This window comes from Equus asinus, chromosome X (genome assembly GCF_041296235.1).
Source record: "Equus asinus isolate D_3611 breed Donkey chromosome X, EquAss-T2T_v2, whole genome shotgun sequence".
Lineage (NCBI taxonomy): Eukaryota > Metazoa > Chordata > Mammalia > Perissodactyla > Equidae > Equus > Equus asinus.
The window spans coordinates 40,166,021-40,231,363 of record NC_091820.1 but is presented as its reverse complement, the minus strand read 5'-3'; the positions used below and the strand labels follow the sequence as shown (position 1 = coordinate 40,231,363).

Below are 65,343 nucleotides of genomic sequence, written 5' to 3'. Positions count from 1 at the left end.
CCAGCAGGTCATGTTGCACCACCAGGGCACTATCAGGCTTAAAGTCCCCCTGGGTCAGAGCCGGGACTGGGAACCCCCCCATCCGTGGTGTCGCCACCCCACAGCTGCACTTGCTCTACAGTCATAAAGCTAAACAGTGCTTGGCCCTCCCTGGGTCTCGGGACCATGCCCGAGGGCATCTCCAAGTGGACAACGATGAGCACTCTGGTGCCAGTATGCCCTGTCCCCTAAACAGGCTGATGACCCCAGAGGAGTGGAGATAGAGAAGCTCAGCCTGCCAATCCCAGGTCCCAGGGCTGCCCCACCAGGACCACTTGGGTCCACCCTCGTCCCCTTCCTCTCCACAGAGAGTTAGCACAGTGCCCCACCCCTCCAGTCACTGCCAGCCAATCTGCACCCTGTGATTCCCAAGTCTGTGTGTACTGAGCACAGGTGTGAGTGCTGGGGCTGCCCTCTCCAGGGCTGCGAACTGCCCCTCCCCTAAACAGACAGGCATACCTCGCTTCATTGCACTTCAGTTTATTATGCTTTGCAGATAATGTGTTTTTTACAAGACCCCCTGCCAGCAAAAAGATTACGATTCATTGAAGGCTCAGATGATGGTTAGCAGTTTTTGGCAGTAAAGTGCTTTTTATTTAAGGTATATACATTGGTTTTTTAGACATAATGCTATTGCACACTTAAAGGACTACAGTATAGTATAAACATAACTTTTATATATACTGGGAAACCAAAAAATTTGTGACTCGCTTTGTTATGGTGGTTTGGAACCAAACCCATAATATCTCTGAGGTATGCCTGTACATGCTTGTGAGACAAGAAGGTGGAAGGGAGGTGGCGTAGGAAGAGCAGTTGTCCCAAAGCCCCTCCCCCACTTACTGGTATGCATTGTCACATCACCCTGTACCGGTTGTAGGAGGTGGGGTTAGAAAGAAGGGGGCCTCTAGAGGTGGAATGGTGCCAATCTGGGGTAGGGGTGTTGCCCAGTGAGAGAGGGAGGGGATGTAGGAGAGGGGAGAGGGAGAGGAAATAGGAATAGAAAGAGACCACCTGGAAGAGCCTCAGTGTCAGGATGGGTGGCATTTAGTCTGGAGGCACTCCCATGTTCCCTTCCTTCTTCCCATCCCCCAGAGCACGGCTCCCAGAATCCCACAAGGAACCCTCATACTTGGCTGGCAGTAGTAAATGGTACAGCCATTGTGGAAAACTGTTTGGCTGTTTTGTATAAAGCTTACACTTACCCTATAACCCAGCAATTCCATTATTAGATATTTGCCCCAAATAATTGCAAATGTGTCTGCCAAAAGACGCGTTATATGTATACTAATAGCAGCTGTATTCATAACAGCCAAAAACTGGCAACAACCGAAATATTCAAGAGAATGGATAAATTATGGTAGATTTATACAATGGAATACAGCTCAGCAATAAAAAGGAACAAAATACTGATACGAACATTAACATGAACGAATCTCACAAACATGTTGAGTGACAAAAGTCAGACAAAAAAGAGTACATACTGTATGATTCCATTTACGTGAAGTTCTCCATCAGGCGGAACACATTTAGTAGTCAGAGTGGGGTGGAGGTGGAGAGGGTGTTATTCACTGGAAAGGGTTGCAAGGTAGCTTTCTGGAATAATGAAAAGGTTCTGTATCCTGGCTGGTCACACGTGTATACTTAACTAAAAATTCAACAAGCTGTATAACTAAAATCGGAGCATTTTATCATATGTAAATTAGACAAGAAATTGGGAAAAGACCACCAGAGCAAACCTCCATAAGAAGGAAGGAAATAAGAGAAGAACAGAAAGAGATGCAATAGGGAGGAAAAACAACAGGTTAATAAAACCAAAAGCAGAATCTTTGAAACAAAAATTAAGAGGAAAGACAGACCTCTGGCAAGACTGATCAATTAAAGAAGACAGTAGATGCAAACCAAATACAAAATTAAATTTGTAGTTTAATTTTGTAGTAAATCTGTAGTACAGATGTCACAGAGCTTTTAAAAATAATGAAAGTATATCTGAAAGTCTAAATGAAATGAATACATCCCTAGAAGAATATAAAATGCGGAAACTTCCATGAAGAAACCGCTTACTTGAACAGAGCAAAAAGTAATAAAGAAATTGAAATGGTAGTCAAAAGCTTCCCTCTCCCCACCAAAAAAAGGATCCAGATGGTTTTTATAGGTTTGATCTACCAAACTCCCAAAGAACAGTTAATTGCTTTTTTTTTTTTTTTGAGGAAGATTAGCCCTGAGCTAACTACTGCCAATCTCCCTCTTTTTGCTGAGGAAGACTGGCCCTGAGCTAACATCCATGCCCATCCTCCTCCACGTTGTATGTGGGACGCCTACCACAGCATGTCTATTTTATGAGACTAGCATAATCTCCATCCCCAAAACAGATGAGACAATACAAGAAGAGAAAATTTCAAGCCCATTTCACGTATACCTGAAGATGTAAAAATCCGTAATAAAATCTTAGCTAAATGAAGCCAATAGTATATTTAGCAAATATGTTTTGATCGAATAGAGTTTATCCCAGGAGGGCAAAATTGGGTCAACAACAGAAAAGCGAGTATGTATGTAGTTCTCCACTAACAGACCAAAAGTAAACAATCATCTCAATCACAGAAAAAGCGTTTGATAAGGTTCAAGAATCTGTGAATCTATACTTATATACTTATAATGGATAAAAGAATAAATAAATGGAGGAGGAAAGAAATATCTTCCTTAGAGTAGAATGTCAGCTAATTACAGAACAGTGATGGAACTATGGGTGCTAAAACTAGTGGTTACACTTTGATGAGAAACAGGATATTTACATAGATTCAAAGTATCTCTCCATGAAATACATTAGTTAATTCCTAAGGGAACAACATTATCTTTCCTGTGGAGAAACCTGGCAGCCCCCATCTTAATGAATGGAACAAAGTGAACATTATCCACATTAAAATCATGAGCCATCTGATAGGATGAAATGAGGAGACAGCATATCCAAGATGCAGAAGCTGAATCTAACCATGAGGAAACATCAGACAACGCCGAACTGAGGGACATTCTACAAAATTCCAGGCTTGTAATCTTCCAAAGGTCATAAAAATCGTAAAGGTCAAGGGAAGACTGAAGAACTGTTCCAGAGTGAAGGAGACATGCCATTTGAATGTTCAAATGTCACCTCCTTAATGAGTCCTGCCCTGGCTACCCCATTTAGAATTCCAAACCCTCCCCTGCCACACTCCTATGACCCCTTCTGAGCATTACTTTTCTCCATAACGCTTCTCACCTTCTAATGTACCATGTGTTTTCTTCCTTTCCCATATTGTCTGTCTCCTTCACTAGAATGAAAGCTCCACGAGGGAAGGGACTTTGGTGTGCCTTGCTCACCTGTGTCCTAAATGCCTAGAACTGAGTTTGGCAGGTACCAGACCTTGGAAGCACGAATAAATACACCACAACTGTTCAAATCACTCTCATCCTCAAGACTCCATTTTTTAAAAAGGCTAATATATAAAAAGTTCCTTAAAATCCATAAGAAGTACAATAACCCAATAGATAATGGATAAGGGACACACACAAAATTCCTAGAAAACAGACTGTAAATACCTTTCAAAAAAATTTTTTTTCTTGAGGAAGATTAGCCCTGAGCTAACATCTGCTGCCAGTCCTCCTCTTTTTGCTGAGGAAGCCTGGCCCTGAGCTAACATCCGTGCCCATCTTCCCCTACTTTATACGTGGGACGCCTGCCACAGCATGGCTTGCCAAGTGGTGCCATGTCCGCACCCGGGATCCAAACCAGCAAACTCCAGGCCGCCAAAGCGGAACGTGCGAACTTAACTGCTCCACCACCGGGCTGGCCCCTGTAAATACCTTTAAATCTATGAAAAGATACCCAACCTCACTCCTAATAAGAGAAACGCAAATTATAATTACATGGGATTGGCAAACAACCTAAATTCTGACAATCCACTCAGTGAGGCTGTGAACCAGCAGGCACTCTCATACATGGCTGGAAGCAATGTAAAATGCTACAACTCTCGCCCCAGCCTCCCCCTCTCCCTCTGTTTTTTCTGCTTCCCTATTTCCACAGGCTTTTGCTCAAGCTGTTCCCTCCAACTGGAATGCCCTTCCCTCTCGGGAAAGTCCAAATGCAGCCTCAATTAGTCCCACTGATCCATTTGAAGGCAATCAATTCTTCAGAGAAGAACTCGGCCACACCTATGGCTTCAGTTGTCACCTCTGATGGTCCCCAAATCTGTACCTCCAGCCCAGACCACCCCCTGAATTTCAGACCCGGTCCCCGACTGTTCACTGAACTGACACATACCAGACCTTGGATGTCTAACAGGCATCTCAAATGTAATACATCCCAAACCAAGCTCCTGATCTTGCCCTACACCTGCTCCTCATGACATACTTCCCATGTCAGTGGATGACAACTCCATCCTTCCAGCTGCTCAGGCTGCTTCCAGTCAGCCAGGACTCCTCTCTATTTTTCATGCCCCATGTCTGATCTCTTGGCAAATCCTGGCCTTTACCTTCAAAATCAATCCAGAGTCCAAGCCCCCTCACCACTTCCATTTTCACCGCCTGAGCCTTATCCTCTCATCATTTCCTGGACTCTTGCAGTGGCCTTCCCACTCGTTTTTCTGCTTCCCCCTTTCCCCTTACAGTTTGTTCTCTCCACACAGAGCAGCTAGATTGTTTATTCTAAAACATAATTTATATAATGTGACTCCCCTGCTTTTACGGCCCCCCACAGATCTTAGAATAAAAACCAAACATTTCAGTCTGACTTACAATGCCCTACTTGACAGCCTCAGATCTCATCTCCCAACGATCTCTTCCTCACTCCCCTCCAGCACAGGCTTCCGTGCTCTTCCTCAAACCTGCCAAGAACTTCCAACCTTAAGACTTTGCAACTGACGTTCCCTCCTCCGTCCGGAATGCTTTCCCTCATGTCCACACATGGCTCGCTTCCTCACTTTTCGCATGCCCCCTCCTCAGAGAGGCATTCCCTGACGACTGTACATGGGGTATCAGGGGAGGTCTCTCTGAGATGAGGCAAAGGATACAGAAGAAGGAAAAGAAAAATCTGAGGGAAGAGTGTCTTGCCTACTGCAAGGACAGTCTCCTTGCTGTGTTCTTTGCTATGCTCCCAGTGCCCTGCACTTAATAGGCACTCAATAATCTTTTTCAAATGAACAAATTTGGAGGTTGTTGACAGGATATGAGATACAGAATTTGGGATAAGGTGGCAAAGGCATATTTGTGTTAAACACCGTTGCTCAAACATCACCTGCTCAGCAAGACCTTCCTTGACCACACTATCTAAAAGTGCAACCTGTCCCCACAGATTTGCCCTTACCTTGTTCTATTTTTCTCCATAGCATTTGGCAGTTATCACATATATACAACACATATTTACATATATATTGAATCATATATTCACATATGAATATAGAATGTACACAATGTATTTAATATAAGACATTTATTACATACAGATGTAAATTATTTACATATTGACACTAGCTATCATGTAAACTATATAATATTTATATGTACATTTTATTTTATATAATTTATACTATATAGTCATATGTATCTATTATAATGCATATGTATATGTGAAACTATAATTTTTAGTTATTTGTTGTATTTATGGTCTGCCTCTCTCGCTAGAATGTCAGCTCCGTGAGGGCAAGGAAGAATCCCTAGCACCTGGCCCACAGCTTGAGCTCCATAAATGTCAAATGAATGAACCCCTTTGGCCCTCTAAGCCTCAGCCTTCCCATCTGTAGGATGGGTGTGCTTTTCCATCTGGAGGTAGTCCCATGTTCCGCTCCCTTTTCCCATCCTCCCCGAGCTCAGTTCCCGGAATTCTACAGCCCAGGTTTACATTTTCCCATACCCTGGGCGCTGATGCCCACCACGTGCACCAGGCACAGGCTGGACAGGACTACCACCCCCAGCATGCCTCGCGCGTTTGGGAAGTACCACAACCCGTAGGGGTGTCTGGGACTGACAAGGGCGCCGACGGCGCTGGAGTAGGGGCGGGCGCCCCTCTAGCTAAGCATCTGTGGTACATCCCAAACCGGGGGCCCTCCAAGGCCCCGCGCTTCCGAGCTCCGCGCAAACTCTGGCTCTTCTTGTACGACGGAGGTGGTTTTCTCTTCCGTTGCCCCGTGGCTTCGGCTCATCTCCAGCAGGAAGGCGAGGCTTCCGCCCGGCGCAGGGGGTGAGCTGGAGTACGGTGCCCCCAAACCCCTGGACAGCATTTGAGGGAGGGGGCTCACTTTCGGGGATCCCCAAATAACCATATTTGGAGGCTCTGGGCCTGGGGTGGCATTTAGGGGTGGCTATTTTTGAGGGTGCCCTTAGGAAGTGGCGTTAGGGGACGCTGGGGTGAGAGTTGGGAATCTGTTTTAGGAGATACCTCAGAGGCAGCGTTTATATATCCCTCGGAGGCAGAGTTTATACCCCTAGGAGACAGGGTTTAGGGGGATGTTTGGGGAGACCGTTAGAGTCCGTGTATGAGTACTTTGTCCATGGGGCAGGATTTGGGATGCTCCCTAAGGGGAGAAGCGAAGTTAGAGGTTCCTGAAGTCGAGGCGGAATTTTGAGAGCGCTTGGTTCACATAGGTCCTGGTGACGATAGGAACCTTCAGGACCGACGTGGCAATGTGAAGACATTGTGGCCTTTGTGACCTCTGGTTAATGACGAGGCCCCCTCGCGCTCCGGCACTCAGAGCGGGGAGACCAGACACGTCTGGGCCCACACGTTTCTAGGGCTGTGGAAGGGACGCCGGAGCCCAATGTGCAAGGCTCGTCCCTAGGGGACAGGGTGCCGCCGGGCCCTCTTTGGCCTCGGCTTTATTCGTTATTCATGAGGAGGTGGGGCTGTTGGGGAAGCCCGTTTTTGCTTCTTTCGCACCTGGTCCGCTGGAAGTGTCGGCTTGTGAATTATTCACGAGGGGGCGGATCAGCATGCTGAAAGGGTGTGCTGAAAGGGCATTCTGCAGTCTGCCAGGCAAACTAGAGCTCACTGATTAATCGCAAAGGTGAGTAGCGCCCCGAGTTTTCTGTGGCTTTTCTAGGGGTGTTGTGCATAATTCATGAGGGGTGTAGCTTTTATGGCTTCATCTGCATGATCCGCTGTTAGCCTTTCCCTATAGGTTCCAGGCTTTAAGCCTTGCGTCTAGCGAAGGGTTGAGGCCTCGTATTGTTCATTCCTTATGGCCCAGTAATCCCAGATTAACAATAAAGGCTCTAGATTCAAATCCCATTGATCCTTGCCAGCTGTGTGATCTTTGGCAAATCCTGCTGTGAGCCTGAAAAATGGGTATGGGCATAATGATGATCAGATTAGTTTACACTCATTTAGCACTTTATTAACCCATTTAATCCGCACAACACTCCTAGGAGGGAGGTTATTATTATCCCATTTTATAGATGAGGAAACTGGGACACGGGGAAGGCTAAGTAATTTGCCTAAGGCTACTCACAGTCGGTGAGTGGCTGAGCCGGGATTCAAACCCAGTCAGTCTAGTTCCAGAGTTTGCAGTCTTAATCAAATGTCATAATGCCCCCCCAAATTTAATGGTACTGCTACTAATGTTAGTCATATGGCAGTATGTGCCAGGTGCTGTTCTAAGTCCTTTCTACATATTTACTCATTTAAACTCCATCACAAGGTAAGTACTAATGTTCTCAACTTATGGGTGGGGAAACAGTGGCCCAGAGAAGTGAAGTGTCTGGCCCCTGGTCACACAGCTAGTCATCCGTGGATAGAAATGATTTTTGTGAGGGGTTAAGAACTCTTTAAGGCGATCACCTTTGAGCTGAGACTTGAAGGAAAAGAAGAAACCCATTTCCTGCTCTGCATTCCTGAGATCAGTGGCACAATGAATGTGAAGGACACACTACAGGAGCCACCACTTAGTGGTGCTAGCAGTCTACCAATGTGATCTATTATTATTTGACAGAAATGTATTGGGTGCTTATGGTGTGCCTTTGGCTTTGGTATACAAGTGTATCTCTGGTGACCTGGTAGTCTATCCTACCTATTTAATGGACATTGGTGGCCTTGGCATTCTGTTTTCCAGTGTCCTTCTAGGAGGGTGTTTCAAGGCATTACTTTTAAAATAATGCCCCAAGTTGGGGGTTTCTCTAGTGGCTGGGTATACCCTCACCCACAACTAATTTTATATTAATGTAAATATATATTTACATATTACCTTTATATTAATATATAATACTTAAAAAATTTAACAGTGCCCTGTGCCAGCACTGCTCTGAGATCATTCCATAATTCACATTCTCTGAGTTTCATAATAACACATTTTGCCTTTATGAGGTAGGTGAGTTCAATTACTACACCCATTTTACAGTTGTGGAAACTGAGTCACCTGCCAAAGGCATGTAGTGAGTCTGGATTTGGTTGGACCAAGGCAGCCTTGATTCATGTGCAGTTAGTCAGGGGTGGGAAAGAGGCAGCTACACTTCCCCTGGGTTTCCCCTGTGGCTCTGCAGCATCGTCTTTCATTTTTCATGAACAGGAAGGCGTGGCCATGTTGCCTTGGCTGGAGTACCATAATCCCTACTTGCTGGGCAGGGCTGCCTTGAGTGTTTCTGTCCATCCAGCCTCATGCATAGTTCATATTAACTGGATGGGACCTTGCTTGACCTCTCTGAGTTTCCAGGTTGAGCTGCTGCAGCAGCGTTGTTCACCATTCATGAGCCGGGGCAGTGTTTTTTCTCCGTAGTAGCCTTATTTCCCGGCTTACAGGGTGTGAGACGCAGCAATAGGCGGACCTATCCCTTTTGTTCCAGCCCACCGAACCTCATGCATTATTCATAATAAGATGTGGCCTTGGTCTCTGTGGCTTCCGGGCTGCTGCAAGATTATTCATTATTTATGAGCAGTTGGGCGTGGTTTTCATGTTTTAACCTTGGCTTTCTGGTGGCGGGGTGTTAGTCAAGCAACCACCCGGCCTCATGCATAATTCATTGTCAGGAAGTGTGGCCTTGATGGCCTTTCTTGGTTTCCCTGGCAGCAACAGTGTATTCGTTATTCACGGTCCGTGGGGCGTGGCCTTACGTTGTTTTATCTGTTTTCCTCGTTGCTGCCGTAGTAGCCACCAGGTGGAGCTATTCCTCTTTGAATGAGTCACAGACGGGCAGAGACCATTATACATGATTCATGAATGGGCGCGGCCTGCCTGCATCCGGGTTTCTGGGGGTGGGGACCAAGGTTTTGTTCCGGCCTCGGGCTCAGCGGCCGCCATCTTGTGTCGGCGGCGGAGGTGAAGGAGGTGGCAGGGACGAGCGCACCCACTACGGCCGGGGGAGGAGAAGGCGGCGGAGGCGGCGGCGGCGATTCTAGGCAGCCCAGGCGGCGGGGAGGAGGAGGAGGAGAAGGAGGAGGGTGGCGGCCGGGCTTGGCTTCGGCTCCTAGAGGAGTTGGCGGCGGCGCGACCCGGGGAACCGGCATTGGTAACAAATGGCCCTTCTCAACGCCTTGGCCAGGGCAGGGGTTTCGGGAAGTATTGGAGGGTCCTGGGCTGGCGCTGGGCCAGGCTGATGCCGGAGCGGGCTGTGGTGACTCGGACTAGGGGATCGGCGGCAGGGGGTTGGGGGTAGGGGACGCAGGTCTTGGGGCGGGGCCGACACTTCCCATCTGGGACCAGCTCAGTCCCTCTGAAATCTGACCTTGGGGTCAGACACCCCCCCCCACCACCACCACGGTCTGCTTTCAGAGACTCAGGTCCAACATCCCTAGTCAGGGACCTGACCCCGTCCTGAACCTTGTGTTGCAGATCAGAACTCCCCCCGAACGCGGTAGAGACTTGCGGGATCCACATTTCTGGTCAAAGCCCCCCACCAGTGTATGCCATTAAAGACCTTTCTCAGAATCTCTCTCCAGCCATCCCTAGTTCCTCAGCATTTGTCCTCGTAGCTTCTAAGAAGGGCCAGACCCCTGGGAGGGTCCATACGGTCTTCATTTCTGAGAGTCTTCTCTAGCATCTTTTTTCACGCGCACTGCACATGCACACAGCATCTGCCTTCAGAGCTTCCAGGGGGACTAGACCCTGTGAAGGGCTATTTGGGCCTGGCCTCCTTGTCAGAGACCCCTCTGAGGTCTCCCAGCCCCACCCTGGTCCTAGCATCTTCCATCAGAAATGCCTCTGGGCCCAGCATTTCTATTCAGAGGTACTTCTCAGCATTTACCTTTAGAGACTCCTTTAATTCCTAGAATCTGTCTGTAGAGACTTCCTCTGCTTTAAGGGAATGCCCGCTTTTTCATGGTTCTAGTGTTCTCTTCAGAGACTACCATTTGCAGGCCTCAGCATCTCCTCCATCAGATGCCCCTAACCCCCAGTATCTTCCCTCAGAGCCTCCCAGGGGACCAGACAGCAGGGAGGAACTGTTTGGACACATAATTCTCCATCAGAGATTCCCCGGCCAGTATCTGCCTTTGCAGATTCTGTTGGCTTCTAGCCCCCTCCGTCAGAGAGACTGGCCTCTCAAACCCCACCCTTCACTCAGTCTCTGCCTTCAAAACCCAGCCATGGCTCCAGCTCCTCTCACAGATCCCTTAACCTTGCGTCAGGCCTCAGAATCTGCCCTCAGAGCCTTTCAAGGTCCCCAGCATCTTCAGTCAGAGGCTCTCAGCTTCTGTTTTCAGCTTTGTAGGACTCCAGCATCATCGTCAGATGTCCCCTCTCCAAACAGGTCCAGTTGTTCCCCATCAGAGTAGAAAACTCCCTTTTTAGCATCTACTCTCAGATCCTCCATGGGATCCCACATAATGGGTTAGAGAAACCCAACCCCACTTGGGGATCTAGCCAGTATCTGCTTACTCAACTTTTCAGGGCCAGAACTGTCTGGGCTCAGCCTCCCCTTTCCACTCCCTCAGAGCAGGTGCGGTACTTAGCATGTACCAATCAGAGGTCAACACAGGGCCTTTGTGCTCCAATAGAAGTCCCTCCACAAACCCACCTTGGGCCTCAGCATCCACCCTCATAGCCTCCTGGGACTCTGGCATCAGTATCAGAGACACCTCTCCCCCTGCAAGTCCCTATTATTTTTGGTCAAAGATTTCTCTCTGCCACCAACGTCTGCCCCCAGAAACCCTCAGGGCCCCAGCATTCTCCTGATGGAGAACACCCCTTCTCCCCAACCCCAGCATCTTCCTGCAGCCTCCTTGGTCCCCAGAACCCCCCACGCATTCTCTGTGCAGCTTCCATGGGGTCCAGCAACTGCCCTCCCACCTCCTTGCAGCCCCTGGGGGCCTCCAGTGTACTTTCCTGGCCCTTCCCTAAGAAATCCTTTTCCAAAGACCCAGATTTGAGTCTTAACAACTTTGCCCACCCCCCAGGGCTTCTAACATCCCCTTTCCCATCTTCCTCTGAGCCTCCATGGGCTCAGGCAACTGTCTCCTGACTGCTCTCTTTTATGTTCCCAGGGACTTCTCGGTTATTCCCTCCCAGGAGGCTTGACAGGCCCCAGCATCCTGTGCCCTAGCTTCTCCATCCTGATAACCTGGCCCTGTGCTGCCCCCCTTTCAAACCTGCTGCAGGACTCCTACCTCAAACCTTCTTCTCTGGTTTGGGTGGTAGAGAATGCTCAGGGTTCAAAATCACCAGTTTGGAGACCCAGGCAAGTTCTGAAACTCTTTAAGCCCCACCCAGTTCAGCTTTGCTGAACAGTTGTTAGTATACGCATCCTAATTGGGGCCTGAGCATATGTTGAAGGAGAAAGGGGATCGATTTTGTGCTGGGGGTGGGAGATCTTTAGCTCCCCTCTGGAGTTTCTGTCCTAGACCCCTTCTGCTTGCCTTGAGACTGGCCTGTTCCAGATCTCTCCAGTTGAAATCCACTTTTGAATGATCAGCCAAAACCTGTTTAGACCCTTGCTGCCAGCACTAGGGGTCCAGAGGTAAAAGGTCCAGATAGAAAAGATCCTTTTGGCCCTGGATCATCTCTGATTTAGGGAGGAGGGAGATGGTGTGTCTCAAACAAGCAAACCACTGACAAGGCAAGGAGATAACTAATGGAGGCCACTGCAGGTGTCAGGGAGGAGCTGATTTACCAACTCAGGTTGCTGGGTTCTGACTACAGACCTTGACTTTTTTAACCTTCCCAGCAGCCCCTTGAGGATAGTCCATTTGTTCCTGCTTTTGGAGAAAACGAGACCCCCAGATCAGACAAGTCAGTAAATGGAAAAGTCTGATTTGCCTTTGTCTCCCTACCAACTCACCAAGCCTCCTCCTAACTAGGTTGGTTCTTAGCATTGCCAGCAATTCAGGGGCCCTTGCCAGCTTCCTGCCTCCTGGGTCCTCCTCCCTCACCCCTCATCCCTTAGCCCTGTGGACTGGGTCCTGAGCTGAGTCCTGACTCTATTCTCCCAGGAGGCAGTTGCCAAACGGTCCCGCACCAGCTGCGTGATTCTGGGCAAGTGATTGGAGTTCTCTGAGCCTTTGTTTTCATTTGTGTTGTGGGCATAAGGTTATCTGGTTCGTGGGCATTGTTAGAATTAGACAAAGCCCTTTACCCTGTGATTGACAAGCAGTAAGCTCTTGGTAGACGGTAGGGAGCTCCTGTCATCTTGCTTAGTGCTGGAGTGTGACAGGTGCCAAGATGGAATCTTAGGTACAGTGGGGATACTCAGTGTGATTGGGTGTCAGAAAAGGCTTGGGGGAGAACAGAGGCCGAGAGGAGCGTTGGGGGCGGGGGGAAATGACTTAGGGTCCTGGAGTCTCCAGCGTCTGGATCTGGTCACCCCAGCCCCAGGTTTGACTTCCACAGCAGGCTGTGTTGTTCTGTCTTTGGGACCTGGTGTGTGACCCTCAGCAAGTTAACTTGACCTCGTGAGCTCAGGTTTTCCCATTTGTCTGGCAAGGCGGCTCAGCCCTGCCTTGCGGGGTCAGGACCATTGAGGGGATGAAATGTGATCACACGGGGTGGCAGCCTGGGCTTCGGGCTCAGCAGATCCTGGTCTGGACCCAGCTTGGCCACACTCTGTTTGTGGGAAAACCTCGGTCAAGTCATCAAACGTCCCTGAATGAGTTTTTTTCCTTCAGTGTCAATAGGAGGATGTTTTAGATAGTAGTCCAAACCCTATGGGGGTTCCTTGAGGACAAAGTGAGGCAGAGCTCATAAAGGACAGTCTGATTGTCTGGCACAGAGAGGACTCTTTTAATAAATATTCATTTCTTATTGTTGTTAACCTGTTCAAGGGACTCCACATGCAAACATGTTTTGGGAAGCGTGTGTTTTCTCTCTCCCTGTGACCTCCTTTGTTGGCCTGGGTGTTTTCTCTCCCAGTGCTGGGGGCATGGGTTGGGCTTTGTAAAACTCTCCTCCGTGAGCCCCTCTGTGGACTGGCCTCTTGGCAAGGTATCTCCTGCTGTAATGCCACCCTGACAGATGTCCAAGCCGTGTTTCCCTCCTGCAGCCCTGTTGCTGGGGTCAGGGGAGAAGAGAAGCTGCTTGTTCCGTCCCTGCCCTGTTCCAGGCTCTGTGGTCTGTGTTCTGTCTCATCACTTCAACAACCCTGTGAGGTAGATAAGTGGTATTGTCACCCCTATGTTAGGGGTGAGGGAACTGAGCCCATGGGGGTTAAATGATATCTGTCAAGGAGTGGCAGGGTCTGACCTGAATCTCCATCCCTCCTCTGACTTGCCCGCAAGTACGTTCTTGTCATTCCTTTCACCCCACAGGATTGGAATGTCTCTCTCATTATGCTGGGCTGGGGAGAAAGGCGAATAGCCTAGTGGTCAGCAGCATGGATCGCAAGCCAGACAAGCTGGGTTCAGATCTTAGCTCTGCCAGCTGTGTGACCCTGGGCACGTCACCTCAACTCTCTGTTCCTGTCTCCCCTCCTATAAGATGGGGATGCTAGCCTTTAAGTCTTCCCTTCCCCCACAGTTTCCACTAACCAACAGAAACACTTGCCTACGTGCCTCATACTCACCTCTGACCCTCCTTTTTCCCTCCAGATGTCCAGCTCGCCGCTGTCCAAGAAACGTCGCGTGTCCGGGCCTGATCCAAAGCCGGGTTCTAACTGTTCCCCTGCTCACTCCGTGTTGTCCGAAGTGCCCTCGGTGCCAACCAACGTGAGTGTCTTCTTCCTGGAGATTGGCAGGCAGGGTGGCGGGGGTGGTGGGTGGGAAAGTCTTCTGTATCACTGGCTGTCTGTCCACACCCTACTCCTGCAGATCTCCCTGAACCTGTTCTTCCCCTCCATCCCTAGGGAATGGCGAAGAACGGCAGTGAAGCAGACATAGATGAGGGCCTTTACTCCCGGCAGCTGTAAGTAGGGCCGAGGTTGGGCTGAGAGGTGGGAGTGGGGCACTGAGAGGATAGGGTCATGAAGGCCAGGCCCTGACTCGGAACGCCCCCTTAACCTGGCAGGTACGTGTTGGGCCACGAAGCAATGAAGCGGCTCCAGACATCCAGCGTACTGGTATCAGGCCTTCGGGGCCTGGGCGTGGAAATTGCCAAGAACATCATCCTTGGTGGGGTCAAGGCTGTCACCCTACATGACCAGGGCACTGCCCAGTGGGCTGACCTCTCCTCCCAGGTACCTCTTCCTAGCCCCCTTCTCCCCTGCCAATCCACCAGCCCACCTGGGCTCTGAAGCCACTTCACTTCTTCTCCCACTCCCGTTTGCAGTTCTACCTGCGGGAGGAGGACATCGGTAAAAACCGGGCTGAGGTCTCACAGCCCCGCCTTGCTGAGCTCAACAGCTACGTGCCTGTCAGCGCCTATACCGGGCCCCTCGTCGAGGACTTCCTTAGTGGCTTCCAGGTACCTTAGGCACTGCCCAGCCTCCTGCCAAATTCTCTCAGGGCCCATGTCTGAATTGTTCATTTATTTGATATGTGATGGCTTGGCCAGTGCTCCAGTTTCACGCTGGGGATGCAGGCAAAATTTAGACCCTGGACCTGCCTTTTCAGGGGGTAAGATGTGAACAGACAGTGAGGCATAGTGGTTATGAATTCTACTCATATGACCCCAGGCAGGTCACTTAATCTCCTGAGCCTTACTTTTTCCTGTTTGTAGACTTGGGAATGGTAGTAATACCCACTTTGTAGAGTTTTTGTGAGGGCTAAACTCTCAGAATAGCAGCTAGCACCTTATAGGGGCCATCTGGTTGTTTGTTAAACAAAAACTCTGGGCCAGAAAGTGGAGCTGTGGGAGCTGAGGTTCTCCCCTGGGGTGTCCCGGCCAGCCAAGGCACTGCCACTGGACCCTGATGAAGGAGTAGGTGCCCACCCTAGTGGGAGAGGGTGGGCATTCAGGCAGAGAGCAAAGTCCCAAGGATCATGGCTGGGCAGGCATCATCTTGAGAATTGGAAGTAAGTGGGTGTGGTAGGAGTGAGCTCAGACTTTGGCTGGGGACAGAGTTTTACTTCTTCTCTGCCTCCCAAGGCATGGCAGGGTTGTAGGCAGGCAGCAGTGGGTGTTAGCAAATAAATGAGTCAGCTGTTCTCCAAACTCTGTCCTCCCAGCTGCCTCTTTACCTTGCTTGTCTGTCTTGGTCTAGGGATTCACATTTCACTCTGCTGAGCATCACCCTTGCTGAATCTGATACTTTGTATCAGAGTATCAGAGTCTATACTTTGTGTTTGTGAAAGAGAGCTGGACCAGCAAAGCCTTAAGGATTCCCTGAGCCCTGGCACCAGCCTTCCTCCATTATTCTCTCCCTTCACCTGAATGCCAGGCCCTCACCCTGAGCCTCCACCTCTCCACAGGTGGTGGTCCTCACCAACACCCCCCTGGAGGACCAGCTGCGGGTGGGTGAGTTCTGTCATAGCCGTGGCATCAAGCTGGTGGTGGCAGACACGAGGGGCCTATTTGGGTGAGTGCCCCCACCATTTTCCCCTTACCCCTGCCAGGCCCTGGCCAAGACCCCTAAGCTCTCACTGTCCTCAGCCCGCCTCGGCCCCCCGGGTTTTGGATTCTGTGTGTTCACCTCTCCCCGTGTGGCATGAGCACCGTCTGATTCCCAGTAGTGTTGGGCTGAATTTGCTCAACAAGTATTCGCTGTATCTTGAGGGACACATGGGGTCCCTGTGTGCATGGGACTTGGGCATCAGCCCTGTTGCCTCCCTCTACAGGCAGCTCTTCTGTGACTTTGGAGAGGAAATGATCCTCACAGATTCCAATGGGGAGCAGCCACTCAGTGCTATGGTTTCTATGGTCACCAAGGTGAGGAGACCAGCCTCAGGGGTCCTGGCAGGCACATGGGCAGCAGCAGGCCTTCTTGTCTGCTTCTGATGCCCTGAGCCTGCCTCTGAGGCTCACTCCTCCTTTAACCAGGACAGCCCCGGTGTGGTTACCTGCCTGGATGAGGCTCGACATGGGTTTGAGAGTGGCGACTTTGTCTCCTTTTCAGAAGTACAGGGCATGATTGAACTCAACGGAAGTCAGCCCATGGAGATCAAAGTCCTGGGTGAGCTAGGGCCATGGGTGAATCAGAGGGGAGATAGGAGGTATGTCCCTGGGCTCTGGCCAGGGAATTGAAAGGAGGAGACATGTGCCTGGGTTCTGAAGTGAGGGAAGACACATCCTGGGTGTCTGAGATGAACCAGAGACAGTCCTCTGAGGTCCATCCAGAGCTAGTGGGCATGGGGGAGAGATGCTAGCTCGTGTTCGAGCTGTTTCTAGGAGAATAGGTCCCTGGTGTCTGTGCTGAAGGGGAAGAGGTCTCTGGTGTTAGAACCAAGCAGATCAGAGAATCCATTCATGTCAGAGCTGATTTGGACAGAGAACAGAGACAGTCTTCCAGTGTAGATTGGGTCCAAGGACACAGTGTCTCATGGGCTCTGAACTGGTTCTTGGGCAGAGGGGAGATGGTTTCTGATGTTCAAGTGAAACTTGGGGTGGAGAGGAGATGGCGTCTGATGTCTGAGCTGGGTCAGGCATGGATTTTTCCTTATCTTGCGGGTGTTGTGGGTTTTAGGGAGGATGGGTAGCCTGACAGCTTTCCCATTTCTCCTAGGTCCTTACACCTTTAGCATTTGTGACACCTCCAACTTCTCCGACTACATCCGTGGAGGCATTGTCAGTCAGGTCAAAGTACCTAAGAAGATCAGCTTTGTGAGTGTGGGAGTAGGGGGCTGTGAGGGGTGGTTCTGGGCATCTCCAGGTTCTCCATTCCTCTCTTCTGGTTCTGATATCCTTCCCCCCACAGAAATCATTGCTGGCTTCACTGGCAGAGCCGGACTTTGTGATGACAGATTTCGCCAAGTATTCCCGCCCTGCCCAGCTGCACATTGGCTTCCAGGCCCTACACCAGTTCTGTGCTCAGCACGGTCGGCCCCCTCGGCCTCGCAATGAGGTGAGTGGGTGGGTGAGCTAGCCAGGGCACGTGACCTTGGCACTGAGGCCCACCATGCCTCTGCCTGTCCACCCTGTCTCTCCCTCTCCCTCCTTTCTCCACCCCCACCCCCCCTTCCCACAGTGGTCTGACAGGTGTGCTCTTGGTTCCTTCTGCCCCGCCAGGAGGATGCAGCAGAGCTGGTGACCCTAGCACAGGCTGTGAATGCTAGAGCCCAGCCAGCAGTGCAGCAGGACAACCTGGATGAAGACCTCATCCGGAAGCTGGCATATGTGGCTGCAGGGGATCTGGCGCCCATAAACGCCTTCATTGGGGGCCTGGCTGCCCAGGAGATCATGAAGGTCAGCATGGGTGGAGAAGGACAGGGTTGGGAGTAGGCCAGGCACCTCCCTGACTCCATCACTTGCTGTCCATCTGTGTCAGGCCCCAGTTAACCACTGACTACTTCCCCTCTCCTTCCCAATCCCCAGGCCTGCTCTGGGAAGTTCATGCCCATCATGCAGTGGCTATACTTTGATGCCCTGGAGTGTCTCCCTGAGGACAAAGAGGCTCTCACAGAGGACAAGTGCCTGCCGGTATGTGAGTGGAACCCATGAGGAAAGTGTCATGGGGGCGTTTTGGGCAAGGCCCCTCTCTGACTCTCCTTTCCTTCCTTTGCATTCCTCAGCGCCAGAATCGTTATGATGGGCAGGTGGCTGTATTTGGCTCAGACCTGCAGGAAAAGTTGGGCAAACAGAAATACTTCCTGGTGAGTGATCCCCTTGGACACCTTCTGCCTTCATCTCCCCTGGCCTCTCGCCGCTTCTTCTGGGGTCTCCTTCTGCCTCCCAGGAGGGTCTTTTGATTTTTATACTTCTATTGCATGGCTTTCACCATGTTCTTCATCTTGAGGGAAAGCCTGATGTGTGCTGTTTACCTCTCTCTGGTGCGTCTTCCCTCTGATGACTGTAGGTTATTGCTTACAGCCCTGGGACTTCAGGATGTGATACTAGATCCTCTGCCCTTCTCTAGCTGTCTTCAGGGGGAGGGAGAAGTGATAGGTGGCTTCATGCCAACTTGGTGTCACCCTGGCCAGCTTCTGTCTCTTCTTGGCTGCCTCCTAGGTGGGTGCAGGGGCCATTGGCTGTGAACTCCTCAAGAACTTTGCCATGATTGGGCTGGGCTGCAGAGAGGGTGGAGAAATCGTTGTCACAGACATGGACACCATTGAGAAGTCAAATCTGAACCGACAGTTTCTGTTCCGGCCCTGGGACGTCACGGTGAGTAGGGTGTGGGAAGGGGATGGGGCTTTGCCATCTCACTTTCCTCCTGAAGTTTGTTCCCATTCTTTCTGGAAAGGAGGCTTTCCGCCTTTTTCTTTCCTTCAGCTTCTCTGTTAGTTGTTCAACAAACATTTGTTGATTACCTTTCTATTGAATCTATCACTTTTTGTCTCTTTTTTTTTTGTTTTTGTTTTTCCTTGACCTCTTGTTAGTGCTAATTGGGACAGTATGTTGAGGGTTCCCCAAACCACCCCCAAGTTTGATGATTCACCAGGAGGACTCTCAGTCTCAGCATATAGTCGTACTCACGGCTATGATTTCGCAGCAAAAGGATGCAGAGCACAGTCAGCAGAGGGAAAAGGCACATGGGACGGAGTCCAGGGAGACCGGGCCCGAGCTCCCAAGGGCCCTCTCCCAGTGGAGTCACATAGGACGCGCTCAACTCCCCCAGTAGCCAGTAGCAACAACACATGGGAAATGTTGCCAACCAGGGAAGCTTGTTAGAGACTCAGGGCCCAGGGTTTTTACTGAGGGCTGGTCATGTAGGAACCCTCCACTGGGTGTGTCCCCAAATTCCAGAGTCCCAGAAAGAAAGCAGGAGTTTAGCATAAACCACATGGTTTGCATAAGCCGTCTAGGCACCGTGAGCCACCCCTTATCAGGTAAGGAATGGTGAGTACCTTCCTGAAAATCCAGGTTCCTAGACGCCAGCCAAGGGCCAAGCTTACAAGCAGGCCTCTCCTAGGAGAGCACTTTAAGCCTGCTAGGTTCACTCCTCTGCACAGAGGGAAGCTGGGTTATATAGGGATCGAACTGGTAAGCCTTCTGGAGGGGACAGTGTCATTTTTGCCTGCCCAGGAGCTGTTCCCCTTTCATTCATTCATTTATTCACCAGGTAGTTATTGAGGTAGGTACTGTTCTAGGTACTTGGGGTACACCAAGGAAATAAAGATACTAGTAGGGGACGAGAAACAGTAGACAATAAACACAATACAATAGTGAAGTGAATAGTTAATGTTGATGGTAAGTGTTGTGCAAAGGAAACAAACAAAACGGGGGCGATCAGGCTCACCTGGGAGACTGGTGGCAGTTTTGAAGACAGTGGTTAAGGAAGGGCTCATTTCTGTGGACTTGGAGGGTGTGAGGGAATAGAGCCCCCTCTTCTGGGGAGGAGTGCTCCAGGCCAAGATCCAGGGCTGGGAGGAGATGAGCTGGAGAAAATAGGGCCCAACGCATTTTACCCTCAGTGGAGGTGGGAGCCTGGGGAGGGCTCTGAGCAGACAAGGGCATGACCTGACTTGGGCTTTGAAAGGATCCTGCTTGTCTGTGTGCTAGGATGCTGTTTTGTTTGGGGGAACGTACCCCAGCCCTGGGTGCTGAAAGAACAATAGATGTCGGTTAGGCAAAGGAACAGATGGCTGGCCTGTTGTCTCCAGTCTCTGTGTGTCCACTGCTGCCCTTTCCACTGAGCACCTACCACGTCCATGACAGCCCTAGCCATGTGGCACTGTCATGGACTGTCTCCTGCTAAACCAGGGAGCCTTCTGAACTCAGGGCCTGGTTCTTCCCAGCATTAGATAAGTCAGCCTTCAGGAGGGCAGCTCTGTAGAGGTTTGAATGCACAAATAACTGAGCTCTGTTCCCCTATCCCCCGCATTGCCCCCCTAGAAGTTGAAGTCTGACACGGCCGCAGCAGCTGTGCGCCAGATGAATCCACACATCCAGGTGACAAGCCACCAGAACCGTGTGGGCCCTGACACAGAGCGTATCTATGATGACGATTTCTTCCAAAACCTGGATGGTGTGGCCAATGCCCTGGACAACGTGGATGCCCGTGAGTTTGGAGGCGGATGAGGAGGTCAAGGGCAAAGTTGTGTGTGCATGCACATGTGTCAGGGGTGCCTATCTTCCCGTCCTCTCCTGATGTTCCATTCCCACACTCATGCTGTCCCCTCCGCTACAGGCATGTACATGGATCGCCGCTGTGTGTACTACCGTAAGCCACTGCTGGAGTCAGGCACACTGGGCACCAAGGGCAACGTGCAGGTGGTGATCCCCTTCCTAACAGAGTCATACAACTCTAGCCAGGACCCACCTGAGAAGTCCATCCCCATCTGCACGCTGAAGAACTTCCCCAACGCCATCGAGCACACCCTGCAGGTGATCAGCTTCACGGGGAGAGGGAAGGAGCAGGCACCCTGCCTCTGGGCCACCAGGCCCCTGGCCTTCAGGTGTGGCAGGCTAAGCCCGAGATATGCTTTTTCTCCAAACCTTCCTCCCTCACTTCCTATCCAGCAGCCTAGACTTTCAGAATGATTCATTCTTTTTTTTTTCACTTTCCTCTTCAAGAATTTTCAACATACAGACAAGTGTAAAGAATAGTATGGTGAACACTCACATGCCACTCCTCAACTAATTTTAACAATTGTTAACGTTCCGCCACATTTTCTCCTTAGATTCACGAATTTTTTTCCTTTGTGCTGAAGTATGTCACGGACATCCCAACACTTCCCTCCCTAATACGTCAGTATGCTTCTGCTGTGAAGGAGGGTAACAGGGTCTCTCAACCTTGCCACTGTTGACATTGGGGCTGGATATCTGTTTATCCTTGAGGGGACGTCTTGTGTACTGTAGGATGTTTAGGCAGCATCTCTGGCTTCTACCCACTAGATGCCAATGGCACGCCCCTGCAGTTGTACTAAAAATGTCTCCAGACATTGCCAAATGTCCCCCCTGGGGGCAGAATCGCTCGCTCCCAAGTGAGAACTGCCGCTGTCTAATCAAGCACTACTTTTGTGCTGAACAAAATTAACGGTAATTTCTTAGCGTCTCTTCTAGTTATTTATTTGTCTCTAATAGTCCATATTCGTGTTTCCCCACCTGTAGCTCAAAATGGGTTTGACAACTCGTTTTCTGGGACAATTCTGTCTGTATGGTGCATATACGTACAGAATGCAGAACAGTGCACGAATCACCTGGCTGAGTTTTTTACAAAGTGAACACACCTTGGTAACAGGCACTGGGGCCACGAACTGGAGCCTAAGGACAAGCTTAGGGTAACCACTGTGCTGTCAGAGTGGTTCTTAGTGCGATCTTTTGGGAGCAAACCATTCAGGATGCTTAGGAGTATGGGGGTGGGAATAAAGCAGTTCGCTCTGTCACTGTCCCTTCTGACCCTGCAGTTCTAGAGTGGATGTGTTTGTATTTGTGCCCCTGCCACAGTCTCACTAGGCCATGTGTGACCTGGGGCTTCGCCTCTCCATGCCTCTGATTCCTCCTCTGAAATGGGGGTGACAGTAGTATCTGCCTCACAGGGCTCCTGTAAGGCATTTAGCATTTGCTGAGTATCTGGGGTTGTTGTAAATAAACTTTAAATACATACATACATAATCATTCCTTCATGCAACACTTTCAGGTAGGTATTATGTTACAGCTTGTGTCTTAGAAAGGAGGATGCAGAGGTAAGTGTTACCACATGTTCCAGAAGTCACAAAACTAGATACTATGTGGCAGAGCTGGGATTTGAACCTAAATCTCTTAACATCTCTACCCTCCAGCCCCCCTCGCCAGTGGCTGCATTTACTGTCCTAGGAATTCTCAGAGGGCAGAGCCTCTGTCTTGTTTGCAGCTGAGTTCCTAGGGCCTCTAGAGGGATCATTTTTGTTTTGGGTCTGAATTTCTTTTTTGTGTGTGGTAAAACATATATAACTGAATTTTTTCTTTTTTATTGAGGCTTAACATGTCTCGAGTAGGATACACAGGTCTTAAGAATAAATTTTTTCACACATTTACTAGTATAACCGCTGCCCAGATCAAGTTCATTGGTTTTTAAATTGAGGTGCCAGGGGTGGGGGAGTAGGGAAGGTTGGGAGCAGTGGTTGGGGGCTTCCCTTTTCCCAAAGTAGCTGTGTTCCTCCTGTTTAATTTATTCACTGATGGTCTTTTTAATGCCTCCAGAAACCCATTTTGTCAGCCACTGCCCCATGTAATCCATTTGCTCTGTCTGTAGTGGGCTCGGGATGAGTTTGAAGGCCTCTTCAAGCAGCCAGCAGAAAACGTCAACCAGTACCTCACGTAAGTAACCAGATGCTCCCTCACCCCATCCCTTGCCCGCCAGCCAGAGCATGCTTTCCTCACCACTGGAACAGCACCAGGCACACTTGGCACAGGAGTCAGTGAATGCTTGAACCTCCTACCATTGCGGGTCAGGACTAGTTTTCCATAGAGAAAGTGGGGTTGCCCTGGAGCCCACTCCTGGGGCTGCTGTGTGATCCTGCCCCTTTAACCCCTCTAATTCCTGACAGAGACCCCAAGTTTGTGGAGCGGACCCTGCGGCTGGCAGGCACCCAACCCCTGGAGGTGCTGGAGGCCGTGCAGCGCAGCCTGGTGCTGCAGCGGCCACAGACCTGGGCCGACTGTGTGACCTGGGCCTGCCACCACTGGCACACCCAATACTCGAACAACATCCGGCAGCTGCTGCACAACTTTCCTCCCGACCAGGTAACACCCACTTGCCAGGTCCATTTGCTGGAGTGCATTTTCCCGAAACAGCAGCCTGCTGTGGGCTCTGTGTGTGGCTCCTCGCGGTCGTTAGTCCGGCCGTGGCAGGTGCCTTGAGGCATGGGGATCTCAGAAGAGTGATTAAGCCTGACCTGTTCTGTCCATCATTTTTCTTTGAGTGAGAGACTTCTCATTTCTGTTCTCCTTACTTGCGGTGTGGATTGAGTCAGACCTGACTTCCAGAGCTGTAGGGATTATACGGGAGGAATTTTGGAGTTCAGAGCACAGGAATCAGTGTGGGTTCAAATCCCAGCTCCATTTGTACTTGGACAAGTCACATAACTTCTCTGCACCTCAGTTTCCTCATCTGTGAAGTAGAGATAGTAGTAATCTACCTCATGGGGGGTTTTGTGAGGATTTATTGGTGTCTACTTATATTAAGCTAGTACAGTGCCTGGCAATCCATAAGAGTTTGTTAAATGGCTGTGTGTCTCGCACAAAGTGAGTGCCCAGGAATTGTAGTTGTTTTCTTAGCAAGTGCCCTGGTCAGCCTGGTGTTGGAACTTCTGTCCACAGGACCCTACAGTCTGGGTCTTTCATGATTGGCTCCGGCTCCCTGCACGTGCCCAGCCATGATAGTCAGGGCACATGCAGGGCCAAGATGAGGAGTTAGGTTGGTTAGAGAGGCCTCCACTCTCAAGTCCTGCTCCTCAGAAGTCTCTCTACTCCTTTAGCTCACAAGCTCGGGAGCTCCATTCTGGTCTGGGCCCAAACGCTGTCCGCACCCGCTCACCTTTGATGTCAACAATGTAAGTCTCCTCCCTGGGGTCTCCTAGGGTCTGCTGGAGGGTGGGTGGGTGGGAAAGAGGCCGAGACTCCCCAGGTGAGGGCTGATGTGCTCACCCTTCTGGGCCCTGCCTTCTCCCAGCCCCTGCACCTGGACTACATCATGGCTGCTGCCAACCTGTTTGCCCAGGCCTACGGGCTGATGGGCTCTCGGGACCGAGCTGCTGTGGCCACACTCCTACAGTCTGTGCAGGTCCCCGAGTTCACTCCCAAGTCTGGCGTCAAGATTCACGTCTCTGACCAGGAGCTGCAGAGCGCCAATGCCTCTGTTGGTAAGGGTGTTTGGCTAATCAGCCAGAAGTCACCACCCCCACTTGTCCCCTGCCCAGTCCAGCCTCCCTACCAGTCCTCTGCCCCAGGCTCTGCTCTGTGACCCCAGGCCTGGAGCTTCCCCACACCTTCCTATGAGCCTCCCTTCTTCTGAAATGAAGAGGATCGGTTGAGGCAAATTCTCTCCCTCCTTCCCTCTCCTTACCACTCTCTGGTCCTCAGGAGAAATAGCTGTTTGTTCCTCCTGCTCTGTGTGTATTTGCCCTGGAAAGAACAACTTTTCTCTGTTTTTTCTTTGATCTGTTTATCTGGGGAATGTGAGCTCCACCGGTGGTCTCTCTCCTTTGATATCTGCCCCCTTCTTCCCACCCCTGTGTTCCTTTGTATGCGTCTTCACCCTAGTATTGCCCTCCATATATCTTGCCTCAACTCTCTCTTAACACTCCCTCCCCATCTCCCTCTCCATATCTCCCCCCTCAGCGCTCCATCTCTTTCCCCTAGCTCATGTGGTATATCAGGGCTAAAGGGCCAAATGGTAATTCTTTTAGGCTTTGAGGCCATGTAGTGTCTGCAGCTAATCGCCTCTGCAGGTGAAGCGCATAAGCAACCATACACAACATGTAAATGAATAGATGTGGCTATTTTCTGATAAAATTTTACTTTTAAAGTAGGTGGCAGGCTGAATTTAGCTCATGGGGCCATAGTTTGCTGACCCCTGGTCTGGGTATTTATCCACCTATGTTCCTTTCCGCATCTCTCTCCCTCCATAGATAATGTATCTCTAGCTATGTACCTCCCCCTGCATTTACCTTCCATGTCTCTCCCCCGTCTTCCTCTCCGTATGTCTTCTCCCATGTCCCCTGTCCTCTCCCCATCTTCCTTCCCAAATATCTACCCCCTCCTCTTCCTCTCTTTATATTCCTTGCACGTCTCCCTTCATTTCATCCATGTTTCCTCCACTTTTTTCCTCGTGTATGTGTACAGTGTATACAACTGTATGTAACAACGTATCTACAATGTATATAAAATCTTCTCCTACCTGTCTCACCCTTTGTATAGGCCCCATCTTCCTCTTTTCATATATTCTTTCTCTTTCTCCATCTTTTCTCTGTATCCACATCTACATATTTCCTCCCAACTTCCCCTCCTTATATGTCTTTTTCGTCCTTCCTTCTCCCGTGTATGTTCCTCCATGTGTCCTCACCTCTTTCTACATCATTCTCCCCAAGATCTACAGCTCTCCCATCTTGATTTCTCCATCTCCACTTGCTCCTAATGTCTTCGTTTCAGTTCCTTTGTGTCTCTAGAGACATCTCTCTTGCTATACTTTCTGTTGTCTTCAGGTTTGTACTCTGTCGTCCTGCTCTGCCTCTCCCCCTTGCCCCTCCTCTCTCCCAGGATGTCTTTCCTTTTCAAATCCTTTATCTACCTGAATACCTTTTACCCCACCCTGGGCTCCTGCTTCCACCTCAGAACCTGGCCGGGGGTCTCATGGGCTGGTGGTGTCCCTCTCTTCCTGCAGATGACAGCCGTCTAGAGGAGCTCAAGGCCACACTGCCCAGTCCAGAAAAGCTCCGTGGGTTCAAGATGTACCCCATCGACTTTGAGAAGGTGCTGGGTGGGGGCCCTGGGCAGGCAGGGGGGTGGGCTAAGCGTGGACGGGCTGGACAGAACAGGTCTCCGGGGCTCTGGAGGCAGCCCCAGGCCTTTGTGGGGACTAGATCATGGGCCTGCCATGTGGTCCTGAACTAATAGATGTTCCGGCCATGCCTTTGTGATCTGAGAGTGCCCAGCAGGTAATCACAGTGGAGGAAACTTGTGTCCCCAGAGGCCAGGGAGCCTCTTCCTCCTCGGATCCTCTCTTCATTGTCTCCCTACTCTCCCCCTTTGACCCCCTACTCAGGATGATGACAGCAACTTCCATATGGATTTCATTGTGGCTGCATCCAATCTCCGGGCAGAGAACTATGACATTCCCCCTGCAGACCGGCACAAGGTGAGGGGAATCTAGACCTGATGTTCCACCCCTCCCAGGCTGGCGTTCCCCATGTTCCATCCCTTCTGTAGACTCTGAGCCTCTTCCACCTTAACTACCACCTTCCTTGATTCCTTCCTGCCTCACAGAGCAAGCTGATTGCAGGGAAGATAATCCCAGCCATTGCCACGACCACAGCAGCTGTGGTTGGTCTTGTGTGTCTGGAGCTCTACAAGGTGGTGCAGGGGCACCGACAGCTTGACTCCTACAAGAATGGTTTCCTCAACTTGGCCCTGCCCTTCTTCGGCTTCTCTGAACCCCTTGCCGCACCCCGTCACCAGGTGAGGCCTGCATCAGGCGGTGGGTTTGTGGGTAGGGTGCTTTTTCGTGGAGCTGGCTCTAGTTTGCTGCATAGCCTGTTACCAGGTGAGTGTTTCTGTCAATGTGTACCTACTCCTTTTGTGCACCCCTTGTTCGTTTATTCATTCACCATATTTTTCAAGTACATTCTATGTACTAAGCACTGGTCTGATTCTGTCTGTGGAAGCCCTCAGAAAAGATGGGATATTTGAATTGTGCCCTAGGACATTATTAATAACTACACAGTAATAGCAGCCAACATTTATTGGGTGCTTACTATGCTAAGTGCTTTTACTTGCTTCGTTCATTCACTCACTCAAATATTTATTGAGCACCTGCTGTGTGCCAGGTACTCTTATAGGTGCTAAGGTTGTATTTGTGAAATAGATTATATAAATAAAATGATAAATGATTTTGGAACCCAAAAAAGCAGGATAAGGAGGACTTGAGAGTACCAGGTGGCGAGCGGATGGGTTTGGGATTTTAAATGTGGGATGGTCAGGAAAGGCCTTGCTGAAAAGATGCCATTTGAGTCCAGACTTGGAGGAGGTGAGGAGACAGATCGTGCAGGCTTCTGGAGGGGAGGCATTCCAGGCAGAAGGACCAGTCTCCATAAGGGCACTGTTGTAGGAGAGTGCCTGGCATGTTTGAGGAAGTATACATCATTAGAGGAGAGTGAGTGAGAGGATGAGAGGGTAGGAGATGAAGAGAAGAGAATAGGATTTCTATGATGTAGGGCCTTGTTGATCATCTTAAGGGTTTCAGTGCTTACTCAGGGTGAGACGGAAGCTACAAGAGTGAGTTTTGGACAAAAGAGGCTTGCGATCTCACTTAGCCCATCTGCATGAGTGGAGGGGGGAGGCTGATGGAGCTAGCCCCTCAGGTGGCCCCCATCCCACTGGCCTGCTCTTTGTCCCGCAGTACCATAACCAAGAGTGGACGTTGTGGGATCGCTTTGAGGTACAGGGGCTGCAGCCTAATGGTGAAGAGATGACCCTCAAACAGTTCCTTGACTTCTTCAAGGTGAGGCCCCTTCCTCACTCCCACCCCACCTGGGGGCGGAGTGTGCAGGTGACTCGCTGGCCTGTCCACCCCTGTGACACTGCTATCCCCCTTCGCTCCTCTTCCAGACAGAGCATAAATTGGAGATCACCATGCTGTCCCAGGGTGTGTCTATGCTCTACTCCTTCTTCATGCCAGCCGCCAAGCTCAAGGAACGGTTGGATCAGCCGTGAGTTGGGTGGTGGGGAGCCCCGGCTTGCAGCTATCCCACTCCTGTTCACTGCCCTTCACCTCCTCAGCCCCCATCTACCTGCCCTTCCTCTCTCTTGCTTTTTGCCTTCCTGACCCTCTGCTCCCCCGCCTCCAGGATGACAGAGATCGTAAGCCGTGTGTCGAAGCGAAAGCTGGGCCGCCATGTGCGGGCGCTGGTGCTTGAGCTGTGCTGCAACGACGAGAGCGGCGAGGATGTTGAGGTCCCCTATGTACGATACACCATTCGCTGACCCCCACCCACTCCTGTAGACTGGCCCCAGCCCACCCACCTCCAGACCCCTTCCAGCCCAGGGCTCCCATTTGGCCTCTGGCAGTGGCCCAGCTAGCCAAGCCTGGTGTTCCCTCCTCATCCCCTACGTGAATCCCTCTGGCCGCTGCTTTCTACCTTGTTTGGAGCCTGAATCCTAATAAAGAATTATTAACCCAGACGTGGCATGCCCTCCTGGTTCCAGGGAAGGAAGGGACTTCCTGGAGCTTTCTGGTTCTGGTGCTAACCTGAAGGGCTCAGCCTCACCCCGGCTGCCAGGTTCCTAGGCAGAGAAAATGCGGGAATTGCCACCTCTTCCTCCTACCCTCCCTGCTTAGGAAGAACCGGAGGCACAAGTGAGGCCGTAGAGAGCAGGTACCTGGGGCTGTGTAACTTACTTTCTTGGAACTGAATTCAAGTTCCACCTTCTCCAGCTCCAGCTCCTCACTCCCTGCCATATTGATTTTGAGAGGTAGTAAAGAGGAGTGTTTGAGCCAGCCCTTTAACTTCTCTACCCTTGTACCCTCTCTGTGAAGAGGAAAGTTACAGTGACCAGTCAGTCAGGGCTTGGCCAACGTGGTTTATGTTCTTGGAGCAGATCCCTTCCCACCCGGCTTGAGGTACTCAGCCCCCTGGACAAGCCTTTATCATCATGGTTCCCAGTGCCAGGAATGCCTGTGGTGCCCTTAGTTCAACTTCCCTGCTGCAGGGGCGCCTAAACGGCTCTGCCGGACTGAGGAATGCCAGTGCCTGTGCATACTTTGCACTTTTCATGAAAAGTTTGGCTGAGAACATCTGTAGAGGAAAAGCCCCTTTCCCACCCCCACCCTGCCCCTCTCAGGCCTGGTCTGCCTGTCCTGAGGCCTCCTACCTTTAAAGAGCCAGCTGTGGGGGCTGTGGTTGGTGATTGGTTAGAGCAGGCAGTAGCAGGAGGCTCAGCACAGGCCCCACCAGGACTGCAGATGCTCTGTCCTTGGTCTTGGCTGAGCACTCCAGACACTTGAAAGCACCAGTCTGACTGGCCACCTGGTGCCTGAGAATGCCACTCATACCTCTCCCTGCCTCAGCCAGACTCCAGCTTCTCTCTCCTGCTTAGAAACAGACGCCTCGTTCCTTCACTCCAACCTGGGTATTGGGAACAGCACAGCCTGTCCCTGAACCTGGCCTGACACCCATCACCGCCTTTCCCCGCATCTGCTGCCTCCTGGGCCAGCACCAGACCCCAGGCACAGTGTTTGCTCTTGCCCACCTCCCTCTCATGACTTTTTTTCTTGGCCTACTCTGTCTGGGTGACCTCATCGTATCCTTTTGGTTCCCCAGCAGGACATTGGGACTGAAGTGCTTTACCTCTGGCATCTATTTGGTGGTGATGCCAGCTGTCTGGATCAAGTGGAATGGTTTTCCCACCACAGGCACTTTTTCCATTATTGCTGTTCTAGAGTACTCCAAGTGCTCCCACTTCTGGCCACTGTTTCCACCGTTAACAGCATCTGAGGCTTGCACACTATGTTCCTCTGCCCCTTTCTCCAGTGTCCCAGCTCCCTCATGGGTACTCTAGACACCTTGTTCACTGTGTCTTCCCCATTACAGCTCCTGATTCTCCAGACACTTCTGTCCCTTTCTTCACTACCACAGTTTCCGGATCCCCTTGCCACCTTATTCGCACCTGACATCCTTCATCAAGAATCCAAGAAACCTGGTTGCATCTTAGTTCCCTCACACACGCTGCCTTACTTTCTGTCATACTTGTCTACCATTGTAACACCAGCAAGATAGGAGACCAGGGCTCAGGGGGCAGGGGGCTGAGCCCCCTGCATCAGCATGCATAAAGGACAGGGGGGGACAAGGTTGTCTTCTCTTGTCTGCCTGGAGCTATTTGCCATCAGGCATTCAACATTCGTTGAGTGCTTAGTGCCAGGCACTATTCTAGGCATTGGAGACAGCGATGGATAAAAAAGATACCTGTCATTTTGGGGGGCGGGGGCTTATGTTCTGCTAAGGTGAGACCCAGGATAGACAGTAAACACAATAAATTCTGTTAGAAGTTGATCAGTGCTATTTGAAAGGTCTGTGGAACCACATCTGGGGATCTGGAATGATAGGGGTGCAGGTAGGCATTTTAAAATAGAGTAGTCAGGGAAGGCTTCACGAAGAAGGTGACCTTGAAGCAAAGACTTGGAAGAAGTGAGGGGATGACGCATGTGGATATCAGGGGTAAGAGCATTCCAGGCAAAGGGAACAGCAAGTGCAAACTCCCTGAGGCTGGACTATGCCTGCTTTATTCAGGAATAGCTAGGAGACTAGTATGACTGGAGCAGAGTGAGAGGAAGAAGGGTAGGAGATGAGATCAGAGAAATGATGGACCTGATTGTCTAGCCTGCAGTGGACTTTTGTCTTTGTCAAATATTTCTCTTCCCATCATCCTCCGGTAAATCCACGCTAGTATGAATCTTACTGAAAACTCTGACCGGTGTGACCAAGGCTGCTATAAAGGTAAGCCCAGAAGAGGCGAGGAAGCTGGCTTTAGACTGGGGTGCAGCGTAAAGATGCCCCAGAAGGCTGCCGCCATTTGAGCTGGGCTTGATGTAGTTTTCCAGGCAGAGAGGGGTGAGGGATTAGGTCTGCCTGGCAGTGTTGACACATAACAGGCACCCAATAAGTAAAATAGAAAACCGCAGGGCCGGGGGAGCCACGGGCGGCGCTCTGGCAGGCAAGAAGAGGTAGCTGAGAGGCTGCAGGAAAACCCAATTCAGGGTGCTTACGCAAACGCTCGCGTGAGGCAGAGACCCCGTTCAACCCAAAGTCCCAAGCATGCGCAGTAATGCACTCGCCCCTTTAAAGGTCCACCTTTCCTCTCTTCTCAGCCTAGGCTCCGCCCCGCGAAACTCGCTGGGGGAGGTGGGCGGGGTTAAAGGCGGGACGAAACGTGATTGAACGTTCTTTTGACCAATCATGTTGCGGGATAGTCAGCCTATAGTGAGAGAGGAGCCCAGAACAAAAAGAAGGGCCCGCCTCCTCCCAACGAGGAAAACCCGGCAGAGGCGTGGTAGGGGGGGGGCAGTGAAATCACGCCTCTTCGGCCCAGCCACGCCCTTCATTCTTGCTCTGCCTCACCCAGGGAACAAATCCGATTGGCTGGGCGACAACCTCAAAGGGCGGAGCCGCACACGTTCACAGCGGGAACCAGCTAGCGGTTGGGGGCGGGAGGCAGCTGGGCGGGGTTAGATTCTGTCCTATCTGAGGTGGTAAAGGCCAATGATTCTCTGGGCCACCTCTCCTAGAAAAGTCATCTTCTCGCGAACCTTTAAAATCCCTGCCTCCCGAGGCACCTCAAGAGACTGAGACTGCCTGCCTCATCTGTGTTTTCCTCCTTGCAAAAGTCCCGTTTGCCACCATGGGGATGTACCAAGTGAGACCGAGTAGGGGGAGCAAGTGGTGACTGGCACGCCGGTTACTGGCTGTTGCCCACTTCGGCGCTAGCAAACTTCTAGCAAGATCGAAACTGAGTACTAAATAACCTCTACAATTCCCCCTGGCGCCGTTCCAGGGCCAGCGCCACATTCCCGGGTGTGCGCGCAATGGCCGCGCCCCCTCCCGCTGCGGACGGGTCTTTTGGTACATGCAGTCCGAGGTGAGTCCCCTCCTTCCCACTTCACCCTGTCCAGCGCGTGCGTGCGCATGCGCGGAGCGCGACGCGCGCGGCGGTTGGGCCGTTGGCTGGTCGGCCCTGGGATCCGCCGCGTCTCCGCGAGCAGTCGGCTCTGAGCCGCGAGCCGCCGTGAGCTCTCGCATTCGAGCCGGCGCCAGCGAGCCCGGGGGCATCGCCCGCAGCGGCCAAGCTCATGGCCGGCTGAGCGGGACGCCGCCTCCGCCTCAGCCACCGCCGCCGCCGCCGCCTCCTCCTCCTCAGCCGGCGGCGGCCCGGGCCCAGCAGCCATGGCCGAAGACTACTGGGACGGGCGCCTGCGGCGAACAGGAGGAGAAGGAGGTCGCGCGGCCTCAACCCAGGCCGCCGCCCCAGGCGCCGCCGCGCCGGCCCCGCGGCGCTGAGGTTGCTCGCGCGCCCCCGCCGGTGAGCGCGTCCCCGAGACGTGGGGTGGGGGCTGCCCTTCCTCCTACAGAACCAGCCCAGACCCCGGGCGGTGCCCAGGGGTCTGGGCTGCACCGCTGGCATGTGCCCCCTCCCCCAGCGAATTTCCCAGAATGCACTGGGCCGGGGGGGGGTCATTCGGGGCCTCCCTGACCTTGGCCCCGCCCTGGGCCCGGTCCGGGAGCTAGGGATGGGAAGTACTGTGGGAGCTAATGGGGAGCAGGGTGATCGAAGGACCAGAGGGAGTGGAAATGGGTGGCACAGTGGTAAAAGATTCGAGGTTTGCTAATGGTGGCTTGAGCTCTGGAGGAGTCGGAGCATGTGGTAATAAGTCTTACCGCTGTGTAAGGTTTCAGGCCCAGTGTGTGCTAAGGGGGGTGGCGGGGGCAGTGCACGGCGTTGGAGGGACCCGAGGGAGAGGATGTCAGAGGAGTGCTAAGATATGCAAATAGGGTTATAGCTCTAGAGAGGCCCTGTGTGTGTGAATGGGGGATAAGTGGTAGAGGTACCAGAAGGTGTGCTAATAGGATCAGGGCTCTGAGGCCCCGTGTGTGGTAATGAGAGTCAGGATGGTGTTAATACTGTGTGTTTGTCCATGAGGGACTGCAGTGTGTGAGGGTCCAGAGTGTGTTCGTGAAGGGTGGGATAGTGGAAGAACTGGAGTGTTGAGAATGTGCTAATGGGGGTCATAGCTGTAGAGGGTAGGTGCATTTGGTAATAAAGGTCTGGGTAGCATGAGGCCCAGTATATGCTAATGAGGACAGTGGTGGAAGACCTGAGCCTGTGCTGCTGGGTATCAGAGTTGTGGATATATTGGGGGCTGGGGTGGTGGGAGGGAAGTGTCTTAGCACTGGAAGAGATTCAGTGTATTAAGGATCATGATGGTATGAGATCAGTGAGTGTGTATGTGTCCCCATGAGGACAGAGGATGTGAGATTCTGGAATGCACTAAGAAGGGGCAGGATGATATATGAAGTTCTAGTGACTGCTAATGTGGGATTGGAGCCATAGAGGCGCTTAAATGTATGCCAGTGGGAGGAGAGTCAGAGCACTTTGAGGTCTGGAATATGCTAATGAGCGTCAGAACATTGTGAAGATGGTGTGTGCTTGTGTCCATGGGGGACTGGGGTGTGTTGAGGTTCCAGGGAGTGCTAATGGAGGGTAGAGCTGTGGAGGGAATCTAGTGTGCAATAAGGAGGGTCAGGACTGGGAAGAGATCCAAGTGTGAACCTTCGGGGGTTATAGCTGTGGAGGAGTTGAAGCAAAGAGAAATGAAAGACAGGGATGTATGAAGGTCTAGGTGTGCTAAGGTGGATTAGAGACATGGAGGGCTGAAGTGTGTACTAACAGGGGTCCCGGCTGAATGAAGACCTGTGTGCGCTAACGAGGGTCAGGCCATCATAGAACAGTGTGTTTATGTGTCCCCGGGAAATAGGGCTGAGTAAGGGTTCAGAGTGTGCACTGTGTGAGGCCCAGCATGTGATAATAGGGATCAGGGTGAAGTGAAGGTCCAGCTGTGCTGATGGGAGGTGGTGTTGAGGAAGGTGGGAATAGGATAGTGAGGGGACCAGAATACATGTCATAGCTGTGGAGGGGTCTGAGTGTAGGCAAAAAACAGGTCAGGGATCTTCAAGGTTCACTTTGTGTTAATGGCATTCAGGGTAGTGTGAACGTCCAGTGACTGCTAATGTAGGTCAGTTGTAGAGGGTCCCAAGTGCATGTTAATAGGGGTCAGAATCCTGTAGGAGGAACAGTGTGTTGATGGGGGTGAGTGCTGTGGAGAAGCTAACAGGCAGCTGGGCCTGGGAGGTGTCCAGGAAGAGTGGTAAGAGTTAACTTAGAGGAGCGAGTGTATGCTACCGCAGTTCAGTGCTCTGCTAGGCTTTGCGTGCTGATGGGGGTTAGAGATAAATAGGGAAATTGCAGGTGTTGATAGGAGTTCAAACGCAGAGAGGCCTTCTTGAGGGCCCAGTGTGTACTGAAAGAAGCAGGACACTGTGATATCTAGTGTGTGCTTTATGGGGTCAGGATGGTGTGTTCCTTTGGGAGTTAGTAGAGTGTGATGACTGTGTCCTCAGTGGTCAGTGTGAGGTGGTGAGTGTCCTTGGGTTTGAGAGTATTCTGAGGGGTTATGTGTCCTCGGGGGTCAGGAAGGATGTGTGCCCTTTTTTGAGTGGAGTTGTATATCCAGTCTCTTGCTCCCTCTTTCACTATTCTGAAATCTAAAAAGGTCGGAAAACTGAAATGATATTTAAAAGTTTTACTGCCTATTAATGTTCAAGTGTCTCTGTTCACAGGGGCCACCCAGGGTCCCCCTGGGGGTGGTGAATGATACAGATTTTGTACTTCATCTTCCTAAAAGCCCAAAAAAACTGAACTCTGGAACATGTCCAGCCCTTGGGGTTTCCAGTTAGAGGTCGTGGACCCATGGCTCCTTATGACACCCTCCTCATCCTCCAGCCAGCCCTACTTACAGTGTCCCCCACCCCGATCCCCCATTCCCTGCCACAACAGGCAAAGCAACTGGGCATCCGTGCCATATGGACACAAGACAGTCTTTGGGGGCTGGCCATGTTTCACCTTCCTCAGCCTCAGGTCCAGTGTCCAGCCTCCTGGGTCAGGATTTTGTTGTTGTTGTCACCCTGGGTTCTCTAGATGGACCTCATCCTCTTTACTGAGGTCCTGCTAGGCTGTCCCCCTACTCCTCCTGGGGATGGTAAGGTCAGGCAGGGAGTGTGGGGACGTCTAGGGTAAGCACCTGATTTCAAGGTAACAGATGAGCCACTTCTCTCCTCGAATCCAGCCCCAGCCTCATCCTCGACCTCCTATCTAGCTCCACTTCCCTTGGGCCCAGGGCCATCTTAGGCCCTGCTGTGAGTCCAGATGGTTCCTGGGCCAGGTCTTTCCCCCTCCTTGCTGGCCCAGAGCCCAGGAGGAAGCAGAAGAAGGCCGGCCTAAGCCTTTTGGTGGCCCCGTTCCCTCTAGCAGCCCCATCTAGGTCATCTTCCTGCTGATGCCAGTGTCCCTGGGCTACCTTGTCTGGGGTTGTTCATGAGTAGCAGGGACTCACCCTGCTCACCCTGGTAGAAGTTAGTCCTAGGCCCTCAGCCCCCTGATTCATTAATTTCTGCCATAAGCACTTTTTGAGCATCTACTCTGTGTCAGTCACTGTTCCAGGTCCTCAGGATATAGCCGTGACCTAAACAGAAATCTACCTTGGCGGAGCTGATCATCTAGTTATGGCGGTGAAGAGACAGACAGTAAAGAATAAAGAAACCAATAAGTAGACGGTGTCATTTCTGAGGAGGTGATGAGAGCTGGGGTATAATTGGCAAGGTCAGGGAGCTCAAGATTGTTGAGATTTTAAATAGGGTTATTTGTGGAGGGTTGTCCATAGAAAAGGTGATCTTTGAGCAGTGGGCTGAAGGGGGTGAGGGACTAAGCTATTTTGAAACCTGGGGGAAGGGTATTCCAAGAACCCAGAACAGCCAGTGCAAAGGCCCTGAGGTGGGACTGCTGGGTGTGGTTGCAGAACAGCAACTAGCAATGATTGAAGGGGAGGTGAGGCCAGAGGGGTGATAGGGGTGAATAGGGTAAGACCTTGTGGGCCGCATTGAGGACTGGGACATTTATTTGGGGTGATAAGGGAGATGTGCATTCTCAAGTAGAGGAGAAATGTGACCTGGCTTGTAAAAATCTGGGTGGGACCCTATGGGTCCCCACCTGACTGAACCTTTCCAGCAGCCTTCAGGACAGCTGGTGTGCACTGAGATCCCCCCACAACCCCACCCAGTGGTTGGGCCTGGGCAAGACCCCCCTCTCCCTCCACCCCTCACCTGGGTAGACCAGTGGAGTAGTCCACTAGTCACCGTGACGATGGTTACTGGGAGAGGGGGGAGAGTCCTTGTGGCTGCAGGGAGCCTTCTGCCTTGGCAGTTGGGTGTGATGTGGGGCTGGTGCCAGCGGAACATGCCATTCTGTGGGCATGCCCAGGGCCATATCAGTGGTCCCGCGGTCCTGGGCGAGCCCCTCGCCCCACCTATGGCTGGATCCATCACTGCCGCTGCACCCAAGAATGCCTGCTGTGGAGCCCTCTGCTCCCACAGTGAGGCTGCCCCTATAGAGGCCAACACTCCACCAGTTGGGCCCTTGACATCAGCCAGCCACCCAAGCCTCAGTACCCAGGTGGGCTACTTAGGAGCAGGGTCCCCAAGGGCTGGCCATAGGACAAGTGTCCTCATCCATGCCAGGTTTCCAGGAATCCTGAGTGGTTCCAGGGCTCCACAGTGGTTGGGTGGGCACTGACACAAGTTCATGTAAATGCCCCTTACTAAGTTGTCATGAGTTTTAGGGGGCCTGTGGTGGTCAGGCAAATGCTAACATGGGACCCATTCCCATCCATACTCCCTGCTCAGGTCGCCATGGATCGGATGAAGAAGATCAAACGGCAGCTGTCAATGACACTCCGAGGGGGCCGAGGTGTAGATAAGACCAATGGTGCCCCTGAACAGATAGGCCTGGATGAGAGTGGTGGTGGTGGCGGCAGTGACCTTGGAGAGGCCCCCACACGTGTCGCTCCTGGGGAACCTCGCTCTGGACGGGGCCCACTCAGCTCTGCACCTGGTGGGTCCACTGACCCCTCCCACCCCCAGACTGGTCTCCAGAAGATGCCTTCCCAGCTCAGTTCCTCTTAGACTTGTGTTATTTTCATCTTCATTTCTCCATTTTCTCCCCCTTCCTTGCTATCCTCTCTCAATACCGTCTCTCTATCTGTCCATCTGTGCCCCTTTCCTTGGCTTTGTGCCCAGGCCTCAGGAGGAGGAAGGGGGCCTTGCCTGCCACAGCAGCCCCAAGCCTCCCTTTGCCCTTCTCCTGTGCTCTGCGATGGCCCTCTCAGGTCTCCTGGCGCCTGCCTGCCCTAGGTCTGCCTTCCCAGGGCCTTTGGCTACCTCTACTGCTGCCTGGCCCCTCGCTCTAGGCCAGCCACAGTCTCAGCTCACCCCTGGAACAGGCTGCTCCACTAGGTGACTTTTGCGCCCCCCCGCTCCCCCCCATTCAACCTGTCCTGACCTGTCTGAACCTCCCTGGGCCTTGCCACCCTCTCCCTGAGGGACTCCAGGCTGCTCCAGGGGCTGTGTGCACACGTGTGTGTGATGAGGGAATGCATTACATGGGGGAGGGGGTGTCCTGGAGCTCCTGACCCTGCCTGGCCTGCCCTCCCCTTGTCCCCACTACCAGAGATTGTACACGAGGACTTGAAGATGGGGTCTGATGGGGAAAGTGACCAGGCTTCAGCCACGTCCTCGGATGAGGTGCAGTCGCCAGTGAGGGTGCGCATGCGCAACCATCCCCCACGCAAGATCTCCACTGAGGTGCTTAACCCCCTGTCTGGATGGTGGCGGGGCTGGAAAAGAGGGTTGGACCTGGCAAGGCGGAGCTCATGGTCCTGTTTCTCTCCCATCTTGCCTGCTAGGACATCAACAAGCGCCTATCACTACCAGCCGACATCCGGCTGCCCGAGGGCTACCTTGAGAAGCTAACCCTCAATAGCCCCATCTTCGACAAGCCCCTCAGCCGCCGCCTCCGCCGTGTCAGCCTGGTTAGCATTTGCTATTCCTGTCCTCTACTCTTCCCCGCGCCCCCCCCAGTCCCCTCCCCTGAGCCTGCTTCAACCGGCCTCCTTTACCCACAGTCTGAGATTGGCTTTGGGAAACTGGAGACCTACATCAAGCTGGACAAGCTGGGCGAGGTGAGGGACAGCTACGAGGCCCATGGTGGGGACGGGGGTCAGGGGGAACTCCCTAGAACTCAGGAGCCTCAAGCTCCTCTCCTGTTCCTCTTCCTCACACCCCAGGGTACCTATGCCACCGTCTACAAAGGCAAAAGCAAGCTCACAGACAACCTTGTGGCACTCAAAGAGATCAGACTGGAACACGAAGAGGGGGCACCCTGCACCGCCATCCGGGAAGGTACAGACATCCGGGAAGATCTGTCCCAAGCTTCACAGGCTCTCCCCATGGCACACACACATAGACACCCCATAGTGGGAACTGAGACGGAGGGTTCTGAGACTTCCCTCTTGACACTGAGCTTCATGAAAGTGCCCATCACTCACGTATCTAGGTAATAATCAGAGAAACCAGGAATCCGTTCCTGTTTGGAGAAGAGGCAGATGAACTGGAAAGTGGGGTGCTTGCCTTGGTTCTGAGAGCACCCCTGAAAGTGCTCACCAGTTTATGTGACATGACCATTTCTAGGTAGAATATCACATGGGATGAATTTGAATTGCATGGAAATTGAGTGTGCAAACTCAGTTTCACACGAAGCTGCAGGCTTGTGTACTGAGGGTTGGAGCAAGGCCTTTTTCCAGAAACCAAAAACAAGTTGTGACAATCTAGTGTCACATAAACCTGGGGCTGCAGTCCCAGGTTCTTGCTCTGTACTCTTCTCTGAGCCTTACTTGTCACATCTGGAACATGGGGACGCACCTTCCTGGCATCAAGTGGGTTAGAGCCGGTGGCTGTGAGCCACCACCCCAAACTGCACTGGGAACAAAGGAAACCCTGAGCTCATCCCTGTCTGGTCCTCGTCCGCACCTCTATCCTGAAGGTGGGGCCTTGACTCTTCCCCTGTCCCACCCCCATACTTCCTGCAGTGTCCCTACTCAAGGACCTCAAACATGCCAACATCGTCACGCTACACGACATTATCCACACGGAGAAGTCCCTCACCCTTGTCTTTGAGTACCTGGTAAGGTTGAGTGGCAGTGGGTCCTGGTGGGAGGTGAGAGGATGGCCAGGAACCGTAGGATGTGACCCTCTTTTCTCTACCTGCTCTTCTTTCCTTAGGACAAGGACCTGAAGCAGTACCTGGATGACTGTGGGAACGTCATCAACATGCACAACGTGAAAGTGGGTGTGGGGCAGGAAGCAGGGGCACAAGGGGGCCCCCACTCACCCACTCCACCCCACACATCTCCCAGAAACGGACTTTTCCCGTTTGGCTCTTTTGCTGGGAGCCCTTGGAGGGCATTGGGACCCTGCCCTCTTTTGTGAGACAAGGCTCTGGGCTCAGTGTCTATGTTTGGGAGGGGGAGCAGTGCCTGCTGGGGCTCAGGCTGCTGGATACTCTTTGACCTCTGCCTGCATTCCTGGGTCCCCAGCTGTTCCTGTTCCAGCTGCTCCGTGGCCTGGCCTACTGCCACCGGCAGAAGGTGCTACACCGAGACCTCAAGCCCCAGAACCTGCTCATCAATGAGAGAGGAGAGCTCAAGTTGGCTGACTTTGGTACCCCTGGTCTCCTTCTTCCTAGTGATCCCCCAGCCTTATTTTCCCACCCTCCTCCTTCCCCATGACCAGCTAGTCTCAGTCCCCTTCAGCCTCTCCAAGGCTTTGCTTAGGACACCTTCAGTCCCAACTGCACTCTTCCCCCAGACTGCCCAGGACTTCCTCAATTCCAGCTGCCCCTTCTCTCCACCTACCAGGCCTGGCCCGGGCCAAGTCAATTCCAACAAAGACCTACTCCAACGAGGTGGTGACACTGTGGTACCGGCCCCCTGACATCCTGCTTGGGTCCACAGACTACTCCACCCAGATTGACATGTGGTAAGGACAGGTGGAAGTGTGGCAGGGGCCATGCGGTAAAGGGGGTGGCTCAGTCACAGCAGCCAACCAGCCAACTGCCTCCCTCTTCACTGTGCCCTCCCTGCCCAGGGGTGTGGGCTGCATCTTCTATGAGATGGCCACGGGCCGGCCCCTCTTCCCGGGCTCCACAGTTGAGGAACAGCTGCACTTCATCTTCCGCATCTTGGGTGAGGAAGCACGAGCTTTAGGAGCTGTGGGGACATTCAGGGAGGTCCTGTGAGATGCTTAGGGTAACTTCTCTTCCCTACCAGGAACCCCAACTGAGGAGACATGGCCAGGCATCCTGTCCAACGAAGAGTTCAAGACATACAACTACCCCAAGTACCGAGCCGAGGCCCTTTTGAGCCATGCACCCCGGTGAGGCTGGTGGGTAGGTGGGTGTTAGGGGCCAGAGAGCCCAAACTCAGTTTAAAGCAGGTCCCTTTGTTCTTGCGGTAGACTTGACAGCGATGGGGCTGACCTCCTCACCAAGTTGCTGCAGGTGAGGCCACCTTCCTGGGCCAGCCTTGGGGGCTGGGGGATTCCAGGTGAAGGGAAACGGGGAGTTCCAGGGGTAGGGTCTGGAGTGGGGAGGATGAGAGGCCTGCTCATTGGAGGTGTCAGTATTCCACAACCCCCACCCAAACCCCCCACTCAGTTTGAAGGTCGCAATCGGATCTCCGCAGAGGACGCCATGAAACATCCATTCTTCCTCAGTCTAGGGGAGCGGATCCACAAACTTCCTGACAGTGAGTGGAACTGGGAATGACTGTGGGGAACAGGACAGCTGCAGACAGCTTGGGCAGGTTGTGTAGGTCTCTGGCTACGCCACCTCTAAGACAGTAAACCCTTGTTCACACATGTGATGTGTTGTGTTCATTGCAAAAAAGTTATTTAGTTTTCAGTTCCTTTTACTTTTCATAGAAATTTTCAAACACATAAAAATAGATGCAACATCAGTTTACCTTTTTTTGAAGTAAACATTTCCTTGTAAAATGCATACTGAGAAATGCACAGATCATAAGTATACAGCACAATGAATTTTCACAAACTAAACACAGCCATGTAACAGCATCCAGGTCAAGAACCAGGACAGGAGAAGCTCCCTCAAAGTGCCCTGTTATTTCCTTCACTTACTCCTGGCCCCTCCCCAAGGGTCACTGCTAGTTGGACTTCTCACTGCATAGATATTCCAACAGGTCATCAACTTGTGGCCAATCTGGTTTTATCTGAATTCTCTCTGATTATTTTGAATAAAATCCCAGACATATCATTCATCTATAAATAATTTCAGCATGTGTCTCTAAAATATTTTTTTAACATAACAATATTACTATCACACTTAAAAAAATTGGCCCACTTCTCATATCTCCCCACTGGATTAATCTAAATCAAATCCCAGATACCATCCATCACCTAGACTTAACAGGTGATAATTGCAGGACCGTCATCACACTTGACAAAATTAATAATGATTTCTTAGTGTCACATAATAGTCCATATTCCACTTTTCCTAGTGTAGCTGGTTTGTATGTGGGATTATTTAACAGATGAAAGTCAAGCCTCTCAAAAGAAAAGGCAAATTTTTCTAATTCCCCCAATGGGGCCATATGGGAGGTGGTCCTACATGGCCCCATGGGTCATTCCCCACTTCTGTCTCTCCTCCACCCACAGCTACTTCCATATTTGCACTAAAGGAGATCCAGCTACAAAAGGAGGCCAACCTTCGGTCTTCGTCAATGCCTGACTCAGGTAGGTGTGGCCCTCACCCTCTTCCCTGCCCTTTCCACCTACCTGCTTGCCCACCAACAGCCATCCGCTCTGCTCTCCCCCCGCAGGCAGGCCAGCTTTCCGTGTGGTGGACACCGAGTTCTAAGCTGAGTTCTAAGCCACAGACCGAGGCCCCAGCAGGCAGCAGCTGGAGGGATGCCACACCCCTCACAGGGCAGCCCCCAACTGCATCCTCCCTGCTTGCTGCCTGCCTACCTGCCTGACTCATGCTCGCCTGCCCACATGTCCCCTGCTGCCTGTCTGAACACCCGACCATTGGCCTGTCAACCCATCCATTGACCTGTCTGCTGGGTGCTAACAAAGCTCTCATCGCTCCTTCGCCTGGTCTCTGTCTGTCTGTCTGTCTGTCTCTCTCTGTCTCGGTAGTTGCCGCCGGACAGCATGGCCGTGCCAGCCTCCCACACTGAGGCCAGGCCTATACCCCTCCCCATCAAACCCTCCCCCAGGACCACTACCCCATGGCCAGCCAAGGGTCCGGAGCTAGCCCAGGCTGGGGATCTCGAGTCAGACAAGATGTGGCGATGCCTTGGGTCTGAGGCTTTCCCTGCCTGCTTTCCTGCCTGCCCCACCTGCCTCATGTTGTGTGGGCCTTTTTTTGTTTGTTTCCTTCATTGTTGTTTTTTTAATTATTTTAAATGAGGTTTTCATTTTTTAAATGCAATATCTCTGTAAACAGACTGGCTGGGCCCCACCCCCTGTGTGTGGCCCTCCCACAGTATTTTGTGCAATGAAGCCCCACTCCTAGCCTTTCTAAGGCAGGGACACAGCCCCTATTCGGAACCCTGACCATCACCAGACCCTGGGGTCAGCTAAGGGAAAGCATGCCTCGACCAGTCGCCTTCCTACCCCCGCCTGCCATCCCCAGCCGCAGGGGGAACTGGGGACTACCGGAGACTCTCTGGGAGATGGGCGAGGTGGGGTGGCCCCACTCTTTCCCTCCTGCAGTCCCATAGCTGGGGCCTTCTTCTCAGGGTCTCCCTAGCTCAGCCCTCCTGCCCCCATCCCACTTGGTGCTGTTGAGTAGCGGCCCTGCCAGGAACTGACCAACTCAGCGAGAAGCCGTAGTGTGTATATGTGCACAAGCAGGGACAAAGGGGAGCACAGGGGGTTGTGCCCAGGCATTACTCTCTAACCCCTGGGGAGGGTGAGGCAGGGCAGGGACAGTCTCTGGGGTCAGTCCCAGATGGGTGGTTACCTCCCCTTCCTCCACTCTAAACCCTGGGGCCCTCAAATGGGGTGGGAGGGCAGGGGTGGGGGCCCTCCTAGTGGGGTTTGGGGGGTTGGGTTCCTGAATGCACCATAATCGCTGTATGAAATATTAAAAAGTCTAAAGTGAAAAACCTGATTGCAAATCCCTGCAAGGGTGGGGGTGGGCTCCACCCAGGGTGAGTACTGGGACCTTGGAGAATTCATACCTGGTCCCCATTGTCTAGGAGAGCACTGGGGGTGGGCCAGGGACACATCATGACTATGAAAAAGGCATCTGAGGGGTTCTACATGGAACAGTGGAACATCAAGTTGAAGCAGATAGGGCAGGCTGAATAGAGAATGGGCTAAGAAGCAGAGAGAGGAGTTACATTTACCCAAGAACATGAGGAAGCCAGATAGAGGGTAGAGACAGGTGAGTGTAGAGAGGTTGTTTGAAAAACACTTGGAAGGCCCAATAAAACCAGGAGGTGGGGAGATGAGGCAGAGAGGCCCAGTATGACCACCACATGTCTGATCAGGACACCATAAGGCAGGCCAGCTGGAGAGGGAATATGATAGGAGGGTAGATTTCGGATCATTAGGTAGGTAGAGGAATCTTCAATACATGGATCAAATTCAGGAATGGGGCCATCGATGGAACTGGAAGTTTGGATTATTGGTGTCTAGGAAGTAATGGGAACTATGGGCATGGGTGAGATGACCCTGGGAAGGATGCAGTGGTTTGTGAGGGCCCAGAGGTTAAATGGCATAGCCTGGGACTTGGCCTCAGGTGTGAGGATAGCTGAGGCTTTAGGGTCTAGCATCATAGTAATAAAGACAATCTTTGCCTTACAGAGGTTAACTGAAAATAGAGGTAAATTATAAGATGGGTGTGGGGGGTGGTATTCTGGACACTCCAAGCCCAGGGACCTGTGTACATGGGCCTAGAGGCATGGAAAGACAAGGTGTGTTCTTGCCTGTGGGAATGGACAAGTGACAGTGAAGGAAGTCACTGAAACAGGTCCAGAATTATGAGCCTGTCTTGGAAAATTTGTGGGATGGTCAGGTAGGGACAGTCAATAGGCAGGTAAATGCAGGGAGCCAGAGAGGGAAATATTAAAGTTACCACCAACAGGCAGGGCTGGGAATCCTAGCAGAGAAAAGGATGGCATAGCATAATGCAGGTGTTCTCAACTGGAGATAATCCCCACCACCACCACCAGGGGACGTTTGGCAATGTCTAGAAACACTTGGTTGTCCAAACTGAGCGGTTCTACTGCTATCTGGTGGGTAGAGGCCGGGATGCAGTTCAACATCCTACAGTGTTTCCCACAACAGAAATACCAAGTGTCTAGGTTGAGAAACCCTGGCCTAGTACAACAGTTCTCAAACTTTTGGCCTTCGAATCCCTGTATATTCTTAAAAATTGAGGACTTCCAAAGAGTTTTTGTTCACATTATGTAGCCCCTGGAAAATTCCACCGCACATGCAAGAGAGAATGGCAATGAAAAAGTACTGTGAAAAACTAGTTTTGACTTTGTAAACCCCTTTAGAGGGTCTCCTGAGCCGGCAGAAAGCCTAGGACCACGGTTTGAGAATCCCTGGCCTGGTGTTTAAGGTCACAGCTCTAGAACTGGAATTCCTGAGTTTGAAACATAGTTCGGCAACTTAGTAGCTGGGGCAAAGTGAATTAATGTTTCTGGTCCTCTGTTTGCCTCATTGTTGCCCATGGACAGTGATATTATCTGCTGCCTAAGGCTACTATTTACGTGCAGTAAAGCACTTAAAGAGAGCCTACTATTATTAGTTATTGCTGTAACTCCAACAAATACACAGGGCCTGGGGCTAACTTGCCTTCAACACGTTTGTCGAGAGAATAAACCTGGTTCAGGCAGGGAAGCGGCCCACAGGGCTGGGAGGCGCTTTAGAGGTGGTGACCTCTTTTGCGTTGGGTTTTGATGGATGAGAAGGGTAATGCAATGAAGGAAAGGCATTCTGGTCAGGCTAAGAAAGGGTAGGGACCCCCAGCAGAGCATGGGTCTGAGAAGACTCAGAACTTTGTATCCCTGAGCACTCCCCAATATGTCCTCGTCCACCTCGGGGACCGCTCCCTCCACCTCCCACACAACCGTCTGCCCGGACTCAACATGGCGTGAGAATCCCACAAGGCACCTTTGTCTTTCTCACTTCCCAACTGGAGGTTTTACCCTGCCTATTGGTCGCAGAGATCACCGCCCACAGCCCGATGCCCGCCTAGCCCTTCGGCGCGTCCGAGCGTAGGGTCCATTTCCAAGATGGCAGTAGCCCCCCGGCCGTTTGGGGGGCTCTGTTTCCGTTTCCGGGACCTGAATCCGGAAGTGGCCGTTGAGGGGCCTCTTCCTATCTTCAGCTGCTGCGGCTGTGAGAGGAGGGTGAACGGCCATGGCGGCAGTCGCAGCAGATCCGGCGGCTGTGGATGCGGCCGAGGACCAAGAGCCACAGCGCAAAGCCGTGCCGGGCCTGGAGAGCCAGCGGCGCCAGATCAAGAGCAGCGAGAGTGGGCGAGAGCGTCCCCTGCGGGCCGGCGAAAGCTGGTGAGGCAGGACAGCGAGCGGAGCCTCGGCTGAGGGGACGGTGGGGGCGTTGGCGCCGGGGTGGCCGTGGTCCGCAGGAGAATCGCCGTGGGGGCGGGGGAACTGGCCTGTGGGACTGAGGACGAGAGGGGCGGGGACGTGCTCAGGAGTGGATCGCCTCATCTGGGAAAGAGGCGGGGCTTGCGTGTCGGAGCTGACGCCTGAGAACGAGATGGGGTTTGTTGTGGAGAGGCGGAGGCAGGGCCTGAGAAGAAACGGCCCCGGGGGTGGGGCCAGGCCTGTGTGGTGCAACTGGAAACCTGGGAAGGAGGCGGTCTCTGCAACAGAGGCCGGGGGCGCCGCCCCTGAGAACGAGGCTTGGCGGTGACGTCAGGCGGAGAGCGGGCTCCGAGCCTTACGGCTGTGGGCGGGGACAGGGAGCTGGCCCCTGGGAACGAGGCTTGTGACGTGAGCCGAGGGGCGTGTCCTGGGGCCGAGGGAAGACTGCAGAGGGGAGGCGGCGCCTGTGAAGCAGAAAATGGCGCCTGCGAATGAGCAAAGTTTGTGACGCGGCGAGGTTTTTGCCTCTGGCCGAGGCCTTCTTCCCTGGACGGGAGAAAGTGCAGGTGATTGGCACGGGAGGGGCCTTCGATGTTACGTTTGTTTTCTGTTTTGGTACCGTTTCGTTTTGTAATCAGGAAAAACTAGCAATTTAAAAAGATGTCAATGCGTATCTTAATAACTCGGCTTGTTTTACTGATTTCTTTGCTAACCAGTGCTTGAAATGAACTGTTTCTGGGTTCATTTTATTTCTCGCCAAGTTGAATCTCGTTTTTTAGATTGTGAAATTCGTAAGACCTAAAAAGATTATAGAAAACGTTTATGTAGTCCAGATTGATGGACATTCCATAAAAATAAACGGCCTTTGCTCTTCAAAAATTTCAAGGTCGTGAAAGACAAAGGATGAAGAACTGTTCCAGATTGAAGGAATTAATAGGATTTAAGGAATCATAACTAAATGCAACGTGTGATCCTAGATTGGATCCCGGAGCAGAAAAAGTTAATTACTTAAAAATCAGGTTTTTCTTCTCAAAATTAATTTTCTCTTTTTTACTGTAAAAGATATTAATGAGAAAATTGGTAAAATTTGACCGAGGTCTGTAGATTAGACATCAGTACTGCTAATTTCTTTTGATTGTGGTTATGAAAGAGAATATCTTTGTTTTTAGGAAATACGTGCGGAAATATTTAGGAATAAAGAACCATCATGTAAACAGCTTACTCTTCAAATACTTGAACAAATAGCATATATAAAAATGTGTTTAAAGAAACAGTGATCGAGCAAATGGGTTAAATGTTAAATTTGGGGAGTTTTGATAAAAGGCATATGGGAATTTGTTGTATTAGTTTTGCAATTTTTCTGAGTCTATTTCAAAGTAAAAAAATTAAAGAATAATAAAACAAAAATTTGTGAATTCACTGCCCAGGTTAAGATTCAGACCGTTGCCTTAGGAAATCTTTCTGTGCCCTCCCAGATGAAAATCCCCTCCCTGCGCCGCAGGAAACTGTGATCCTGAATTTTTAATTTCGTTAACGTTTTTCCGCCACTGTGTGCATCCCTAAATATTATTTGTGGTCTAAGCATTCATTTTGTGGAGGATATATATGGATGCATACCGTGTGTCCTTCGCATCCTAATCAGGTGGTACATGGTATCCACGTGATGTCAATGGTGACGTTAGCCTTCATGTCTTCTTAGTGAAGGTGGTATCTGCCCGGTTTCTCCACTGTGGAGGTACCTGTTTCTGCACACAGTAATTCTTTTCAAAACATAATTTATGTCCATCCATTCCTCAGAACGTTTTAACAGCTTCCCATTTCCTGCAGTGTTAGTGCTAAAATTCTTAAAGTGACTTGTGAGTCTGGTCCCCGGCTGTGATTTCTTCTCAGATCCCTCTGGTTACCCTCCCCCACACTCGCTCCATCCGGCCATATTGGAGTCTTGCTGTTCCTCAAATGCCGCGAGCATGCTCTCACCTGAGGGCCTTTGGAAGTGAGGGTTGCACCTTTTACAGAGTTCTTTAATCATGGTACTAGTGAAACATATATTCTTGTTACTGGAGAGACAAGTTGAGATTCCCCAATCGGGAATATGAAACCAAGCTTTTTTTTTTTTTTTTTTTTTTTACTATTGCGCTATAGCTCTCCAGCAAGGAAAAGCCTCAGTCCATCCTGAGAATAAACAACAATAACCAGAACGTTTTTATAGCCGATGTGGAGATGTTCAGAAGGGCCTGGGAGCTTTGGTGCCTGCCCTGTCCTACCTTTACAGCCTTGTCATAACAATACCCTTGAAAATTACACCACCCATCCCAGGTTTCCTTTTGGGGTGTTGAAAATGTTTTGGAACTAGATAGAGATTGTGGTTGCACAACGTTGTGAATGTACTAAATGCCACTGAATTGTTCACTTTTAAAATGGTTAAATTTATGTTATGTCAATGAAAAAAATTATGTTCTGTCAATAAAAGAAAATTACCCCATCAGTGTTGGTTCAGTGTTGAAGCCAGTTTCTCTCTGCTATTGTGGGTAATATCCTGAAGCATTTTTGCTTCACTCCATTTTTTTGAATGCTTATCTGTTTAAGTAAGAGCAAAGCATCTCAAGATTCTTTAATTTGTTGTCCATTTTGTAGGGGGTTTCCCGCAGTGGTCAGGAACTTTGTGTTTAGACAGCATTTCGAAGTCATGGACAACCCTCAAATCATATACCTAGTATTAGGATTTGTGCCTTCTATCTTTTGTCAGTTGGCAGATCTCAATGAGGGTAATTAAGTAACTTGGCCATCTAAACTGATTTAAATTCTAGGAGAAGCTTATGTTTTAAGAGTAAATTCAAATCTATGATAGCATAGCCTCCTTAAAGCAAATTTTAGTTTTTCTTTTTGAGGATGAACCAGCTACAGACAATTAAATAAGGCACAGCAGAGGGAGTTTCTAGATGGTCTGTGCAGGGTGTGGATAGTTCCCTAACAGAGGTAAGCAAGCAAGGGGTTCTTTGTTCAGGTAAAGGAAGGCAGGTGGCTGGGCTCCGTATTCCAGCAATGGGTAGTGATGTGTGAAGGGAAAGCAACGTTTCCTTGAAGGTTAAGGGCTAGCCTGGAAGCGTTGAGGGTTTTCTGCCCAGGGAGAAATCTGCAGCGCGGGAACCATTACGTTTAGTGAAGACCCTAGAACTAAGTCAACTGAAATTTTCACTTTTCTTTGGTGATCGCTTGCTCTAGCTCTTACACCAGGTAGGTATACCTTGGCTACTGGATCTAATGAAAGACTGAAATGAACAGTAGGCCTTTGATAATTCCCATGTAATTGAGTCCATACCCCTACTGCTTGTTCAGACTTTTCATGAACCAGAAGGGAAAAAGGGTTTGTGAATCTGGAATCCTAGTGGGGAATCTTCTGGAAGACAGTTACTGTACCAGTTTTTGTTGCTTGAACATGAGTATGCTCTTTAGCTTGAAAAGTAGTCAGTTATTGAAAAATATTTATATTAGCATACCTAATTATATATAATTCACTATAATTAACCTAGGAAGATAAACTTTTTGATTTGTCTTTTTTTAAAAAATGGTAAGTTTCACAAATGGAAGAGCTTTCATAAAAATTTTAAGTAAATTAAAATTTGGAGACTTTTAGATAAACCTAATTATGCCTATTGTCATTCATAGAGCAAAGGGACAAATCTTGGTATTATTTCCCAGAGATAGTTTTGGCATAAAAGAACATTTTAACAGTGTCATTATTCTGAATCTGGGAAAAACAAATCAAAAATAGTTGTTAGAAGAGACAAGATAAGAGTTGAAGTGAAGGCAAGAGATATTTATAATCAGCTTTGTAAAAACACGGTGATAAACAGATTATTAGGAGCTTAACTTTTTTAAACAAGAAATCTCTTAAAAAATGAGTTAAGATTTTTTTTAATGAATTAAGAGGATGTCAAAAGGCACCAAGAGTTAATAATTGGGTGATCAAAAAGGAACTTCTAATCTGGGCGTAAATTAATGTGGTCATTTTACAGAAAAAGACCCAAATTCTAATTTTCCTCCTTTGGTACATTATTCATGTGACAATTTACAGTAAAGGATTTATAAATATGCTTTCGTATGTATGTATTTAGGCTTATACAGGTATATAAATAATAAATTTAGTGGAACAGTGTTACTGTATATTACATTTAGCATCTCAATAAACTAACAACCTTTTAATAAACAAGGATATCATATCTCTTATATCCATATTTCTATTTCTCTGTAATTATTGTACCTAGTATAATTAACCAATAATGTAAATTATTGTTATCTTAACCAGTTTTCTTCTCTGCAGACACACGATAAAACTAGAGAGCAGAAAATATTGTTTAATAGCTTTTTTCAGAAGCAGGTATTTCTTATCATTTTAACAAATTTGAGGAAGCACAAATAAACGTAAGTGCCTTTAGCAAGATCAATTGTATTTCTATACACTAGCAAGAAGAAATTAGAAAATTAAATTTTAAAAGATGCCATTTACAATAGCATCCAAAAAAAATTGAATACTTAAGAGTAAGTATAACAATGTGGGTGCTTCTTGTTCAGACAATGACAGCTCTCATGACTGCCACCTGAGCTGACAGATTATGTGACATCTCGATTTTAGAGATGTTAAAGAAATCTTTAATGTCTTTGAAGAAATATGGTAGTAATATTTTGTGAAAATTTGTGTAAAATTTCAGTCTTATATGAAGCCTTTGGAAATTCAGGTTGTAGCCAGGTCCCAAGGTTTTGTTTATTGCTATAAAGAGTGATTTTAATGTTAATTTTCCTTAAAAATATGCTTCTAAAAAAAAGTCTGCCAGTGCCTCCCTTTTCATTGAAGGTTCCATTAATGAGAAATTAGCTTTACTGAATAAATTAACCTCAGACTGTTGGTCAATGGAAATGGAGGCAATTTTAAAGCCTTGAAGGTGGGGGTGAAAGTGCATGTGGTGGAGGGTAGGGTCAGTGATGGGAGGTCTGTGGCGTGATCTGCCAGGGCAGGGAGAGTGTCCCCAGCATGAGTAAAGTGCAGGGTCTGTGGCGGGGTCAGTGCAGCCACAAAACCCCACAGAAATGTTTGCCTATTCAGGTGACTTGTGACTATTCAAGGTTTTTCTGTCCTTCCATCCCCCCACCTCTCTGATCCTTTTACAAACAAAGGCAAGTTGCCATTTTAAAGAATCCCATTTATAGGGTTAAATTGCTGGGAAACTAACCAATACAATGTTACATATTTTTCATCAATTTTGTAACTTTTTAAAAAGTGTCTTTTTGAAGCTGTTAAGTATTTGGGATAGCCTTTTAGGTGTCAGAAACCCCATAGCAGGGCAGGTTTGCATGTGTGAGTGTGGGATGGGGATTGTGTGTCTGTGTCTGTGTGTACATGAGCTTTTGTGTCCAAGCCCTGGGATCGGAACCAGGACAGCTGATAGGCATTTAGCACTTAGTATATGTCAAGTGTTTTCCAGACTTCAGAATTTCTCATGACGTTTTACAAAGGCAGATTTCAGCAGACCTAAATGTTTATCCTAGTAGTGCATATAAAAGTTTCTCCTTTAAAAGAGAGCTGGTCGAGCTGAATGCTTAAAAATGATTCAAATGCTCAATTTTATGTTATGTGGTTTTTATCATCATTTTGTTTTTAAAAAGAGCTAGCTAGTCACCATAGGCTCAGAAGTTTATTATAAAGCCAGAATAAATCCTAAATAGGAAAATGGTAGAAAATGGCAATACGCAGTCTTTGAAAGAAAGCATTATGATTCTTTTAGCATTTTGAATTCTTTTCAGTGTCTGAGATTTTCAGAATTTAATAATTATTTCTTAGCTGAAGATTTTTGCCTCCATTTATACATCCTTTGCAAACACTGCACACTTAATGAAAGGCTAAAGCTTTATAGTATTAGCTGCAATAACAGATATTTTGAGCCTAAGTATTGTTTATTCTATAATAAATCCTCATGTTTCCTGGCACTATGGGTGTGGGGTTTTTGTTTGGCTTTTTTTGCTATTATTGAGCACATTTTCTGTTTTTAATCAAATCTCTTTTAGTATCCTAAGAAGTTAGGTAATTTATCCAAATCTGAATCTCACTGAATAAATTTTGCTTCTAATTTATTTTTATATGATGCTGAAACTTTTTTTTAATGTTGCATTCTGGGAGGAATTTCTTTTTTTATTGAAATGTAATTGCCATATAACATTGTATTAGTTTTAGGTGTATATGAAACTTGACACCTCGACTTACAATGTGTTGATACTTTTCATCTAATGACCATGGGAAGTGGTCCCACTAACCCTCAGATAACCATGCGACACCCCTGTTACCTGTCTGGTCCAGGTTCCTCGTGGAACAGCACTGGTACCAACAGTGGGAATTGTACGTGCAGGGAGGAGACCAGGACTCCAGCACCTTCCCTGGCTGCATCAACAATGCTAAGCTCTTTGAAGGTACCAGGCCTCTGCCTCCTCACATCAGCCTAGCCCTCAAGTTCTTGTCCCCTCTGTCCCTACAAATGATCATAAGCCCCTTCTCTGTGCTAGGTCATTGGTGAGATGGCCAGAGTGACTCATCACTTTCCCTCCCTGATTCTTCCTCTGCCACCTCCCCCCGCCCCCCGCAGACCAGGTAAACTGGCGCCTCAAGAAGGGACTGGTGGAAGGTGAGGATTATGTGCTGCTCCCAGAGGCTGCTTGGCATTACCTGGTCAGCTGGTATGGTCTAGAGCATGGCCAGCCGCCAATTGAGCGCAAGGTATATTGGGTGGGGAGGGTGCTGGGGAGTGGGGTAGGAGGAGGGCCTTGTGGGCCCAGGATGGGTCGAGACCCACGTGTATATCTGTCTCCATGTACGCTGTGTATATACACCTGTGTGTACGCTCCTCTCTCCTCATAGGTCATTATACAGGTGTCTTGGTGTGTCCGCATGTGTGTGCTCCCCTTACAGATCCTTGTATGTGTGTCTGTACACCATGTGTGTTCACTCCTCTGATCTCAGGTGGTTGTGCCTTCGTCTTTGTGTATATGCTGTGTGGGTACACCTGCGTATGCGCCCTTCCAGGTCGTGGAGCTGCTCAGTATCCAGGAGGTCGAGGTGTACCCAGTAGAACTGCTGCTTGTCCAGCACAGTGATATGGACACACCTTGCACTGCTCAATTCAGCCACACAGATTCTGTTGGTGAGTCTAAGGGTCACAGAATGAGTTGGCGTCCCAGCCACGGTCACAGCGAGGTGACCTAAGAATGCACGAGGTTAGGCTATGGTAGACTGAGAAGGCACTGGTCAGACTGGAGGACCAAGAAGGTCTTGGTCAAGCTGGGCAGAGGCCCTGAGGGGGTCCCGTAGAGTCCCTAGGGTATGTGAGCTGCATTCCAGTGGCTTAGCTGGTGTGGCAGAGGATATTTGCTGGAGGTCTCAAGTCCTGAGTGCGGATCAGTCATTTCGAGATTGATCAGGGACACAAGGTGTTGACCAAGAGTGCACGGTCTATGGGGATGAGTCAGGGGTCTGATGCTAACATGTCAGTCATTCAGGGTCCCAGGAAAACCTTGAATGTGCTCCATCACCCTGCACAGACCTAGTTTTGCGTACCGCTCGAGAGCAGTTTCTGGTGAGCCCCCAGGAAGAGACACGACTGTGGGTCAAGAACGCAGAGGGCTCTTTTGAGAGGTTGTGCAACACACGTGTCACAGTGCTCGACGCCGCCCTCAAGACTGGGCAGGTGAGGTGGGGGGGGGGGAGCTTTTCTGCTCACTGGCTGTGCTCAGTGTGGGGAAAGTGAGGGCTCAGCACCCAGGGGACCTCCATAAAGGCCTTTCCTGCTTTTCTTTCTCTTCTTCCAACCCAGCTGGTTGTCATGGAGACCCGAAACAAGGATGGCACTTGGCCCAGCGCACAGCCGCATACCACGTAAGCCGTTAGGGAGTCTGGTCCAGAGTGGGGTCCCACAGTCGGCACAGCGACTGAGCCCTCGAGCACATTTCGCCTGCATATAGTAGGCCCTCAGCTGATCGAGTTTCTCATCCACCCCAGGAAAAGTGCATCAGAGGATGAGAACTTCCAGGGCCAGCCAGGCATCTGTGGTCTCACCAACCTGGGCAACACGTGCTTCATGAACTCAGCCCTGCAGGTTGGGCCATTAGGGCTATGTGTGGCACAGCCATAGGGATGGGCTTCAAGCGATGGGGATTGGGTACAGAGCTGGGGGGTTCTGCAGGGCATGGGGTCAGGTTGGAAGCTAGAGCCCCACAAGTCTGACTTGACACTCCCCCGGTCCTTCCTGAAACGTCTGTACTTTCTCCTCCGCTTGCCTCCTGCTTTCCCTTTTCTTCTGTCCTTTGTCACCACATTCTTCCTTCTCCTGAAATGCTGCTGTACTCTCTCCCTCATCCTGCTGCTCCTTCTCCCTTTCTTCCCCCTTCTTCCTCATTTCCTTTTCTCTGTCCTCACCTTGGTTGCCCTTCCTCCTCTTCTCTGTCTCATTCACCTGCCCCTACAGTGCCTCAGCAATGTGCCACAGCTCACTGAGTACTTCCTCAAAAACCGCTACCTGGAGGAGCTCAACTTCTGCAACCCACTGGGCATGAAGGGTGAGATTGCAGAGGCCTATGCAGACCTGGTGAAGCAGGCGTGGTCTGGCCACCACCGCTCCATCGTGCCCCATGTGTTCAAGGTGTGACTCAGCCCTGGGCTGCCCCCTACCCTGTCCCTGACTTCTCTTGACTCTCCTAACTCCCTCTTGCTCTCACGGCCCTGCCCATCTTCTCAGACCAAGGTCGGCCACTTTGCGTCCCAGTTTCTGGGCTACCAGCAGCATGACTCACAGGAACTGCTGTCGTTCCTCCTGGATGGGCTGCATGAGGACCTCAATCGTGTCAAAAAGAAGGAATATGTGGAGCTATGCGATGCGGCTGGGCGACCAGATCAGGTAGGTGCTCCTGAAAGACCTCTTTCCTGAGAGCCCCTTTAAAGTCACTCAGGCCTCTGCCTCAGGGATTACCTGACCTCAACTGCAACCTCAGTCCCAGCCTTGGCTCCAATACCACATCTGCCCCTACACCCAACCCAGAGTGAACCGCCACCCGGTCTCCCCAGAACAAACCCCAACCCTGCGTGAACCCAGATTCCAGATAGCCGCAGCTATGACTCTATCTCTGGACTTTACCAGTGGCCACAACCTTAACTTTAACCCCGTGTGCATCCACTCTGAACCATGGTTTCTCCCTGCCCTGGGCAAGCCCTGCCACCCACCATGACACTGTCAACAGGAGGTCGCTCAGGAGGCCTGGCAGAACCACAAACGGCGGAACGATTCTGTGATCGTGGACACTTTTCATGGCCTCTTCAAGTCCACGCTGGTATGCCCTGATTGTGGTAACGTGTCTGTGACCTTTGACCCCTTCTGCTACCTCAGCGTCCCACTGCCTGTCAGCCACAAGAGGGTCATGGAGGTCTTCTTTGTCTCCATGGACCCCCGCCGCAAGCCAGAGCAGGTATGAGGGGAATGGGGATGTGAGGACGGAATGAGGGACGTGTAGTCAGAGTTTATTTGACTATTCTGCCATACCTCAAGGTTTCCTACGCTAACTCACCACACACCCTTCTGCTCTTTTGTGCATACTGTTTCTCCCTCAGCACCGGCTAGTGGTCCCCAAGAAAGGCAAGATCTCGGATCTGTGTGTGGCTCTGGCCAAACACACTGGTGTCTCGCCAGAAAGGGTGAGGCTCTGCAGATGGAGGGAGGATGGGATTTAGGGGCAGGGAGGCAGAAGGGCCTAGGAAGACCTTGCAGACTGACCAGCCCCCTCTCGGCATCCCGTTCCCAGATGATGGTGGCTGATGTCTTCAGTCACCGCTTTTATAAGATCTACCAGCTGGAAGAGTCTCTGAGCAGCATCTTGGATCGAGATGATATCTTCATGTGAGTGAGGGGACCAGGGGAGATGGGGCTTCCTCAGGAACCTCCTCCACGTAACCACCTTCCCTCTCCCCTCCTCGGCCTGGCTGACAGGGCGCTTGCCCTGCACAGGGCTTCAGCCGTGTGCCTTAGGAGGGCAGGGGCCTTGGGGCTGACAGTGGGGCGCGGCAACAGATCCTCGTACAGGGCATCCTTGTGGGTTTGTTTTCTTGTCATGTGAGGGAGGCTCCTGTTTCTTCTTTATTTTATTCAGCACTTACTGAGCACTTTCTGTGTACTAGACGCTGACCTGCACTCCTTACTCATTGCCGTCCTCAAAGACTAAAAGTGGTCTTTGAAATAGGGAACACTAAGGCACTTTCTGAGCATAAGCATTCAGAACAAATTTTAAATCTTTAGGTAACTAGAATAGAAAGTGCTTCAGGAGTAGAAAAGATCTTTGTAAACCAAACAGTGTTTTCCAAAAAGAAAATGGTTTTAAATCCTTTTGTTACTAAAACTTTTTAGCCCCCTCAGCGCTCCGATAACACCAAAGTGCTTTATGAAACCTCACATAAACAAAGTGCTGTGTAAATCATTGAACACTTTACAAAGCACAAAACACTAGGTGACTTAGGTGACTCTTCAGACCCTTTTAAAAATATTTTCAGGCTGTGAGGGGTGAGTGGATGGAGCAACTACGGCAGAGTTCCCGAGTCCCCCTTGGGTGTTCTGATCAGGCGTAACCTCATGTCCACTCCCCACAGATATGAGGTGTCGGGCAGGTCTGCTATCGGTGAGAACTCCAGAGAGGATGTTGTCCTTCCTATCTACCTGCGGGAGCGCACCCCAGCCCGGGACTACAACAACTCCTACTATGGCCTGATGCTCTTTGGGCACCCGCTCCTGGTGTCTGTGCCCCGGGACCGGCTCTCCTGGGATGCCCTATATCACATCCTCCTGTACCGCCTCTCGTGAGTCTGTCCTTTTGGGGGCGGGGCGGAGATGGGGTTGAACTTAGACTTGGGTGTCTGGTTGCTTAGTTGCCACCTCCCTTCCATGTCCACAAGACAGCTCAAACGTCACGTGTCCAGAGAGGAGCTTGTAGGTTTTTTTTTTCTTTCTCTAAACCTCTGGCTTCGCTGCTGCTTCTCCTAGGTGTTGGGGAAACAGAGGTGAACAAAACAGACAAAATATGGGCAACTTCATCTTGTACTTAACTGTGTCCTCCTCAGAGAGACTTGGTGATTTGTGTTTTTACCGATAGATTTTCACGGTGCTTAAAATCCGGAGTCCTTACCGAGGCAAATAGGGCAGTGCGCTCTCTGGCTTGACGTCTGCCTCCTGGTGCACTTACAAGTCTGCTCCCTGGAGGCCTTCCCTGACTGGAATTTACGGCTGACGTGCGTCTGTGTACCAGGGGCTTATCATACTTAAGATTGGCGCTCCTTAATTATGGTACACAAGGTCCTACGTTGTCAGGCCATCTCTTCATGCGTTTCTGTGTCATCTCCTGAGACCTTCAGGGCTCGTCGTTAACAACTGTGTCTGTGTGGGTTTACCAGTGGCTTCCCATCATAAGCACAGTAGAATCCCGGGCTCTGTCCCTCCCTCCTCTTGTGCCCCTCCTCAAGAGTCCTGTGCTCTCTCCACAGACGCTATGTGACCAGACCTAGCTCAGATGACGAGGATGATGGGGATGAGAAAGGTGAGGAAGAGGAAGGATGAGAGTCCGTATAAGCAGTCACATGGCCTGAGGGAGGGTCAGAGGGTCTGGGGTAGGTCTGACCCACCCAGGTCCACCACAGCTCAGCCCCCTGGGGCTCACACAGACCCATCTCTGACATCTTCCCCTGTCTTCGCAGACCTGGAGGATAAGGACAACATCCCCAAGCCTGGACACGTGGCTGGGGGCAGCTCCCAAGACCCTGGGCCCGAGCAGGCTGGGCCCAGCTCTGGAGTTGCAGGCGGGAGCCGGGCCCCTGTGGACAACTCCCCTGGACCATCTCACTGGCCCCAGAGGGCACGGCGCAAGCACCTGTTTACCCTGCAGACAGTGAATTCCAACGGGACCAGCGACCGCTCGACTTTCAACGAGGATACCCATGGTGTCTCCTTCAGCTGTGAGCCAGGGTTGGGGAGGCGGGAGGGGGGTTTCCTTGGCAGCAGGGCCCATGACCACCTCCCCTCGCCCCCAGCCCAGCCGTACATTGCCATCGACTGGGAACCAGAGATGAAGAAGCGTTACTATGACGAGGTGGAGGCTGAGGTAAACGAGATCCCAGGGATGGGGGGCACTTTTCAGCTTGCGCCCGTTTAGCTCTTCACACATCCCTTCCCGAACTCCTCCAAGCCGTGACCACAGAGCTCCCAGGGCCTCAGATTCCTAACTTCAAAGTCCATGCTCTCAACCACTTGGTGTGTCTCTTCCCCCACTCCCTTTGATCCACCTGTCCTCATATCTGGCTGTCCCCTACCCCGACCTAGGGTTATGTGAAGCATGACTGCGTTGGGTATGTGCTAAAGAAGGCTCCGGTGCGGCTGCAGGAGTGCATTGAGCTCTTCACCACTGTTGAAACCCTGGAGAAGGAAAACCCCTGGTGAGGGACCAGAATGGGGCCTCTAGGGGTGTAGCTGAGTGGGACCACCCATCCAGATCCCTGTTACCTCTAAATACACCCACACTCATTCAGATCCTTCCTGCCACTGGCCACCAGCGTTCCAAGCCTATTGCCACCTCAGAGCCTTTGCCTAGGCTATTCCTTCTCCCTGGAGCGCACTTCCTCCAGTTACCTACAGGACAGAACTCCATGTTGCTCAGGTCTCCCATCAAATGTCACCTTATCAGAGAGACCTTCTCTTACTGGCCTGTTAAAAGCCACCCCTCCCCCAGCCATCACCTCTCCATTCCCTCTTTACTCCTTAGCTGAGCATTACTTTCTAACTCAGTGACACCACTGGATGTCATGTCCTAGGTCCTCTTTTGCATCATCATTCGTCTTCTCTGTTAGAGTAAACCCCTTGAGGGTGAAGACTTTTCAGTTCACTGTGTCTCTTCTCACTGATCATAATGGTGTGGGGTGTGCAGTAGATGCTCAATAGATCCTTTCAGAATAAGCAAATAAAATAGGAAGAGAGAGCCAAAAAGATAAAGCCAGTCTCAAAAATAAGAGCAGCGTCTCCATGGAGCAGAAGGGGAGAAGAAATAACAAGTAGTGCCCAAGGACTCAGCAATAGGCAGGCAGTAAATACTTGATGAGCGTGTGAATGACAGTGAATCAAACTGGAAGAGAGAAAACTAGAGGGCTAGAGGCAGGCTCTAAAATAAGATTAGCATCTCATGAACCACAAACCAAAAATACAGAGTAGTGCAGAAGCTGATACAAAAGACAATCGGTAAGTCCTTGGTGAATGAATGACAGGATTTTCCTATGTGAAGAGAGCAAACTAGAGTAACAGGAGGTAGAAGTAAGAGCAGTGTCTGTGGACCCGGCGTGGCCGGGGAAGGCGGCACAGTGCAGAGCATACGGTAGGCGCTCAGAAAGTGTGTACTGACTCAAGCTCTGTCTGTAGGTACTGCCCCTCCTGCAAGCAGCACCAGCTGGCCACCAAGAAGCTGGACCTCTGGATGCTGCCTGAGACACTCATCATCCACCTGAAGCGCTTCTCCTACACCAAGTTCTCCCGCGAGAAGCTGGACACCCTTGTGGAGTTTCCGATCCGGTCTGGGGCAGGAGGAGGATGGCTGGGCGGGAGGCAGGGAGTGGGGAGGGGTGCGCCAGTGTTAACCTTCTCCCCACCCACAGAGACCTGGATTTCTCTGAGTTTGTCATCAAGCCGCAGAACGAGTCGGCCCCAGAGCTGTACAAATATGATCTCATCGCCGTTTCCAACCATTATGGGGGCCTGCGTGATGGACACTGTATGTGCCAGGCTGTGGCAGGGGCATGCCCCAGGGGCTCAGGCTATCTAGTGGGTGACTGGATACGGGAGTCAGTGGCGAGGTCATCAGGGTGGGAGGAGTGAGAGAGTGAACTTGGACACCTCTCGGGGCCAGGAGGGTGAGTAAGGACAGCTCCCCCTTTCTTACAGACACGACGTTTGCCTGCAACAAGGACAGTGGCCAGTGGCACTACTTTGATGACAGCAGCGTCTCGCCTGTGACTGAGAATCAGATTGAGGTATGGCTTCCGTCCTCCCTTCTCCCCGTCCCCTGACCGCCCCCCCCCCCAATTCACACTGAGCCCTGTCCTCTCCCCACAGTCCAAGGCAGCCTATGTCCTCTTCTACCAACGCCAGGACGTGGCGCGTCGCCTGCAACCCCAGCCTGCCTCATCTGACCCCCCAGCATCCCTGGGCTCCAGTTCCCCACCCAACTCTGAGTTCATGGATGTAAACTGACAGGCCCTGGCTCCGCCACAGGGAAGGACGCCATCTCTGCTCTCTTCTACCCCGTATCCATCCCCATCCTCTTACCTCTGTTAGGTTCCCCGTGCCAGGCATCACAGGCTTAGTTGTGGCTACTGTTCTCCTGTGCCGCTATATTGCTCTCTCCCAGAGAAGACGACGTCGTGTCTCCTCCCAGCAGTGTGTTCCCCGCCTGTGTTTGCCCCTTAGAGCTTTCACCTTCCCTTCTCTTCTCTATTTATGGTTGTCCCTTTCCCTCCGTCCTCATCTTGGGGTGTTCTGAGCCGGGTGTGGTGGGTGCACCTGAACACAGAGTGTATTTTCTTATCAAGACCTGTACCTTCCACTCTGTATATATAAAGTGCCAGTGTGTTCCTCGATCGTGTGGGGTGTGTTTTCACGTACTAAGCACCAGTTTTATGCCTGCCTGTGTGCTTATTGAATGCTAAGTGTGTGATGGATGCTGCTCTGAGTGCTTATTGAGCGCCACCTGTTTGTCAAGTGCCATTATAAGGATTTTTGAAGCACCATCTGTGCGCCAGACTCAATTCCCAGCACCAACTGTCTGCCCACTGTTTTCCAAGGCATTTCACACACATTGATTCATAATCCTCACAACAGTCTCATGTAGGAGTTGTCGTCTCCAGTTTCAGTTGGGGAAACTGAGGTACAGAGGTCAAGTAATTGCTCAAGTTCTGTCAGAAGGTCAGCACACCTCATCACTTACACTGGTGTTGGTCTCTGGAGGGGGCGTTTGACCTCTCTGGACCCCAGACGAAAGTCTTTCTGTGGACATGACCTGCCCTATAGCTGATGTGGAAAAAGTGCCCCTGGAACAGATAGACATCCATGTGGGCAAATCTCTGATTTCTGGACGTAAAGATGCTGAGCAGACCACTTCACAGGCCCCTAGTAGTGTCCTCCGGGGAGAACTGCTGCAGAGATGGTACACTTGGCCCAAACCAGCCAACCTGACAGCACAAATGTGCTGTGTCTGTGTTGCCCTTCTACTTAGCTGCCTCCTCCGCATCCCACCATGACCCTAGCTCCCCCACGGGGCAGGGTCCCTCCAGCTTCATCCCAGAGAAGAGCAAGATGGAGCCCCTACCACAGAATGGCTACAGTAGAGTGCATCTGAGTATAAGATGCCTTTTAAGCACTGAACATCCCCCACCTGACCCCTTCCATGGGCACCAACTATCACCTCTGAGAAGCAGGGCTCCTGGGGGAGCAGCTGTGGGGTGGAGTAGACTGGACAAATGGGTGGTGTCTGGACATAAACAAGCCTCCCAACTTTTCACACTATGGGAGGGAACCCTGATCTGTGACAGTTGAGGGACCGTTGTCACAGTAAGGGCCTCAACAGTCCCCCAGCCTGCTGCCTTTGCACCGGACCTGGTGAGACCCCCTCTGAGGGTCACTCAGGCCCAGCCTTACCACCCACAAACCTCCCAGTCGCACCAGTGATGGGCAAGAATCAAGGTAGTTGGTGTGAGGAACTCAGCTCAAACTTGACTTAAGCAAAAATAACCGAAATACTAGTTTCCGTTATGACTGGATGCAGGAACTCAAAAGCTGTTGTTTAATCCTCGTGAAGACCATGTGATTTAAGCACTATCACTCCCTTTTGCAGGTGAGGAAGCAGGCAGCAAGAGCTGGTTCAGAATAGGCTTTAAGTACAGGAAGACCTCATTACCTATGGCTGATCAGTCCTGGACAGAGCCTTCCAAAAGTGAATCCATGTAAAGTACGGCGATATTGTGATTTGTAAGAAACAGGTATTTGGTCATTCAGATGACCAAAATGTACTTATATATATGTAATTTTCATCTGTAGTTCCTGGCTCACAGCTCCCAAAACCCTTGGAATTTCCTGAGTGATAAGAGCAATGGGAACATCTGTCATAATATTTGGTCTTCTGTTCCTCACTTCCTAAAAATGTTTCAGGGCCATTTAGACCCCATGCAAGGGTGGGGGATGGTTGCCAGGAGAACCAGCCATGTGAGCAGAGGATTGGAACTTTCAGTCCTACCCCCTGATTTCTGGGGAGGGAAGTGGGGCTTGGCGTTGAATCAATTGCCAGTGGCCATTAAGTGACTTAGTCAGTTATGACTATGTAATGAAGCCTCCTTAAAAAACCAAAAGGACAGCTCCTTGCCCTTTTCAGAGAGCTTCCACGTGCCACGAGCTCTACAAAGACAGAAGCTCCTTTGTTTGGGACTTCATGCTATGTATCTCTTCATCTAGCTGTTGATTCTCAGCCTTTGTAATAAATTGGTAGTCTAGTGAGTAAACGGGTTTTCTTGAGTTCTAGCAAATTAATCAAACCCGAGGAGGGGGTCATGGGAACCTCTGATTCATGGCCAGTCTGTCAGAAATACAGATAATGACCTGGGCTTGCAATTGGCATCCTGAGGGGGTGGTCGTTGGAACCTCCAGTTTGTAGCTGGTGGGTCAGAAGCATAAGTAACAACCTGGGCTTGAGACTGGCATCTGTAGTGGAGGGTGATCTTGTAGGACTGAGCCCTTTACCTGTGGAATCTGATTCTGTCTCTGGCTAGATAGTGTCAGAATTGAGTTGAATTCTTGGACACCCTGTTGGGGGTCTGAGAACTGCTTGTTGGTGTCGAGAAGCCTCCAGGTACACAGGTTGGAATTGCATCCGGGAACCCTTTGCAAGTAACTCCTCCCCACACACGCAAATGAAGTAACTTCCCTGATTTAATCAAAGACATCTTGAAAAGACAGCATACGTAAGAATCAGGAAAAATAACAGACAACAGTTACACAGAGACTCCTTATATTAAAATTCTCAGACATTGGGGCCGAGCCCGTGGCCCAGTGGTTAAGTTCGCACGCTCTGCTTCAGCAGCCCAGGGTTTCGCTGGTTCAGATCCTGGGCGTGGACATGGCACCACTCATCAGGCCACGCTGAGGTGGCGTCCCACATGCCACAACTAGAAGGAGCCACAACTAAAATATGCAACTATGTACTGCGGGGATTTGGGGAGAAGAAGCAGACAAAAAAAGTTCTCAGACATCAATGTAAAACATTTATGCTCACTCTGATCATGGAAATAAAAATGATTACAAGTGAACAAGAAATTTAAAACTTTCAAAAATGAAAATGGGATGAAAAGGAACCAATTAGAAGTGATAGGCCTGGAATAGATAATGAAATTTAAGAAGTCAATGACTGAGTTTAACACCACATTAGACATAGCTGAGGAGGGAATTTGTGAATTGGATATGAGTTAAAGTGTACTGAAGAATGCATCTTCTGGAAGATTTTAAGTTAGACTAATACTATATGTTGATAAATTAAGAGTATCAAACTAAAGAATTGAAAAAGTACAAATTTCAAACAACTAGAAGGAGAGAAATAGAGTGACGAATAATCGATCCAGAAGGCAGGAAGAAAGGAATGCTGAACAGAGTGGATGGATAGAGAGCTCACACACAGTCATTTGCAAATAATGTCTCCTTTGGCTCCTTGGTTCAAGGGAGAGAACTGGAAACTGGGCTGCCGGTCGGTTGGTCACTGTGCCAGGGAGGGGGTGGAGTGAGGGCGAGGAAGAATGCCTCAAAACTTTCCTACGACTTGAAGATGGCTTTTTCTTCTCCCCTCCCCCCCTGGGGACCAAAGCTTTATTTAAAAATAATTTTTCCCTGCTTTATTGAGGTGTAATTAACAAAATTGTAATATATTTAAAGTGTAGAACATGATGACTTGATATATGTATACATTGTGAAATTATTACCACAATCAGCTTAACTAACACATCCATCACTTCACATAGTTACATTGTTTTGTTTTGTTTTGTTTTTGGTGAGAACACTTACAATTTACTTTCTTAGTAAATTTTAAGTATACAATACTGTACCTTAACCATAGTCACCATGTTACACATTAGATCCTCAGACCTTGTTCATCCTCTAACTGGAAGTCTGTGCCCTTTTACCAACCTCTCCCCATTTCCCCCACCCCCCAGCCCTTGGTAACCACCATTCTACTCTATTTCTCTGAGTTTGGCTTTTTTAGATTCCACATGTAAATGAGATCACACAATATTTGTCTTTCTCTTTCTGACTTATTTCACTCAGCATAATGCCCTCAAGGGCCATCACGTTGTTGCGAATGGCAGGCTTTCATATTTCTCGCAGCTGAAGCACATTCCTTTGTGTGCATATACCACATCTGCTCCATCCGTCCATCCGTTGTCAGACTCTTAGGTTGTTTCCGTGTCACAGCTGTTGTGAAGAACGCCGCAGCGATGGTGGGAGTGCAGACGTCTCTGCAGTAGAGCGAGTTGATTCCCTTTGGATGCATACTCAGAAGCGGGGCTGCTGAATCGTGTGGTCGCTCTAGTTTTAGGTTTCTGACGACCCTCCATACTGTTTTCCATAGTTTCTGCACCAGATTACATTCTTACCAACAGTGCACAAGAGTTCACTTTCAGGCCAAGGATTTTGAGAAATAGAGGTTCTCCACTCTCTCATCTTCTGGAAGATGACATTTCTTTTCATTGGACGCTTGCTCCATTGCTGTAAAGCTCTGACTGTTTTCTAGAGCTCTTACACAGTTGGTTCTGACAATTCTGCTTGGGTTTTTTTGATGTTTCTGTTGGGGAATGAGAGCTTAGAGCTTCTAGTCTGCCATTTCACTGATGTCACTCCCCTTGTGCATTACGTTTTAAGTGTGTTTCTTTTTTTTTTAGACTGGCACCTGAGCTAACAACTGTTGCCAATCTTTTTTTTTCTGCTTTTTCTCCCCAAATTCCACCAGTACGTAGTTGTATATTTTAGTTGTGGGTCCTAGTTGTGGCGTATAGGATGCCGCCTCAGCATGGCCTGATGAGTGGTGCCATGTCTGCACCCAGAATCCGAACCGGTGAAACCCTGGGCCGCCGAAGCAGAGCAAGTGAACTTAACCACTCTGCCATGGGACCGGCCCCTTAAGTGTGTTTCTTAACACACTTAGGTAACGTGTAGTTGCATCTTTTTATATAATCGAATCTGATGATATCTGTTTTAATTGGGGTGCCTAGATCATTTAGTGGACGTGATTATTGATCTATTTAAGTTTGAATCTTTCATCTAGCTATTTGTTTGCTCTTTGTTCTATGCCCCCTTTTCCTTCTTTTTCTGCTTTATTTTGGATTAACTATTTTTTTATAATTCCACTTTATCTCTTTTGTTGGCTTATTAGCTATAACTTTTGGTTTTATTTACCTCTTTAGGGTTTATAGTATACACCTTTAACTTATCAAAGTCTACCTTCAAGCGACGTATACCACTTCACATATAGTATAAGCAGTTTAGTGTGCTTCCATTTCTCCCTGTTCAGCCTTTATGCTGTTGTTATTGTGCATTTGACTTTTATATATTTTATAACCCCAAAATATGTTATTTTTCTTTAAACAATTACTTTAAAGAGATTTAAGTAATAGGAAAAAGAATCATGCATGTTTACCCATGTAGTTACCACTTCCAGTGCTCTTCATTCCTTTGCGTAGGTCCTGATTTCCATCTGGGATCATTTGCCTTCTGCCTGAAGGACTTCCTTTAACATTCCTCGTGGTACGCATTCTCTCAGTTTTTGTATGTCTGAGAAAGTCTTTATGTCACCTTATGTTTT

The 65,343-nt window shown here is 50.4% G+C and overlaps 3 protein-coding genes across 31 annotated transcripts; all 3 read left to right on the top strand.

The window, feature by feature from the left end:
• Nucleotides 1–6,032: 6,032 nt before the first annotated feature.
• UBA1 (ubiquitin like modifier activating enzyme 1) lies at nt 6,033–28,271 on the top strand. Of its 8 annotated transcripts, none has more exons than XM_070502717.1 (27): nt 6,189–6,244; nt 6,649–7,067; nt 14,009–14,125; nt 14,263–14,321; nt 14,424–14,592; nt 14,685–14,819; nt 15,767–15,873; nt 16,133–16,223; nt 16,335–16,467; nt 17,017–17,114; nt 17,209–17,355; nt 17,520–17,696; nt 17,826–17,930; nt 18,023–18,103; nt 18,459–18,614; nt 20,286–20,451; nt 20,581–20,777; nt 22,627–22,691; nt 22,922–23,117; nt 23,852–23,926; nt 24,046–24,235; nt 25,756–25,844; nt 26,137–26,229; nt 26,358–26,549; nt 27,490–27,591; nt 27,699–27,799; nt 27,938–28,271. In XM_070502717.1, exons 3-27 carry the CDS (start codon nt 14,009–14,011, stop codon nt 28,071–28,073), a joined length of 3,177 nt encoding a protein of 1,058 aa, XP_070358818.1. In that variant the 5' UTR covers nt 6,189–6,244; nt 6,649–7,067; the 3' UTR covers nt 28,074–28,271. The 8 variants fall into 8 exon arrangements, with proteins under 8 accessions (XP_014723086.3, XP_070358821.1, XP_070358818.1 ...); XM_070502718.1 differs by lacking the exons at nt 6,189–6,244; nt 6,649–7,067 and adding exons at nt 9,302–9,501; nt 11,474–11,667; XM_014867600.3 differs by lacking the exon at nt 6,649–7,067 and having other exon boundaries at nt 6,033–6,244.
• Nucleotides 28,272–31,365: 3,094 nt separating this feature from the next.
• On the top strand, nt 31,366–42,928 carry CDK16 (cyclin dependent kinase 16). 13 transcript variants are annotated; one of them, XM_070502756.1, is made up of 17 exons: nt 31,769–32,162; nt 35,346–35,487; nt 36,596–36,803; nt 37,419–37,552; nt 37,654–37,779; nt 37,873–37,929; nt 38,035–38,149; nt 38,836–38,930; nt 39,029–39,091; nt 39,343–39,466; nt 39,664–39,784; nt 39,893–39,990; nt 40,075–40,180; nt 40,262–40,304; nt 40,461–40,551; nt 41,477–41,554; nt 41,641–41,912. In XM_070502756.1, exons 3-17 carry the CDS (start codon nt 36,602–36,604, stop codon nt 41,676–41,678), a joined length of 1,491 nt encoding a protein of 496 aa, XP_070358857.1. In that variant the 5' UTR covers nt 31,769–32,162; nt 35,346–35,487; nt 36,596–36,601; the 3' UTR covers nt 41,679–41,912. The 13 variants fall into 13 exon arrangements, with proteins under 13 accessions (XP_070358854.1, XP_070358850.1, XP_070358853.1 ...); XM_070502757.1 differs by having other exon boundaries at nt 31,775–32,162; nt 35,346–35,516; XM_070502753.1 differs by lacking the exons at nt 31,769–32,162; nt 35,346–35,487 and adding an exon at nt 31,366–31,721.
• Nucleotides 42,929–45,060: 2,132 nt separating this feature from the next.
• Nucleotides 45,061–60,083, top strand: USP11 (ubiquitin specific peptidase 11). Of its 10 annotated transcripts, none has more exons than XM_044763401.2 (21): nt 45,061–45,354; nt 51,743–51,852; nt 52,026–52,156; nt 52,463–52,580; nt 52,978–53,123; nt 53,250–53,311; nt 53,435–53,531; nt 53,901–54,074; nt 54,171–54,329; nt 54,670–54,894; nt 55,037–55,120; nt 55,228–55,322; nt 56,066–56,272; nt 56,954–57,006; nt 57,164–57,406; nt 57,497–57,567; nt 57,786–57,898; nt 58,872–59,021; nt 59,105–59,220; nt 59,391–59,479; nt 59,562–60,083. In XM_044763401.2, exons 1-21 carry the CDS (start codon nt 45,203–45,205, stop codon nt 59,697–59,699), a joined length of 2,733 nt encoding a protein of 910 aa, XP_044619336.1. In that variant the 5' UTR covers nt 45,061–45,202; the 3' UTR covers nt 59,700–60,083. The 10 variants fall into 10 exon arrangements, with proteins under 10 accessions (XP_044619336.1, XP_044619335.1, XP_070358824.1 ...); XM_044763400.2 differs by having other exon boundaries at nt 57,164–57,421; XM_070502728.1 differs by having other exon boundaries at nt 45,184–45,354; nt 51,946–52,156; nt 57,164–57,421.
• The last annotated feature ends 5,260 nt before the right edge of the window (nt 60,084–65,343 follow it).

Coding starts and splice junctions, on each gene's coding strand:
- CDK16 (XM_014867605.3), top strand. CDS start 35,892: ATGGGTCCCCACCTGACTGAACCTTTCCAGCAGCCTTCAGGACAGCTG. Junction 37,553..37,653: donor CACGCAAGATCTCCACTGAG/GTGCTTAACCCC, acceptor CTTGCCTGCTAG/GACATCAACAAGCGCCTATC. Junction 40,305..40,460: donor TCCTCACCAAGTTGCTGCAG/GTGAGGCCACCT, acceptor CCCCCCACTCAG/TTTGAAGGTCGCAATCGGAT.
- USP11 (XM_070502723.1), top strand. CDS start 45,203: ATGGCGGCAGTCGCAGCAGATCCGGCGGCTGTGGATGCGGCCGAGGAC. Junction 53,124..53,249: donor CCGCCCTCAAGACTGGGCAG/GTGAGGTGGGGG, acceptor CTTCCAACCCAG/CTGGTTGTCATGGAGACCCG. Junction 57,899..58,871: donor CTGGAGAAGGAAAACCCCTG/GTGAGGGACCAG, acceptor CTCTGTCTGTAG/GTACTGCCCCTCCTGCAAGC.
- UBA1 (XM_014867600.3), top strand. CDS start 14,009: ATGTCCAGCTCGCCGCTGTCCAAGAAACGTCGCGTGTCCGGGCCTGAT. Junction 20,778..22,626: donor CCATCGAGCACACCCTGCAG/GTGATCAGCTTC, acceptor CTCTGTCTGTAG/TGGGCTCGGGATGAGTTTGA. Junction 23,927..24,045: donor TCACCTTTGATGTCAACAAT/GTAAGTCTCCTC, acceptor GCCTTCTCCCAG/CCCCTGCACCTGGACTACAT.